Raw genomic sequence first — 67,023 nt, 5'->3', positions numbered from 1 at the left:
ATGAACAGCTCTCAGTGGGTAAATGGGGCTGGTCAAGGTCTTAGGTTCCAACTCCGATATTTTTGATTTTCCTTCCTGGACCCCCCTGGGGTTTAAGAGGTTCCATTCAGACCGGACTTCGACATTTTGAAAATGTCTTCTAAATCCTGACAGTTTTCTGAAATACCCATGTTTCTATATCAGTGGTGCTCAAACATTTTCATCTCAAGGACCCCAGCAACTATATGTAATTAGCCGCCGACCACCATCTGAAAATATGTAGTTCCAGGGACCCCCTCAGACAGTGGCGAATATATCGACAGTGCAACCGGGTCAATGCACCGGGGCCCAGCAGCGCCCCCAAGGGGCCCATGAAGGGGGAAGAAGAAGAAGGGGAAAAAAGATACGACGGTCAGTGAAAGCCTGGTTTCAGCGGCTATCGGTCGCAGGAAGAGTAACACCAAGGATTCGTCAGTGATGTCACTGACTGACATCATATAAACAGCTTCAAGTCCATACTACTTCCGTGTTGCATAACAGCGACATCACTGTCCACTCCTTGGTATCTTTACCATTGTTTCAACGTGTGTGTTTGTGTTCATGCGCTGCCTGTCAGCAGCACAACATAGCTCAGCTGTAGCCTATATTCTGTCACGTTCCGTCGCACTAATGAAACACTAGATGGGATTATTAGGTCATGTCATCAGAAGATGTAACCCGGGTAAAGTAAATAAGTAATCTGTCACTCTGTAAGTTTAACTAAAGTTTTTTTCCATCTGTCCAAAGTAATTTCTTATAGCCTGCAGGCTGCATTACATTACATTACAGATACATACAGATTTATCTGTAAATATATACAGATTGATTGAATATTTTACTGATCAGATCGCTTAGGTAGTTCAAAGACGCAGTTGGTACAATGAAACGCGACCTCACGACGCATCGCCCGCCCGCCCGCCTGCCCGGCTCCCTGCCTGCCCGCCCGCCCGCCCGCCCGCCTGCCTGCCTGCCCGCCCGTCTGCTTGCCTGCCTGCCTGCCTGCCTGCCTGCCCGCCTGCCTGCCCGCCTGCCTGCATTAATACCTGGTGACCTTGTGTCTTTCTGCTCGGTCCCTGGCCATCATTCAATAGGAGGATAAAGATGTCCAGTGTCTAAGCAACCATTCCTCTGTGTTGCTGAGGAGACATACAGAACTGCCTACTGCACTTGTATTATTATTATTTTTTTGTAAGATTTGTTTTTGGCTTTTGTGCCTTTATTGATAGTTACAGTGAAGACAGACCGGAAAGAGGGAGAGAGAGAGATGGGGAGAGACACGTAGCAAAGGTCGTCATGAACGGGACTCGAACACGCGACACACTGTCAGGCCCGAGCATACATGTGGAATGCGCCTGGACCGCTAGGCCAGGGGGGCGCCCCAGTACTGCACAATTAATCAGATCTAGATTCAGACACCTATGCAATCTCAATCTCACAGAAAGTGTTAAAATTATTTGTTTATGTGGCCACGCCCACCAGACATTAAGTATGCCTGGTTTGTCTATTAGAGTAATGTTAACTCCATAGACACATAGAAAACACCTGGGGGTCTATTAGAGTAATGTTAACTCCGTAGACACATAGAAAACACCTGGGGGTCTATTAGAGTAATGTTAACTCAGTAGACACATAGAAAACACCTGGGGGTCTATTAGAGTAATGTTGACTCCGTAGACACATAGAAAACACCTGGGGGTCTATTAGAGTAATGTTAACTCCGTAGACACATAGAAAACACCTGGGGGTCTATTAGAGTAATGTTAACTCCGTAGACACATACAAAACACCTGGGGGTCTATTAGAGTAATGTTAACTCCGTAGACACATACAAAACACCTGGGGGTCTATTAGAGTAATGTTAACTCCATAGACACATACAAAACACCTGGGGGTCTATTAGAGTAATGTTAACTCCATAGACACATACAAAACACCTGGGGGTCTATTAGAGTAATGTTAACTCCGTAGACACATACAAAACACCTGGGGGTCTATTAGAGTAATGTTAACTCTGCATAGACACATACAAAACACCTGGGGGTCTATTAGAGTAATGTTAACTCTGCATAGACACATACAAAACACCTGGGGGTCTATTAGAGTAATGTTAACTCTGCATAGACACATACAAAACACCTGGGGGTCTATTAGAGTAATGTTAACTCCATAGACACATACAAAACACCTGGGGGTCTATTAGAGTAATGTTAACTCCGTAGACACATACAAAACACCTGGGGGTCTATTAGAGTAATGTTAACTCCATAGACACATTCAAAACACCTGGGGGTCTATTAGAGTAATGTTAACTCTGTATAGACACATACAAAACAGAAAAAAGTACAAGAATATACTTAGTTACTTTCCACACCACTGGTGTTGAGTGACAGCATCCCAGTGGAGATGGGTGTTGAGTGGCATGCGGCTGATTTCAGAAGAGCAGGCCGCCTCCATTAGAGCAATTATTACACCTTGGCGTGACTGGAATGCTTTGGATGGTTCTCAATGTCACGGAAGTGTTGTTGCAAAAGTTGACAAGGAGGCAGACGACAGGTGACACTTTCAGAATCGATGTGACGACGTGACACACGACGACAATACGTAGAAAAGTAGGGCAGGGGGACCTATACACCAACATGACCATGGTACATATACACAGTTCATATAACAGACTAAGAGACGTCAATACAAATCTGTTCATCCCGACTCCCCAAAAACAAAAGTTGTAAAAAAAAGGATCAAATGTTTTCTAAATGGGTGATAGTGCCATTGATAATGTCACTGGCAAGCACACACGGCCCTGGGTGCTACAGTGACCCATCGCCATTCGCCTATAGAGCGTCGCAGTCCCGCCTCCTACCATGGACCAGGAAATGAATCCCAATGCATTTTTCCCATAGACATTTCAGAAAGTATTTATTTAAAGACGGTTACGCCGCGGACAAAGCCAACTCGAGTCGTGACAACTCATGACAACACAAACAATATGTTGGACCAAAAAAATAATTACAAAGAAGAAAAACAACAAAAAAAGTGTTGTAACCTGCCGTTTGCTTCTTCTTTCTAATTATTTTTTCGGCCCGAAAAATTGTGTTTGTTGTCATGATTTGTCACGACTCGAGTTGGCTTTGTCCGCGCCGTAAACGTCTTTAAATAAATACTTTCTGAAATGTCTATGAGGAAAATGAACGGAGAATAATTTCCTGGTCCATGGTTGTTTAAATGATGCAACCAATTTAAAAATACACATCTATGCCAGCGTGCCATCATTGTTTGCTTTTAAAGTGCTTTTAGTTTTGAATTCTTCAAATGTGAGTTTCTGGCAATGTATTGTTAAAAAAAAAACGATTGGTTCTGAAAGCAGTGACTACCCGGCTGCATAAAAAATATCACTGTTTTTGAAAAGATTCTTTGTATTTTAATTATTTATTTTTGAAAGTATTCAAATGTTTGTGAAAGAAATATGTTTAGGATGTTATGGTGATTTTTAATTTAAAATGGTGCCCGTAGTGTAGTTTTTCCACCAAAAATGAGAAGAAACAAATGTATACTCTATTTCACCAGCAGAACAATATTGGAGCACATTCCTTAATTCTGTTTAGGCCGATACAATTTATTTTGTATAGGCTGTTTTGAGATACCATTTAATTTTTCCTCTCTATAGAGATAGAGAGGAACAGAGAGGTAAAGGTGGAGAGAGGTTGTGTCCTTCACTAATCTTTCCATACGGTCTGGTGGCAGCCAGCTGGTGTGTGTGTTGAATATGTCCTGTCAAACGTCACTTTTCCAGCAGGTTGCAGCATGGCCATTAGAACACCACTGGACAGCTAACATGGATCATGGCCGCGCGCGCGCACGCACGCACGCACGCACGCACGCACGCACGTACGCACGCACGCACGCACGCACGCACACACGCACACACGCACACACGCACACACGCACACACGCACACACGCACACACACACACACACACACACACACACACACACACACACACCTGACAGAGTGACAAGTGGAGGTTCAGACTTGGTTCAGGGTCAATACCTGTACCTCTCTCTCTCTCTCTCTTTCTCTCTTTCTCTCTCTCTAGTCATCATAGCTTAGTTTTTATTTAGTTTTCGTGAGTGAAAAAAGGCAGTCGATGGGTAACACTTTTGGAGACATGATGGAGGAGTAACAGACACGGCTCAGGGGCCATTCCAAATCCCAAAAGTACAAGGGCCGCAAGCTAAAACAATTCTGTATCTTGAAACAAACACTATACAAACTTGTTCAAAACATTTAAATTGGCCCAGGCGGTGGCGTAACCGTCTGGGCACCCGACTGGTAATCCAGTCGCAGTGTGCCGCGGGTTCGACTCCCGAGCCCGACACGGCCTTTACTGCATGTCTTCCCCCATCTCTCTCCCGTTTCCTGTCAGCCTACTGTCTGTCCCTTCAAAAACCAATAAAAGGCGTAAGCCGCAAAAAAATATCTTAAAAAAAAAAAACATTTAAATTAACAAACTATATTTTTATTGGTATCACCATGACAGGCCGCAGATACATTAAGCAGCGGGTTGAGTATAGAGCGTCGCAGTCCCGCCCCCTTTCATGACGACACCAGGCCCAGGAAGTGAATCACAATGCATTTTTCCCATAGACATTTCAAAAAGTATTTATTTAAATACCTTTTAAGCGTCGTACGAAGCCAACTCGAGTCGTGACAAATCATGACAACACACACAATATTTTGGACCAAACAAATAATTACAAAGAAGAAAAAACACAAAAAATGTGTTGTAACCTGCCGTTTTCTTCTTCTTTCTAATTATTTTTTCGGCCCCAAAAATTGTGTTTGTTGTCATGATTTGTCACGACTCGAGTTGGCTTTGTCCGCGGCGTAAACGTCTTTAAATACTTTCTGAAATGTCTATGAGGAAAATTAACGGAGAATCATTTCCTGGGCCCTGGTAGGGGACGGGACTGCGACGCTCTATAGCACTGGATTAGAGGGAGGAGAGCATGCATGGCTCTCCAGCAGGCTTCACATATATTTTTTTCTTTTTGCACGAAGGAGCACTTTCATTTAGCTACTATTTCCGCAGCACACCAGGGGGTGGGGCACACGACACGACACACTCACACACTACTTCTCCTGTGCACAACTAAACTTTTTGACATTGTTATAAACTATAATGTCTCCTTCTCTCTCTTCGTCACTGATCCAGAGAGGAGACAGCTGTTGAGAGAGAGAGAGAGAGAGAGAGAGAGAGAGAGAGAGAGAGAGAGAGAGAGAGAGAGAGAACCAAGCCAGAAGGTACAAGGTATAAAAAAAAAGTGGTGGAAAAATGACTACATTTCTTTACTTTCTTTACTAGTAAAAGTTTCAATTCCACACTAGATCCACACCTCTATATCCTTCTATTCCAAATGAACAGTTTGAAACGATGGTGGCCCACATGAACTTACAAGAAAATGGAAAACTCACACAGTATGGGAATTGCAGCAACTAAGAGCCACATACACATGTCCCGGTTACAACTCACTACCTTCGATGGCAGCCACAACACAACACATGTCCCTGTTACAACTCACTACCTTCGATGGCAGCCACAACACAACACATGTCCCTGTTACAACTCACTACCTTCGATGGCAGCCACAACACAACACATGTCCCTGTTACAACTCACTACCTTCGATGGCAGCCACAACACAACACATGTCCCTGTTACAACTCACTACCTTTGATGGCAGCCACAACACAACACATGTCCCTGTTACAACTCACTACCTTCGATGGCAGCCACAACACAACACATGTCCCTGTTACAACTCACTACCTTCGATGGCAGCCACAACACATGTCCCTGTTACAACTCACTACCTTCGATGGCAGCCACAACACATGTCCCTGTTACAACTCACTACCTTCGATGGCAGCCACAACACAACACATGTCCCTGTTACAACTCACTACCTTCGATGGCAGCCACAACACAACACATGTCCCTGTTACAACTCACTACCTTTGATGGCAGCCACAACACAACACATGTCCCTGTTACAACTCACTACCTTCGATGGCAGCCACAACACAACACATGTCCCTGTTACAACTCACTACCTTCGATGGCAGCCACAACACATGTCCCTGTTACAACTCACTACCTTCGATGGCAGCCACAACACAACACATGTCCCTGTTACAACTCACTACCTTCGATGGCAGCCACAACACAACACTGTTCCCTGTTACAACTCACTACCTTCGATGGCAGCCACAACACAACACAACAATATTCAGTTCACATCCGCCTTCGATTCCAGAGCCTGCACAGTCACTGAACATGTTGCCTTCGATTCCAGAGCCTGCACAGTCACTGAACATGTTGCCACTCAGTCATTGGGTCCCAAAATGACAGCAATAGTACAACAGCTTGAATCCCATTAAACAAACACATACAACACAAGCAGCTAGCAGCTGCAGAAAAAACATAAAAAAAGGTTCTTAGTTCCTACCTTCCGTCTTGTACTTGAACTGTGGAGCCCATCATGGATAGAGAGATATAGAGTCCTCCAGCGGAGGCTCCAGTCATCTCCATCCTCCATACAACACGGCTACTTTTCCTCAAGGCGGCTCCCAGTGTCAAAGGCGTGCATGTGACCGTCGACCATGCAGCTTCATTCTCCTGGCTGCCATCTTCTCACTCAGCCTTGGTAGCCCCAGTAGTTTGTTGTTGGCCTGATGGCCTCATCCTGGTTGATGTTTGGTATAGCCCCAGTAGCTTGTTGTTGGCCTGATGGCCTCATCCTGGTTGATGTTTGGTATAGCCCCAGTAGCTTGTTGTTGGCCTTATGGCCTCATCCTGGTTGATGTTTGGTATAGCCCCAGTAGCTTGTTGTTGGCCTGATGGCCTCATCCTGGTTGATGTTTGGTATAGCCCCAGTAGCTTGTTGTTGGCCTGATGGCCTCATCCTGGTTGATGTTTGGTATAGCCCCAGTAGCTTGTTGTTGACCTGATGGCCTCATCCTGGTTGATGTTTGGTATAGCTTTCTGGTGTAGCACGTACGGTGGCCAGGGAGGTACTTTTCTGGAGACCAGACTCTACACAACACCGAGAAGAAGCTGAACGTCATATTATGGCAGTAAGGTTGGATTTTCCACACACTTGGCCATTAGCCCCTTTCGGCACCCTCGGTTACCTTTTCTGAATTTTTCCGTTGTCTCCTAAAGCCGTTTTATGCATCTTTGAAACATCTCACCAACACTCAAGCGACAGGTGACCTGTGCAGGTCCCGTGCACAGACGGTAGGTACATCTGCGTCCTATGGATGGTGGAATAACCAACGAGGGACCCTAGGGTACCGCCGTCCAAATTCAGAAAAGGTAACCGAGGGTTCCAAAAGGGGCTAACTTGGCCATATGTGACTAAATTTGACTGAGGGACTGCCATTGGATTTTTTTTAATTTCCGTTTTTTCATGTCATATGAAAGCAGGGAATCATAGCTTCAAATTGACATATTGTTGTTCAGTTTGACCCGCCAGTTTTGGAGATATGGCTTATAGAGTAATGTCTTGCAGAAAACAGCGAGTTGAGAAAACCGGCTTGAAAGGTTCACTTCTGTGGTCTCTAACATTACACCTAGCTACATGTTTGGGCATTTATTTCATATTTACATGTCGATTTCAGCTCTGACACTTATTTCAGACATAGTATGTATGGCTCTAGTATGTGAAGAGTCTGCCTGTGCTATTAACTCATTTTGAAAAAAAAGAAAAAAAGTTTTTCAGTGAAAATCTGTAATTTGCACGATGGCAGTCTCTCAGTCAAATCTGGTCACATATGACTCCATGCGAGAGAGGGTGTCCCATTCCTGCAACCAGTGTTGATTTTGTCGGAAAACTAAATGGAAACTAAGCTACGATGACTAAAACTAAGACTAAATATACTGACAATTTCGTCAACAAATAAAAACTAGACTAAAATGTTAGGAAGGGACTAGTGGACAAGAGATCCAGTACAAGTCATTTTACACTTGATTGCATGCTGAAAATAGCCGATCTACAAGCTCACAACACGTCGCGAGAAAGTAGCTCATAACATGTCTATGGTGAATTTTTGAGTGGTGCAAACCACTCCAACAACCAGCTTTGTCTGTATGTTTGTGTACCTGTATACCTACGTGTCCGTGCAAAGGTGAGCATGGTTACTATGGTTAGTGTGTGACGTCACTGACATAGCTGATCAGACTATATAAGACCTTGCACCACTCAGTTCACATGGGTGTGATTTTTATGAAACAAACGCTTTGCAGATTGAAAAAGGATAATTCAAGCTTGGCCTACAGCTGCAATGTTGGTGAGTTTAACGTCGTTTAATACAAGCAGATCGCAGATGCAAATCGGATGAATGGGGAGTCAATGGATGGTATTGCAACTCTAGATTCATCCCATTAAACAAAATCTAGAGTTGCAAATTGCGGCTACAAACAGCCGTATGTGTCTTTTTTTTTTAAACATAACCAAGCCGCAATTATCAACACTAGATGTTTTCATGGATTGAATCTAGAGTAGCAACACCAGCTATTAGCCCATTCATCCAAACAGAAAAGTCCAATGTGCTTGTATTAAACGACATTAAACTCACAACAGCCTCTTTCTATCTGTATCTAAGTTTTTGGTTTCATAAAAATCCACCATAGACAGAAATTCAAATTTTTTGTCAAGATATTCTGTGTTGGAGTTTGGAAGCACTCGTCGGAAGGCACTCAACGTCCCTGCGTACCACCTGTTTAGAATGTGCACATAGTGCAGGAGGCAGCAGCACGGTGGGTTCATGAAAACGAGTGCTTCCAAACTCCGACATATGTGACCCAGCTTGACTGAGGTGCTGCCATCGTGTAGCCTCCATGCAGCTTTTCACCAGTGAAGAAAAACTGCATTTTAATTTTTTGTATCAAAAATGAGTTAATAGCACAGGCAGACTCTTCACATACTAGAGCATGTCTGACATAAATGTCAGAGCTAAATATGTAAATATGAAATAAATGCTTAAACATGTAGCTAGGTGTAATGTTAGAGTCCACATAAGTGAACCTTTCCAGCCTGTTTTCTCAACTCACTGTTTCTCTGCAAGACATTACTCTATGAGCCATATCTCAAACTGGTGGGTCAAACTGATCAATATGTCAATTAGAAGCTATGATTCCCTGCTTCCATGACATAAAAAACCCCCCGAAAATGACAAAATATCCAATGGCAGTCCCTCAATAAAGCTGGGTCACATATGTCATTAGCCTTATAGCCTACGTGTACAGATTTAACCAAATACACACAGCAGGCCTACCATTATGTGCTTTACTATTACTAGGCCTGTCCTGCATGTACAATCAATACACATCAATAGTACTGTATACAACTGAACATATTCAAACAATGCAGCTCTATTGCATGTATTGCGGCCAAGTAGCTAACATTAGGCAGCTAACTCACCTCCTCTGGAAAGAAAATGCCCAACAAGTTAGTTTTGTCATGGAGATGATTATTAGCCTTCTCTTCCAGTCACATGTCTTTTAGCAGTAGTTTTCACTCCCTGATAACACTGACTCTCTAGTCATTTATTCCATGTGATTGAAGCTAACATTATGTGACTATATTTCAATAGTTTGCCTTCCAGTTCCAAACACAACAGAACAGAGCTGTGTGAAACACTATAGAGGGTATGCGCATGCTTAAAGTGAATGGCACATCGAGTGGCAAAGCAACAGGCAAAGTGAGTTTAACATCGTTTAATGTTGTTTATTGCGATCAGATATGACTTTTCTATGTGGATGTATGGGCTGTCAAGGCCAGAAAGTAGTTTTTTGCCACTCAGTAGGCATTCCTGCATAACTTCCTGGTTTGATGATGATGTCACGCGCATACCCTCTAGGGGGAGGGGGCGGGGGGGGGAGGGGGCGGGGGGGGGGGGGGGGGGGGGGGGGGAGGGGGGGGGGAAACAGGAGGATTTAAAGAGCCCGCCTCTGGTCTGCTTATAGGGCAGTGGTTCCCAAAGTGGGGTCCGGGGACCCCAAGGGGTCCGTGAGGGACTTCCATGGGGGTCCCCAGCTAAATGATAGTTTGTAACCAAATGGACCCTTATGGGTCTGTAACTATGAGAGTAGATGTACCCAGCTCTCAGAGATAAATTAACATTCAGTCAGGACAACTCAAGAATGGATGGAATATATATTTTTGAATATAAGATGAGCAAATATATTTATTATGGTTTGGCGATGTATTGGATCTGCTTTTTAGGTACTCAGATCAAGCGCATCAGTCCCGACCATAGGGACTGATGCGCTTTTTTTGGCGAAGAAGAACGCGGTTCTTTGATGCGCATTAGGATTCGAATGAGGCTTAATTCACACCTGCCAAACGAAGCACACTTTCCGACAACGTGCGGCAGGATTCGTTTTAATCGCTGCAGTAAAGCTTTCTGGTGTGAATATGACCTTAGTTAGTTAAAGGAGAATTCCATGCTAGAAGGCTTTCTTACCTTTATTTGTAGTTGTTACGTCCCCACCAAAGAGGTCCAGGTGTTATTTGTAGTTGTTATGTCCCTATCAAAGAGGTCCAGGTGTTATTTTGTGCAAAAGTGCATTATTGGCTATTTCCCCTACCATAAGCCCTCAATGAATTGAATTGAATTGCATTGAATTGAATAGGACATGGGGTGTTGTGCTAATTCGCTTATTTCCATCTCTTTTTGTATATATCCTCTCTACATAATGTAAATAGTATCCCAAGCGGCACACTTTACTACTTATTTCGATGGCAATAAGCAAATTAGCACAAAAACCCAACCCCCATTGAGGGCTTATATTAGGGGAGATAGTGTGGTAAATTATGAATCATATAAGCATATATTCTACTTGAGCAATGCTAAACAAATGTTAAAGTTGGACAGTTACAAAGTGAAGATTTTAGACGAACCCTATTTACCATGAGTAAAGTATCCTATTTACCATGACCAAAAGGGGCTATTGTTAATGTCTGAAGCTAGCAACACCTTACTAGGAGATAGAATGCAAATGCTTTTGTTCTAAGTTCCCTTGAAGCCCACAGAAGGTGCGAGACAGACGGCTAGTTTTACTGCAGAGAAGACTTTTATTGTCCTACTGACGGCCAAATGTCTTATCGGGTCTTATTTCTGCTTGAATCTAATGCAATGACTTTAAAACATTACGTTGGATATACCTTCTTAAAATGTCATAAAACACTCTTCTGTTACTATAGAATAAATAAAGATAAACGCTAGGAAACTAATACATAGACTAGGTTACTAAATTATTAGTGCATTCAGTACTAATCTAAAAATGTACTCTTAACACAGGGTATTTCAGGAATATAGTGATATGTATCAAGCTCATTCATTTCTTAAATATAGTCAGTTCAGGTTGATATACTTTTGTTTAGTTTCATATAATTCTGTTTAGTTTTTATATAGTTCTGTTCATATATTTCCGTTAGGTTTATATCTTCATTGTATCTTTAATTCATTATTGTGGTATTCTCATTTCACCAGTGGAACAAATGTTTACCGTAAGACTTGCCTTTTGTCTAGAAGTGCCTGCCTCTAACAGGAAGCCAGGCTCAGACCTCATTGGTTAGAAGTCAGGAAGTGTTTATGCCCAGAGAGGGGAGGGACTTCTTGGGGGACGGCGAATCTTGAGTATTTAACACCATGTAATGTCAACATTCAGGGCTGATCAACTAGACTCATTTTGGGACGGAGGCTGGTGTAGAGACAGTCAAAGGCATGTACTTTTTAACATGCATGTTCTGTTACGATCCTGACTCTCGTGTTTGACAAATAAATGCGGATGTCATGAGACCATCATCACGGGTTTTTCTTTGTTCTTTCTCCTGCTCCTCCGAGGCGACACACACACAAAAGATTCCACAATAGCCAATAGTGCACTTTTGCACAAAATAACACCTGGACCTCTTCGGTGGGGACGTAACAACTACAAATAAAGGTAAGAAAGCCTTCTAGCAGGGAATTCTCCTTTAAGTTAGTTAGTGCAGATTGACCAGAGCCCTGTCTGTCAGCGTTAGCTGCTTCCACCTCTCACGGCGAGGACGTAGGGTTGGCTTTTGAGAGGCAACAATGTTTTTTAGTCGGGTGGGTCAGAGAGGTCAGAGTTCATACTTCATACCATGGGAATAAGGCTGCAATCACACAGGCAGATGCAAAAAGATTCAAAGATGCAAAGCATATTTGTAGCTTTTCGTCTTTGTAGCTGAAGTTGAAACCCGCTTATCGTTTTTTGGTAGCTTTGTACATATTTTGCAGCAGCTACAAACGGTCGGATGTATCTTTGTGTCTTCATGTCGCTGGCTTCCATTGAAAATGAGCACTTACTCCGTGAGCCACCCCCACCTTATTTTAATTTATTTTATTTCCATTGATTGAATACTTATTAAGACATTGAAAACAGTACATCAAGTACAATTTTAACAAGTTATGCTTGAAAGGATAAGACAGAAGCCCCCTGGGGACTACCGTGCACTCAGTTCCTATAACATATACAGCAATAATTCATACAAGATCTCCAAATTTAGAGTAGCCATTTATTTTATCCTTTTTTTCCCTTCACAATTTCGTTGTCATTGTTATGGCAAATAAATCGTCCCGACACATTTCTGTGTTGCCACCGCGATGGTGCCCTTCTGGTTCACCAGGCAGGACACAGCATTGTCTCACTCCTCCCGATCCCTGTTGGGCATACATAGCTTCGACATATGTGGCCGGTTAAGACTCTCCCGTGGCTCCCACATGTGGCCGGTTAAGACTTTGGTCTAGTGGTTAAGCTGTTGGACTTTCACACGGGAGGCCCGAGTTCGAATCCCGGGTGTTACACACTAACATAGAAACATGAGGTTTTTTCAGAAAACTGTCATGATTTAGAAGACATTTGTAGAATGGTCCTCATGTCTAAATGGGTTTTTAAGATGGTGGAATCACTCACTGCCCTCCTCCTCCGTTCATACGCATGACCTGATGGATGGTGTGGAGGTTCTGGATCTTGTAGTGGGACAGGGTGAGGTGAGCCTCCACTCACTGCCCTCCTCCTCCGTTCATACGCATGACCTGATGGATGGTGTGGAGGTTCTGGATCTTGTAGTGGGACAGGGTGAGGTGAGCCTCCACTCACTGCCCTCCTCCTCCGTTCATACGCATGACCTGATGGATGGTGTGGAGGTTCTGGATCTTGTAGTGGGACAGGGTGAGGTGAGCCTCCAGCGGCTGTCCGCCGTAGATCAGCTTCTGCTCCTCGGGGGGAACGCCCTCCTTCTCCTCGATCTTGACCATGACCTTCTTGATGTTGTCGCCGGGCTCCACCTCCAGGGCGAGGGTCTTGTTATCGATGCTCTTGACGAAGATCTGCATGTCCGTATGTAGGTGTGTGGAGTCGCTGATGTGAGTAATGGAACGGGGAAATATCTCTTTTCCAAAGACGTTCAACTTAGTTTCATGTGACAAAAAACACACTGCAAAACAACACTACACACAACCTGGAATGAACTCTCTGTTTTATGTCGGGAGTGATGTCATGTCACGGTTAGGTCCGACCTCGCATTGTGATTGGTTAAGAGGCATTGTCTCAGTCTCCAAATATGGGGAATCATTCCCTGGGCCACTCGTCATTCTGAGGCTTCGTACACACATATCAGACGAACATGCTCTGTGCTGTCCGTGTTTCATGGCCGCCTCAATGCTTTTCCAATGGAAGTCACGTGGTTTGACCAAACAGTTGTGTGTGATGGGGGGAGGGGGGGCAATCAAACACAAGTGTTTGGTCAAACCACGTGACTTCCATTGGAAAAGCATTAGGGCGGCCATGAAACACAGGCAGAGCACAGCACAGTTGTTCTTTATGTGTGTACGAAGCCTGAAAGGGGGACTGCAACGCTCTATAGAATTTTGTTGTTATTGTTCATGTCATGTCAGTCTATGAATTGATTGCATAGGGCCTAAATGGAAACAAGACCGCAATGACTTTTTTTGTGCTATCCCTTTTGGAATAAGTTCTGTACTTGCTGTTATAATAAACTATTCAATCAATCAAAAACACATTCACCCATTCAGAATATTCACACACGGATGGCAGAGGAAACCATAGAAGGCACGACCTGCTCATCGGGAGCAATGAGGGTGTTCAGCGTCTTGCTCAAGGACACTTCAACACTAACTCCTGGGGGAGCCCACAGGGATCGAACCGGGAACCTTCCGCTTAATTCACAAGCGTCCGCTTTACCCCTGCATGAGCCACTGCCGGCCCCATTGAAAAGAAATGGCAGACTGTATCTTTGTATAGCTGCCAGTGTTGTTTTTGGCAGCAAATTTCTATTTTAGTTTTAGTCATTGCGAACGCAGTGATTGCGAAGCAGTGAGCCCTAACTATGGAAGCCAGGTAGAACATGTCTGTCTGTCTGTCTGTCTGTCTGTCTGTGTGTCACGGTGTGACACCACCCGCCACCAGAGGGCGCAGTTACTGCGTATATTCTTTCTACGTCTGAGCATAGACATGGTAACGCCCCGCCTGCCTCTGATTGGCCTACCGACACAGCCGGTGTCTCCGAGGTGGAAGATACATGCTGGATAGTCTGTTGCGCGAGGTTACTCCGTGGTGGGAAATAAATAAATAATACAAGTCAAGTACGATATATAATAGCTACAAGAGAATGACAGCTTGGCACGCGCGACAGCAACTTTTATTTTTGTAGAAGAGGTAAACTAATATTGTTTAAGCCGTTGGCCTGTTAATTTGTATACATGTGTAAACTTTAAACATTATTGTACTGTAAAAAAAAATGTCTCTTTTCCCTTGATCTTTATTAGTATTAGTTTAGTGTTAATACAAAAAGAAAAAAAAGTGTCAATAAAAGCAAACGGGACAAACAATATTAGTTTGCCTCTTCTACAAAAATTAAAGTTACAAATTACTGTCGCATGTTGCCATTCTCTTGTACTAGTATTATTTCCCACCACGGAGTAGCCTTGCATCTCGGAGGACAGGCGAGACGGGCAGTGTCGGTAGGCCAATCAGAGGCAGGCGGGGCGTTACCATGTCTATGCTCGGACGTAGAAAGAATATACGCGCAGTTACTATGGAAGCCAGGCAGAACAGCGCAGTTAGCTGTCTAACGTGTGTGTGTGTGTGTGTGTGTGTGTGTGTGTGTGTGTGTGTGTGTGTGTGTGTGTGTGTGTGTCAGACTGCCACAACACACGCTTTGTTGTCTAACTACTAACGTGTGTGTACCACACATAGCTCTCTAACGTGTGTGTGTGTGTGTGTGTGTGTGTGTGTGTGTGTGTGTGTGTGTGTGTGTGTGTGTGTGTGTGTGTGTGTGTGTGTGTGTGTGTGTGTGTGTGTGTGTGTGTGTGTGTGTGTGTGTGTGTAAGCTGCAAAACAAAACAACAAAGACAAAAAATAAATGATGCATTATAAAAACAATAAAATAAAATAAAACTTAAAAAAATAAACTTAAAAAAAAGAGATAGGGGGCTAGCGGTGCTGAGCCTTCTTGTGGCGGCCCTGTTTACTAATTTTACAGCACCACACACTTCTCAATAATTCATAATTTATTCTAATTGTTGTTATTGCAATTTACGAGCTGTGTTCGCTTCCTACGTTCGCGCGTCTTACTTGTAGCATCTTCAATAGTTTTCACTTAGTTTTAGTCACATTTTAGTCACCCGGAACGTTTTAGTGTTAGTTTAGTTTTAGTCGACTAAAAGATTGCTATATAGCTCCTCCTATATTCAGCTATAGTGTGGATTTTTGTCCTATAACACAAACATTAAGTGCAATTGACAATGAATGGAGAATTTACATCATATGTGTCTGAGCAAATCGGTTATTTTGTGTTAACGCAAACATTTAATGCCATTGACAATGAATGGAGAATTTATGTCATATAAAGACGAGCAAATTGGTTATATTTGAGTGGTGTAAACCACTCCTACAACTGGCTTTGTTAGTTTACGTGTCTGTCTGTCTGTCTGTTCGTACCAAAAAATTAGCATGGTTACTACCGTCACCCAGTTCACCCGGGTGTGATTTAATTACGTCAGACATTACGTCAGACCACAGCTGATCAGTCTATATAAGACCTTACACCACTCAGTTCACACGGGTGTGATTTTTATTTTCCTTACACAAAGATTACATTCCCTCATTGACAATGAATGTACGAATGTATGACTGTACAATGATGTACAGTGACAAGAGCGCCCCTCACTTCACAGGGGTGTGAAAACTAGAAACAATTAAGACCGAGTTGTTTTAGTGTTATCCTTTTAGACACATTTTACTACTCTGTTGCCGTTTGCATTTCTGTCTAATAGAGCAGGGGTTCTCAACCCCTGGTCTAATAGAGCAGGGGTTCTCAACCCCCCGGGTCTAATAGAGCAGGGGTTCTCAACCCGTGGGTCTATTTCTGTCTAATAGAGCAGGGGTTCTCAACCCCTGGTCTAATAGAGCAGGGGTTCTCAACCCCTGGTCTAATAGAGCAGGGTTCTCAACCCGTGGGTCTATTTCTGTCTAATAGAGCAGGGGTTCTCAACCCCTGGTCTAATAGAGCAGGGGTTCTCAACCCCTGGTCTAATAGAGCAGGGTTCTCAACCCGTGGGTCTATTTCTGTCTAATAGAGCAGGGGTTCTCAACCCGTGGGTCAATTTCTGTCTAATAGAGCAGGGGTTCTCAACCCGTGGGTCCATTTCTGTCTAATAGAGCAGGGGTTCTCAACCCGTGGGTCCATTTCTGTCTAATAGAGCAGCGGTTCTCAACCCGTGGGTCGCGACCCCCCGGGTTTCTGTCTAATAGAGCAGGGGTTCTCAACCCGTGGGTCGCGACCCCCCGGGTTCTGTCTAATAGAGCAGGGGTTCTCAACCCGTGGGTCGCGACCCCTCGCTGTCTAATAGAGCAGGGGTTCTCAACCCGTGGGTCGCGACCCCCCAGGTTTTTGTAACTGAATGGCTGGAAAAGAGAAATGAAGAGTTTACAGTTTACATAGTACACATAGTACATGCATACACTTTCCTTAATGATTACATCTGGTTTCAGTATTTATTTATGATGTATTTTCACTATTATTATGGTTATTGTAGCGGCCAATTTGTATTGGGGGTGGGGAGGGGGGCAGGGCAGGGTTCACGAGACACGGCCAAAGCATTTCTGGGGGTCCCCAGCCAAAAACGTTGAGAAACCCTGTAATAGAGTAATCAATCAATCAATCAAATCCCTTGACTCTTGACTAACTGATCTCCCCCCCCCCCTCTCTCTCTCTCCATGTGACTGCAGCACTCTCCAATAGCCCCACTCCTCATGTCGACCCGCACCCCATCTCCCCTCTCTCTAATCCTCAATTTAGAATGCCGCGCACGCACGCACGTGCACGCGCACACGCACACGCACACACACACACCTCTTCAAGTATTGACCATGAGACTTCATATGCCCTGGACACCGTTTATAGCCTTTCCTCTGGCGCCATCTTCAGGACAAAATGTGCTACTGTCCGGCAAAACAACATCTCAAATTATGTAATGTGCAGAAAGCCTGCATGGAATTGTCTGTCTGCTTCCTGTCTGCTCAACATTCATGGAAGTGTCTGTCTGCTTCCTGTCTGCTCAACATTCATGGAAGTGTCTGTCTGCTTCCTGTCTGCTCAACATTCATGGAAGTGTCTGTCTGCTTCCTGTCTGCTCAACATTCATGGGAGTGTAGTCTCGCATAGCCAGACAACTATTCCACAATCTCCGAATGCTATATAGAGTCTGGACCTATAGCCCCCATGAGCTGAGTAAGGAATGCTATATAGAGTCTGGAACTATAGCCCCCATGAGCTGAGTAAGGAATGCTATATAGAGTCTGGAACTATAGCCCCATGAGCTGAGTAAGGAATGCTATATAGAGTCTGGAACTATAGCCCCATGAGCTGAGTAAGGAATGCTATATAGAGTCTGGAACTATAGCCCCCATGAGCTGAGTAAGGAATGCTATAGAGTCTGGAACTACGTCTTTACGACTGTAAAGACGAAACGGAAGTGGCGAGGAGGCTCCACTTCCGCTTTATATAGTTTACTCCTGACAGCTCTTCCGTTGCTCCAGACTGTATGATGAAGCGTTGGTCCAGACTGTATGATGAAGCGTTGGTCCAGACTGTATGATGAAGCGTTGCTCCAGACTGTATGATGAAGCGTTGGTCCAGACTGTATGATGAAGCGTTGGTCCAGACTGTATGATGAAGCGTTGGTCCAGACTGTATGATGAAGCGTTTGGAAATCGCGGAGGCAACAGTCTGGTAACGCGAGACTAATGGAAGTTCCTGTCTGCTTCCTGTCTGCTCAACATTCATGGAAACCATAGACATAGAAAGGTAGACGCCTCCTTCGGTTCTGGGGTGGATAAACAATAGACATAGAAAGGTAGACGCCTCCTTCGGTTCTGGGGTGGATAGTGATAACCATAGACATAGAAAGGTAGACGCCTCCTTCGGTTCTGGGGTGGATAGTGATAACCATAGACATAGAGAGGTAGACGCCTCCTTCGGTTCTGGGGTGGATAGTGATAACCATAGACATAGAAAGGTAGACGCCTCCTTCGGTTCTGGGGTGGATAGTGATAAAACCATAGACATAGAAAGGTAGACGCCTCCTTCGGTTCTGGGGTGGATAGTGATAAAACCATAGACATAGAAAGGTAGACGCCTCCTTCGGTTCTGGGGTGGATAGTGATAAAACCATAGACATAGAAAGGTAGACGCCTCCTTCGGTTCTGGGGTGGATAGTGATAAAACCATAGACATAGAAAGGTAGACGCCTCCTTCGGTTCTGGGGTGGATAGTGATAAAACCATAGACATAGAAAGGTAGACGCCTCCTTCGGTTCTGGGGTGGATAGTGATAAAACTAAGGGCATGCAAGCTGCAAAGGTTGGTGCTTCACTGGTCACGCGCAGCCAGACTACTCAGTCTACTGTACAGCATACATGTCACCCGCGTCCAATATAAACACACGCCTCTCATTGGAAAATTAACTACTTGGCGTGCCAGTCGCTGGCCGTCTGGGAAGGCCTTTGTGTGCATAGACTATAGAGGCTGGCTTCAAATCACGGCTCGCGATGAGAGCACTGCCAGTTCCAAAAAGTGCAGTTAGCACGCCACGCCACGAGGATAAAACGGAACGAAGGCCCCCCCCCCGAGGACCATAAAGTGCAGTTAGCACGCCACGCCACAAGGATAAAACGGACCGAATGGCCCCCCGAGGACAACAAAGTGCAGTTAGCACGCCACGCCACGAGGTTAAAACGGACCGAAGGGCCCCCGAGGACCACAAAGTATTTAACTAACAATGTGACCCCGGTCTGCTCACCAGAAGCTTTTCAGAGCCACTAGAGTTGTCACCTGTCAGGAGGATCATACCCCCGCTGTGCTAGCATCTGTCCCCTCTGACGCACACACACACACACACACACACACACACACACACACACACACACACACGCACGCACGTGCGCACACACACACACACACATACACACGGGCCTGTACATGTGCCCTCTAGAAGTGGTGGAGCAGATGGCAGGTTTTCCTGCCTCACCTCTTGCCTCTTGTCCTGTGTACAACGTTTAGCCTCCGGCACCGCGCTACCACATTAGCATCCAATTATAAGCTGCTCTTCATATTCACGCTTCAACTGTAGCCTATGCAGTGTGTGCTGATGAGAACAGGGAGGAGACTCTTAAGTAACCATTTGACACTTTCAACTCGCAAACTGTGTCGGCAATGGAACACGAACAAGATACAGAAAAGAGGGAGAAAAAACAATGGTTGGCCTACAGGGGGAAATAAAATAACTAAAGTGGCTTGGCGAAAGGACTATAGTCTATTTCAGGGGTTCTCAACCTTTTTGGCCGGGGACCCCCGGAAATGCTTTGGCATTAACCTTAAACCATTTTGGGCGGGAACCCCTTTTGGTGTTTTAAGCATTGTTATAATTTAGCTATTGAAAAATAGCAGATCTACAAGCTCATAGCGCGCCACCGAGTGGCGCGCTACGAGCTTGTAGGTCTGCTATTTTTGAAAATAATTTGGGGACCCCCTAAAATATTTTGGCGACCCCCCGAGAGGTCGCGACCCACGGGTTGAGAACCCCTGGTCTATTTCAGTGATGCTCAAGCTTTGGCGGGATCACGGAGGCACACTTGAAAAAACAGCTTTGTGTATCGAGGAAATCTGTGGCTCATACCGTTGTTCAGTCCACGTCCTCCTGCGGGTGCTTCTGTGTTTATTCCTACTAACAACAACAACACAGCGTGTTTAAGGCGGTGGTGCCGACAAGATTCTGCTGTTCTGGAGAGATTGAGAGATTACATTCTCGATCACAGAGATCTTTTTATTTATTTAATTGTTTTGTTAGTCTAGTTTTTGACAGTTTATCTTTAATTGCCGTTAATTAAGAAAAATACTTGCCTTGTGGCCGCGGGGGGTACTGCGCCCTGGGTGCGTTTTCGCATTTTTTATTCATTAATAAATTCATTATTAATTTACAATTTGTTAAATTGGAAGAAGACATTCAGACATTGAGTTAATTATCCCATTTTGGGCGGGAACCCCTTTTGGTGTTAGCATTATGTTATGCTACAAGCTCATAGCATGGTTAACCGTTTGCTGTCTTGGGAATGTTCTGGCGAGAGAGAGAGAGAGAGAGAGAGAGAGAGAGAGAGGAACAGAGAGGTAAGCATGGAGAAAGGTTGTATCCTTCACTAATCTATCCATACGGTCTGGTGGCAGCCAGCTGTGTGTGTGTGTGTGCGTGCGTGCGTGCGTGCGTGCGTGCGTGCGTGCGTGCGTGCGTACGTGAATGCAATGCACACTGTAAAAGCCGATATATGAATGCTAGTGAAAGTTTCACCAGCCGCCACCTGTTCATTAAAGGAGAATTCCATGCTAGAAGGCTTTCTTACCTTTATTTGTAGTTGTTACGTCCCCACCAAAGAGGTCCAGGTGTTATTTGTAGTTGTTATGTCCCTATCAAAGAGGTCCAGGTGTTATTTTGTGCAAAAGTGCATTATTGGCTATTTCCCCTACCATAAGCCCTCAATGAATTGAATTGAATTGCATTGAATTGAATATGACATGGGGTGTTGTGCTAATTCGCTTATTTCCATCTCTTTTTGTGTATATCCTCTCTACATAATGTAAATAGTATCCCAAGCGGCACACTTTACTACTTATTTCGATGGCAATAAGCGAATTAGCACAAAAACCCAACCCCCATTGAGGGCTTATATTAGGGGAGATAGCCAATTTTGCACAAAATAACACCTGGACCTCTTCGGTGGGGACGTAACAACTACAAATAAAGGTAAGAAAGCCTTCTAGCAGGGAATTCTCCTTTAATGAACGAACTGCTTGTGGCGCCTGTGCAAATGGGCGTTGTTAGGCAGGTGCCAGGTGTGTTTGATTTGTGTGTGACATCAGAAAACAGTTTATGTACAAGGCTGTACATTCAAATACATCTTAGAGAAAGTAAATAGAGACAGAAGGAAAGAGAGAGAGAGAGAGCTAGAGAGGCAGGAGTGTTAGGAGTCGGTTAGCGACAAGAACAGCTCTTAAAACAAGCGATGGAGAACAACAATCGACGGAGTGGCATCAGTTTGACATTTTCAACTAGAAAAAAAAGCAGAGTAAAGGACACAAACCCGGTTCATACGCCGTGGGACAGCGAAATCTAACGGGGAGCGAGCTCGGGGACGGCGAAACGCGGAGTCAGTCGCCATGGATTCCGCGTCTCCGACGATGACGACGATAAGGTCGGCACACCCGGAGCCGCCGCTAGATCCTGGTTCGGGAGGAGGAGGAGGAGGAGGCGGCGGGGGGCCCGGCCGAGCAGCGCTGGCAGAGACGCTGACGAGTTTCGCCGCGTTCTTCCTGGGCATGGCCGTGGCGACGGCCTACGGCGCCATGGCCCTGCTGGTCCAGAAGGGGGAGCCGTGGTTCTGCGCTTGCAGCACGGCGGTGCTGGCCGCGCTGGCCGCCTTCGGCATGGGCCTGTCGCTGGACGTGCGCGTCAACGTGCTGCTCATGCTGCCCACGCTGTGCTCGGCCAAGGGCAAGAGGCTGCTGCTGTTCGCCGTGGCCACGCTGCTGGCGCGCGGCCCCGTCGCCAACACCGCCGAAAACTTTGAGCGTGCCGCCGTCAGCCTGGTGTGCGGCCGGGAGCTGCTCGCCGGCCAAACCCTGGAGCTGGCGAGGCGGGCGGCCGCGCCCCTCCGCCGTATGCTGGACGCCCTGCGGGACATCGCCGGCCGCGCCCACTCGGTGGCGGGCCGCGTCGGGAGGCTGGTGGACACGCTGACGGACGGTGTGCGCCACGTGGCCAGCACGCTGCGCAACGTACTCCACTTCCTGGTGGTCATCGGCGAGGTGTGCAACGACCGGATGGGCACGCCGTACCGGAAGTGCCAGCTGGCGTTCGACGACGCCGCGGAGAACTGCGCGCGCCTCCTGGGGCCCTTCGACTTCCTGTGCGACATCGCGGAGGCGGCGCGGTGGCTCTGTGGCCTGGCCAAGGCGCCCGAGCTCTTCTGCGTCCTGCCCTCGTACGTGGGCGACCTGCTCAAGGGGAGCCTGGCTGAGCCTGCGGCCGAGGCGTTCCAGCGCATCAAGGCAGAGTTCGAGTTCACCATCTCGGCCGACATGACTGTGGACGTGGACGTGGACAGCAGCCAGTCCCTGAAGAGGATGTCCCAGCGCATCCTGGGGGAGGTGTCGGAGGAGCTCGGGAAGTTCCGGATCCTCCTCCTCCTCGGAGGGGGATGGATGGGCGTGGTGGGCCTGCTCCTGCTGGCCCTGGCGTACTACAGGGCCGTGCAGTACAAGCACAAGTACCTCCGCCAGGGCGACTTCGACAACATCTACATCACCGCCGATTTCCGGGAGCTGGACGAGAGGATGAGCCGGGCGGGCCGAGTGGCGGCGCTCCCGCTGACCGGTGACGAGGCCCGGGTCTACATCGCGCCCACGTCTCCGCACCTGACGCCGGGCGAGTGGCTGGCGGTGGCGCGCGGTGTGGCGTCTCTGCTCAGACACCTGGCGCTGGGAGGCCTCGTCGTGGGCACGGACGTCATGGTGTTCTGGATCCTGGACCTGGTGCGGCGCCACGTCCAGGGAGACCTGGTGGCCCGGGCCCCCGTCAGGCTCGCCGTGCAGGTGAACGGCACGGGCGTCGCCTCCGACATCTTCCGGGACGTGGCGTCGTCGTTCGACGTGCTCCAGCGGGGGAACGTCACCGTCCTCAGCAGGGAGTGCCTCGTGGAGCCCTCGGAGCCGGACTACGCCGGCTACGTGGCCATCGGGTTCCTGTACGGCCTGGTGCTGCTGGTGTGCGTGGCGGGCGGCCTGGTGCAGCGCTGCAGGCGGACGATCTGCGCCGGCTACTACCCGGCGCGGGAACGCGAGAGGCTCCTGTTCCTCCACGCGCACATCGTGTCCGAGAGGGTCCCGCTGGGCAGGGCCATGTGGAGGGCCGTGACCTCCTCCGCGGCGAGGGGTGGCCGGGGGGACGACGGCGACGGGTGGAGGAGCAGGCTCCTCACGCTGCTGCTGCGCGTCCGAGGCGGTTCCTGCGTGGCCGGCCTGCTGGGCGTGTCCCCCGCGTGCTGCCTTGCCTGCGGGGAGGCCAAGGAGGGGCCGGACCGGGACGACATGGTGCTTTGCCCGACGGGCCGCTGCACGGGCCTGTACTGCCGGACGTGCTGCCAGGGCCTGGGGAACAGCTGCGCCGTGTGTGGCGGACCGTTGAGCTACGAGGACGACAGCCAGGACGAGCTGGACTCCAGTGACGACGACGAGAAGGCCGCCGATTACAGCGAGACGGAAACGTCCTACCAGGATCGTTCTGACGTGGATGATTAGGATCGACGCCGCATCTTCAATGTCTGCCTGCCCCCCATTCTTCGCTCGCTCCATTTACCGAGCTTCTCTTCTTCCCCGTTAAAATCCTGACCCCACGCAGGATCTAACCATTTCCATAGACAAAACCCCTTGTGACCCTGGTGTGCTCCTGTGCAGTTGAATGAATGGGAGATTAATTCAGAACAGTCAGTTCTCATTCACTCAGAACCTTGATGTTGTCCTGATTCTCATTCACTCAGAACCTTGGTGTTGTCCTGATTCTCATTCACTCAGAACCTTGGTGTTGTCCTGGTTCTCATTCACTCAGAACCTTGGTGTTGTCCTGGTTCTCATTCACTCAGAACCTTGGTGTTGTCCTGGTTCTCATTCACTCAGAACCTTGGTGTTGTCCTGATTCTCATTCACTCAGAACCTTGATGTTGTCCTGGTTCTCATTCACTCAGAACCTTGGTGTGGTCCTGATTCTCCTCATTGCAGTCAGACCTTCAGATTCTCTCCCAATTTTCCACCGTGATCTGAAGACTCGCCCCTTCAGACTGCACCTTAGAGCGTATAGCACTTGAGCTATAGCTTTGACAACATTATGCAAACGTTAAAATGTCATTTAGGTAGCTTGTTATTTAGACAGATGTCAGGTACATGTGTTGACGTGGCAAGTTTGTATAGTTTCAATCTTCAGAAGATTTATTTTTTGATACCGTTTAGACTTGATGCTATAGGGTCTTGGGTTAACTCATTAGCTGCCGATTGTCCTTTGGGTTCTCAAAGATCGTCTCTGGGCGTCTTTTTAAATATAAATGTATTATGTTTCACAAATCTGTTCTGTACGCGCTGGTAGGTAATCTTAGGGAGGGACTAAGTGGAGAAGAGATCCAGTAGAACCCAAGAGGAGAATTAGCAAGAGAGGCCAACTTTGCTTACTTCCTGTATCTGCGTGAGGTGGGCGGTAACATTATTAGGAGACAGGAAGAATGTTGGAGTCTATTCATTTCCAATGGGAGAGTGAACGTGAACACAGCTTCTGAACCATTCCTTAACTCCATGGTCACTGAACTAAATACTGGACCAAATCATCACAAGGCACACAATATTTACAAGATATTCATAGTAAAATGGCTTCTTTTAGCGAGACAAACCAGGAGAAAATCTTTGTTAATGACATTTCTTTATCCCAGCAACAAACTCTCGCGAGATTTGAGATGAGTCCGGAAGCCTCTCTCTGTCCATCTGCAATTTCACGGACAACACATAGGGGGCTCTGACCCCATATTTAAGATGATAATATGTGAATATTATAATGTGAAATGAATGGACATATTTAAAACGATTAGAAATGATCCTTATGTGCCCAAATTAGAGCTGGCATAATTGGTCTGCATATTGAGACAGGCAGATATGTAGGCACGGTTGAGGAGGATAGATTATGTAGTCTGTGTGATCTAAAGGACATTTTTATTGTCCATTCTACAACTCTATTAGGGAGAGACTTTTTAATGAGATAGATCCAAATCATGAATTTATATGGTTGGAGGACTTCGAGAAACTAAAACGACTATTTCAAAAGTACACCTTGTCAGTTGTTTTCAATGTACTTTGTTAAATGACTTGTCAGTGTTGTTGTCTTCTTCTTCTATCGGGTTTCATGGCGGTCGGCAAACCTAAATGGTGCATTACCGCCACCTACTAGACTGAGTGTGGAAACAGTGTTGTTGTCAGGGGGGGAGGGTGGAGGTCGGGGAGAAGCAAACCACGCCTACTATATTTAGGAGACAATTTGTAGGCTTTGTGTACCATTTCGCCTCTAGTGGCTCCAATGAAGTTGGCCCATCTTCATACATAAACCATCTTTGGTAGAACTAAAAGACAAGTCATTTTATGTTTGGTCGTGTTGCAGGTGTCACTCAGAATAGCCGATCTACAAGCTCACAAGGTGTGCCATCGGAATAATGATGCTGACCGGACTAAAACTACAAAACCACATTTGCAGTCAAAATCAACACTGCTTCGATCTTGTACTACAGTATATCTGTAGTTTTCACCACAGCTCTCTCTCTCTCTCTCTCTCCCCCCCCCCCCTCCCCTCCCTGGAGAACAGAAGGAGGGAAGAACACGTGAAGTAGCCCTCGGAAATGGACATTAATTCATGCCTGTTTGTTTGTTTGTGACTCATCCTCATCTTGCTGGCCTTCTGTGCGTGCACGCGGGTGTGTGCGTGTGAGTGTGTGTATGTGTGTGTGTGTGTGTGTGCGTGCGTGCTGCCTTCCGTCTCTTCGGCAGCAGCAGATGACGGTGTTCGACATTCAGCGGACGCTGCTGACTTGTTGCGCTAACAAATAATCACCAATAAAACTAGACAGACAAAAGGAAGTGAGTCATCTCATCCTCGCACACATCTCTTCTGCCTGGCGGCAACAAGGCTGTAGGCAATTAAAATGACCTTGTGTGTGTGTGTGTGTGTGTGTGTGTGTGTGTGTGTGTGTGTGTGTGTGTGTGTGTGTGTGTGTGTATATAGAAACAATGTTTGCAAGAAAATTGCTGTTCACGTCATTTATTAAAAGGTAGTGTAAGTATATTGGTTGGTTAAAATAAAAATGTTGTGTTGTTTTGTGTTTGTTCAGTGTTTGTCCAGCCCTTTAATAAAACAGACAATACATTTTCAGGTAGGTGAGAAAATATCAGCCAGTCAGGATCAAGAGAGTAGCTGTTTATGATTGTTCATTCAGCAGCCTGACAGCCTGTGGGTAGAGGGTACTGTCACACTCTGAGCATAGAGTGTGCCACACCTGGGTCGCCTCCCTGATGTCCCACCCCTCCTTGTTTCCCTTCTGCTGCTCGCCCCTTCCTCCCTGGTGAGTCCTTGATTGAGAGCCTGCGCTCCTGAGCTCCACAGGTGTGAGCTGTTGGCCTAATGACCACCTAGTTGGCCAGAGACTATTTAAAGATGGAGTGCCACAATTTTGGTATTTTTCCAGTTTTTCATGTGTCTATGAGCTGACAGTACTTCATTAGACACCCTGGAGTCGCTATGTGCAATGATGTATTCCCTTTGTATTTAGGGTTTCTTCCTGGAGGCTGAACCCTTGACAGTCAAACGTGGCAATGAAATAAACAGTAATATAGTGACATCACATTATCAGCCCCTCCCCTAACCTCTCCCCCTTTATCATAAAACTACAGCTGTGGGTGCGGCTTAAGTTCAGGTGGATCACCACCCATCACCACCCACCAGGCAAACCAGGCATACTTGCTGGACCCACATGTGTGGTGCCCACATTAAAACGACATTTTAATAAATACTGTACACTTTTTTTTTAAAACTTCTTCCTCCTTATATAACAATAAGACCTGATGATCATGTTTTAGGGTGGGAAAAAAATCATGGCACTCCATCTTTAAGACTGTCTGTGAGAATGGTTTCACATGGCTATGCACACGCCACGCATTATCCACAGTTTTTCTGTAGCGGTCCGCAATGAACCTATTATTCAAGCTTCGCCCTCCGCACCGATACAAATACAAACATCTGGTGGCCACCGTGGACCCTAGTAGGCTGATATTATTCATTATTGGATGCAGCATGCAGAGCTTTTGCTCGCTGGTGGTGCAGTTATGCAACAATGATTATTAAGTTATTAACACGGTGATATAAAGACATGAACAATCGGATAGATATCCGTGTTAGTTTCCAGGCGCAAGCTGCATTTCTCAGCTATACTATAGTAAAAATGATATGCGCTAATGAGCCGTGACGTCATCGTTTCTCAAAAGCTCCGTTTCGCACGACTACACAGATCCACTGATCCTGATATTTTGGAAAATCTTCACTTATTTATCCGTTTCGAAAAACCTCTGTTTGAGTGGCCGAAAATGCCGTTTGCGTGTGGCTGAAAGGCCCAAACGCACAAATAAATACGTACGTTTTGCAAAAGATAGAGGTGTAGCCCAGGCCTTAATGTCAAGCCCTGGTGTGTATGATTATTGTTTTTGTATCAGTGTTTAGAACATAATTAAAACATAACATAATAGAATCAAGCAAATATACTCATTGCTGTATTCATGTATTGTAGAAACCTATTTTAACATTTCCCCAACTGAGTGCATGAACACTGGATTTATTGACTTACTTACTACTTGTATTTGTCCACACGAGGGCGACAAAGACTGTTGAATAAAAACAGATCAACAGAGTTGTCAGAGCTTTGCTGTAAACATGAACACTCGTGTTTTTGTCCCCATGCTCGAGACAGACTGTTGGATTAGTTTTAGGGTAATTAAGAGGGGGCTGTTTTTCCTTTCGTTTTTGACGATGGGTTCTCAGATTGGGCTAGGGGTGACCAAATATTTAGCCCCTCAAACCCGGGATCCTTATGTGTGCACATTTGTCACGCATAGGCTATTTTCACTACTTCTTCATTTGTTTTCTAATTCATGGAATTTCTCTGGTTTGTATTTCATTTACTCAAGAAACTACGTTATAATAATAATAATTATTATTATAGGCTTAATTAAAAACAAAATGTAGGAAACACAAAAATTAAGGGACGCATACAAATGTGACCGCGGCCCACAAAATAGGTCCTGACTCCTGACCCACTGTTTAGGAAACAGGGCTCTATATTATGTCTGGTGGTAGGTCCATCTACACCAAATCTAACAGAAAAGCATGACGTGTACTTTATTTGTGAGCCCCAATACTCCCCCCCCCCCATGACACTTTATTACACATGAATCACAATGTCCAATGTTCACACTATCATTGTTTATGGTACTGTACTTCCCGTTCTTCTTTTGGTACTGTACTTCTCTATACCTCGTTCTCTTATCTCTATTGAGGTTTCACATGAACTCTCTCATATGAAGCTTCATTCCTCTGGGGAGTAACACGCTGAAAGCATGGTTGTCTCTGATGTTTAGGAGTTCAGGTAGGTTTACATATAGTTCTATTCCTTTGGTACAGAGCGGTTTTGAAGGAGAGCAGGGCTTCATTTTTGCAGTTCTGATTGCAATGGGAACTTGGGAAGTAGCTGTACTCTGGCATCTACCCTAAGCCATTGGAAACTATCAAAGTGAGCAGCTCTGAAAATCATCCTGTAAACTAGTATTCTTGTGACTTTTAAACAAATTAAACAGTTTAAAACTTTGTCATTAGCAGAGATTATCTGTATTGGGGGGAAAAATGGTGTAGCCTACATGAGAGTTTGCAGTGTATATTTTAGTATACACCAACATTTTTAAATGACATGACTTCATACTTGCAACGTGCCAACGTGGCACGTTGTGAGCTGGTAGATTTGCTATTTTTGCATACACTGCAGTCACTGCTCACACCAGAATATGGACGGACGGGTTGGTTCATTTTGGTTAACAATACAGTGTCTTACATCTAACAGAGAATACAGGCTGTAACTTGTATTGAGTACAAGCAGAAAACAAAAGGTGCATACAATACAGATTGTAGATTGATACCATAGACGGATGGGAATGAAACATTAACTTGATGACTGACAGGGAAGTGAAAGAGGTTAAATGGAGAAGTTGATGCAGTTCTGAGAGTCCTTCAGAATACAGCTTCATTTGAGCCTTTCAATTTGAATGCCCAACATTTTTACATCTTTTCTAAGTTATTGTTCTAGTTTCTTTGAAATGTCAGGCTCAGGTGAGTCCCAAAAGGACGAGAATTGAAAGAAGTCTGTCCAAACATAGTGCTATAATCCCTTAAATACATAAGGATATGGAACAATAATCCTCAGACTAGTGGGAATATGCATACATAGTTTCACAGCAATCGGACTCTGCGTTGAGGAGTTGTGGTGATTTGTACAAAACGGGTAGCCAATCAGGATGGATTATGAGAAATCAAACATACCAGTCTTGATCACATGACTATGGAGAGCATGTGTACCGATTTGCATGAACTTTGGATAAAATCTGAAGGAGTAATATTATAAAATGTGTTTTACATTATGTCGACCTCCTGGTGGCGCTATAAAGAGCAGATGTGAAAAATACCAGGCAAAGGTATGGCCTCTAGGGCATAGACATATAAAGGTAGAGGCCCCTTTCGGCTCTGGAGCGTATGTGCTCAAGGGAGGGCAAAACTTTCCCGAGATTTATTTCGAAGCCGCGGAAAGCATGAGCGTGCGTCACAGAGCGCATGTTCGGGTCTGATAAGTCCCGGAAAAGATGCACTGTGATTGGCCAGTAGTCACTAGAGTGGCAGGGTGACGTAGTGTGCCGTCCACTCTTCCGGCGTACCAGTGTAAATTATTCCGCCCTCCTGTCAACACACATGGCTCCAATGAACTGCAGCAGCCAATGAGGCATCTATTCTTTAAATAGCTATGCTCTAGTGAGTGTTCATACAAAGTTTTACACAGATCAGTGCAGTTAGAGGTGAAAACACTAATCGGCCAGCTATAACGCCACCATGAGGCTGAGTTGAAAATGTACCAGTGGTATTTCTTCCTCAACCTAGTGGGAATGTGTGTGCACAATTTCAAGGAAATCACACAATGTGTTCATGATTTGCGGCATTTTGTTTGAAACTGAGCACTCTTGCGAACTTTGGAAGCCAATATTAGCCAATCAGGATGGAGTTCGAAAAATCTGAAAGACCCGTTTCGTTGAATGGCTCTAGAGAGACTGTGTACCAATTTGCGTAATGTTTGGACACAATCTGTAGGTGTACTGTCCAAACAAATGTTTTTGCATAAAGCAGCCTCCTGGTGGCACTATAAGAGGCCAATGTGAAAACCTTGGGGCAGAGAGAGAGTGCAAAACATGTTACATGTTACATTTTACTGTTGTCTCCTCTTTAGATCATCAGTTCTGAACAGTGTTGTCACCAACCAGTGTCCACAGCAGAGTTACTCCACCAACAGTACCTGACAGTTGACCCTGAAGACAGCCATGATGCTACAGACAGGAAGCTGCCATTGTTTCTCCTTCTTATTTCTGTTGTTCACGCTTCATCTTAGTCCCACACTGGCTTACTTCCTGAAAGACTGCACTATTATTTCCTCTGCCAATGTCTATGTCACTGATGGTGTTTCAGTGAATTGTGCTGCTTTTGATCTAGTTAGAATACCAGATGACATTCCCAGAGATGTTGTATCACTATCAATATGGGGCAACATCCAAACGATACACAGGACAGATTTTTACAATCTGTCAAATCTCACATATTTGGACATGAAGGATGGTGTATTAACTCATGTAGATGACGGGGCTTTTGTCCCTTTGGTGCAACTTGAAGTGCTCCAAATGGACAATAACAAACTGACAACACTGACAGAAAATATGTTTCAGGGACTGTCTAACCTCTTGGAACTGAGCTTGAATGGTAATAATATCACATCCATCCACCCTGTTGCCTTCCAGTCACTCACCAGCTTACAGGAACTATATCTGACATCCAATCAAATTACAGATATCATCGCCATTTTACAACTACCAATCTTACCAGTGCTGAACATCAACATGTATGAGTTAGAGTCTTTTCAATCAAAAGATCTGCCATTAAACATGTCCTCTGAACTCAGGGAGTTGATAGTGACGTCTAAGTCGATAAAAAAGTTTAGCATCACAACAGCTGTATTTCCAAATCTTAAGACAATCAACCTGTTAAACTGTTGTAACGATACTGGATGGGAGTGGGACATACCAGACAAGTATTTTCTAAAGAATATAACTGTGGTGTATTTGGCTGGCTCTATTGTGTCTTTTAACACCATCAGAAAGGCTCTACAGAGCCTTGATTCACTGGAGTACCTACATCTGGAATTGCATGATGTGTGGATAGACAGAGATCTCTTGAATATTGTCTGCAACATAACCACACTGAGAACACTGAGCCTGCATGGTGGCATCAATGCCAGCCTTAGTGAAATTATGCCACCTTGTACTCAGCTAACCACACTGGATCTATCATTTAATAACCTGAATGAACTGTCTAGGGATTCAATAAAACAAATGAAGCGACTGAGTCAATTGAACCTCGCCATGAACCGACTTTCCAAAGTGCCAGACGATGTTAAGAATCTCTCCATGCTTCAAATCCTAAACTTACGTAATAATCGTATTTATGATTTAAGCTGCTCAGACTTCTTAAATGTAACCAGACTCACACAACTTATTCTAGATTACAACCACATAACTGAACTCAAACCGTGTGTTTTTCAACATCTTAATGAGTTAAAGGTTCTAACTCTTAGTCACAATTCAATTGATATGTATGGCGACACGTTCAAGATTGGCCTACACAAACTAGAATTATTGGAATTTACTCATGAACATAATGCCTACCAGCTCAGCAAAGGGGAATTCAAGAGTCTGAAATCACTCAAGCACTTACAAATTGAATATTATATGTTGTTGGAATGGAATAACAACTTTTTGGAAGGACTAGATGAACTTGAAACACTTAAACTACATTCTATTGGCAACCTCTTAAAAATGTCATCTTCACCTCCCCATGAGTTACAATGGAAAAACTATAATAGGCCTACCACTTTACTGAACAGACTTAAGAGATTAACTATATTCAGTTCAGAATACTGGTATAAACTATCAGACATGCTCTCAGATATGAAACATTTGGAACATTTGTATGTGCATGGTAAACAACTGGACACTTTTACACACACTGGACACTCATTTAAATATGTACCACAGCTGAAGACACTTTCCTTAATAAACTGTAATGTTACGTCCCTGGATTTCCTGGCACAAGCCAATCTGACTAGACTCTCCTGGCTGGACCTGGGCCACAATGATTTGACGGTGATCAATGTCTCCGTGTTCCGTTTTCTCCCTGCTCTCAGGTATATTAAAATGATGGTCAACCCTTTAGCTTGTGATTGTTCTAATGCTGACTTTCAGCAGTGGATGCACAACAACAACCAAACACTGGTAGTTGATGCTCACCACTACATGTGCGGCTTTCCTCTGGATAAAAAGGGAACCAGGTTTCTGGACTTTGACATCCATTCCTGTTGGGTGGACGTTAGCTTCATCTGCTACATTTCCTCCACTTGTGTGATTGTGCTAACTCTGCTCATATCCTTCACCTACCACTTCCTGCGTTTGCATCTTTTCTATGCCTACTACCTCTTCCTGGCCTTCCTTTATGATACCAAGGAAAGAAAGAGGGGGTCTCCTCAGCGCTACGATGCCTTCATCTCCTACAACGTTCACGATGAGCTCTGGGTTTACAGAGAAATGCTTCCAGTGCTGGAGGGAGAGCAGGGCTGGAGACTCTGTCTGCACCACCGAGACTTCCCACCAGGTACAAACCTCTCCGTCTCTAAGTAATGGTCTACTGAATTTATGTCTCTGTAGGAACCTCTCTTTTTGAAAAAAAAAAGAGTTGCCTTTAGAAGACTTATTACAGTATGTGATCCTATCTCTCTGTCTCTCAAGAAGTTAAATCATTTTGATTTGAATAAAGTCTGTCTTTTTTCACAGGTAAACCCATCATAGAGAACATTACAGATGCCATCTATGGCAGCAGAAAGATCATCTGTGTGATCAGCCATCATTACCTGGAGAGTGAATGGTGCTCCAGAGAGATCCAGATGGCCAGGTGGGGGCGCCATTTATCTGATGTTTCACTGTAAAATCCATGAAAGAAATGAGGGCCACATTTACACACGTGAAAGAGGCAGCACAAGATGTGCATTATGCTCAATTGACTTTCATTATTCATATATTGTTTCAATCAATAACAATAATACAATAGTAATTTATTATGAATAGCAGTAACCAATCAACAGCTTCATCCAGTCTCCCTAACCTCTCCCTCCACCGTCAGAAACAGGAGGATACTGAAATGATTACAAACCTGGAGTGTGTTGTTAAGGGTTAAGGGTCGAAACGGTCTAAGAAGGTTGGAGACCAACTCTCTTCCAGGCCAAGGCTTTAGGCATTACAGATTATAATCGCATGTTTGATGTAGAGGCTCGATAACAATGATTGTCTCCCTACAATCCAGGAGGTTTTGTCAATGCAATTCAATCTATATTAGCAGTCTCAGGTCCATGGAGGGGAAAAAAGGGCAATAAAATCATAAAATAATGTAATAAATACATAACTTAACCCACACAAGCATTTTAGCTAGTGCACCCTTAATCTTGATGTAGCCTATAGCGTGAACAGCTCACTGAGGGGCTTGAGAGCGCCACAATGATACTGTTTGTCGATACATCCAGCCTTTGCTGCATAAACTTAAACATTACATTTCTTAGGAGTGCTTTAAAAGTCCTCACTCCAGCAGTGACAAACATGTGACTAGCACTTCCCCCTCTGGGTTGAGTATTCTCATGGCATCATTATTATGCAACTTGCAAACTGTGCATGCTAGATTTGTTATACATGACCACAGGTGAGCAGTATAAAGCGGTTTGCAATATGCCTTGAACAAGGACAGTTTAACTTTAGTGAAACAATGACTCAACTTGTCAGATTGTCTGTGATGGTGTCTTGCATGAGCTACGCTGATATTGAACATTCAACTGAATGTGTGTTTTCTGTTTCTGAGAATGTGTTTGTTGATGATACAGACCATCAGAATCTCCTCTTCATTTCGACCAAGCTTCCCTTATTCAGGTCTTAAAATGTTCATCGACTACAATACTCAATTGTCAAAAACAACATTCTTTCATTCCCAAAATGGAACCTTCACAGCCTCACTTCCAGGAACTTTTGGCTCTGAGAAGGAAGAGAAGTGGTCACGTGACTGGGCTGCGCCATGGCACTTTCATGGACACTTTCATGGGAGCCAAACTACCCGGAAGTTTGGCAGAATGCACTGGAGTCAATGAGAGCTCAGTGACCAGCTCATGAACAAACATTATTTATGAACAATTGAGACCTTTTGTAAAGTAATCACTGCTGGAAAATAACAGAAGACATGTAACACATTATTGTCTGCTGTGTTGCTATTCGATGTGTACACTGTGTAATTTTTATAGAGGTATGGTATCTAAAGAGCACAAAGTACCTTTCTGAACGCACCAAGTATCGCGAGACTTCCCACCGTTTCCTGTCTGGTAGCCAAATCTCTTGATACTTCGGGAGCCAGAAACGATACCTGCTGCTGTTTAGATCCTCAGATAAAATTATATACTGTGCACTCTGTGCACATCGAAAAGTAAGTGATTAGAAAACAACCTGTGATATGTCTGTTATTTTCCAGAAGTGATTACTTTACAAAAGGTCTCAATTGTTCATAAATAATGTTTGTTATGAGCTGGTCCAGCCGGCTCCATTCACTGCCATGTATTCATTGCACTTCCGGTGTGAGTTTGGCTCCCATGAAAGTGTCCATGAAAGTGTCATGGCGCAGCCCAGTCACGTGACCACTTCTCTTCCTTCTCAGAGCTTCCTTGATTTTTCCTAGGAACTTTTGTACCAGCTCTCACTTCCTGTAACCTTTACTATGCCGTTATCCCCCCACAGCGCCCCCTATGAAATGAACCATGACAGAGAATGAATGGATGTGTTCAAAACAATATTCAGTATTAAATTAAGTTTGTTTTTCATGGCGCCAAGATGGAATGGCCTATATGCTCCCTCATTGTTATTGTAATTTTATTTGTGTAATTGCAAGTAGTAGGTTTTCTCACTGTAAAAAAAATAAAAATATAAAAAAAAACAGGGGAAAAAAGAAAAGTATCACTTAATGTAAAGTTGACTGAGTGTAAGTGTCCTCTGGTCTCCTGTGTGCAGCTACCGTCTGTTTGATGAGCAGGAGGACGTATTGATCCTGGTGTTTCTGGAGGACATTCCAGCCCACCAGTTGTCTCCCTACTATCACATGAGGAGGCTGGTGAAGAGACACACCTACCTGAGCTGGTCCCATGCTGGACAGCACCCTGGACTGTTCTGGCAGAACCTACGCAGAGCTCTGGACACACCTCACGCTGACCATGGGCTTGAATGAATGAAATGCTATTTCATGTCATGTCATTATGTCACGGTGATTGTGAATGAAAGGTGAATCTGGTGGGGACTTTTAATAGATTTTGCAGGTAAAACTTGTCCTGTCGTGGATGGGGCAGTAGCGTTCTTTTTGTTGTTTGTTGTTAACATTGACAGACAGTATAGTGTTAACTAGCTGTTAACACCTGCTTGTATTTCTTATTCAATATGAACTTTTTTTTTTAAAGATTTGTTTTGGAGCTTTTTTGTGCCTTTATTGATAGTGAACAGTGGACAGACAGACAGGAAATATTAATCAGCTTGATATGAGCAATGATATATAATCTAGCTTAATTTAATGGTATTCCCATTTAAAACACTATTTGCATTATTCTCATTTACATACATTTTCCTGATCATGTTGCCCCTTTACTATTAAATTGTAATGACTGCTCCTTTTTTTTTTTTTTTTTTTTTTACTTTTTTTTTTTTTTTAAGAAAAACCTTCATCACATTGAACATGCAGATCTAAAACATTAGAATACAGATATGATACAGGGACAGCGAGAGGAAAAAATGACAGCATACTGTATAACAAGAAGAAAGAACAATAGACAGAAGTCAGACAATAAAACCGCTATAGGAGAACATTGAGTACACCAGGTTAATTTAGCCGACCGTATGGTTAGAAGTGGTTTTAGAACCTTCTTGAATTGATGAGAAGACAATTGCCATAGATGTAAAGGTAGGGACTTCCATATTTTAGACCCTCTGAAGCCTATATTAAACTGAGATTGAGACATACTGAGGTGATCTGAGCTACGTGTTGGATAATTATGAACCTGATAATTATAACCAAATAGATTATGTGTAGGGGAGAACGGGGTAAGATGAACCACTTTTTGCTTAAGCTGTCCTGGAAGCAAGGCAAAATGAGATGGCCGTAAAATCTAATGATCTACCCATATTTCAGGATGTCTTCTATCAATTGAAATGATGAGTAAGCATCTATGTCAAAGGCCCATGAAAATATGACCTTTTTAAAAAAAGTGGTAATGTGGCTCAATTTGCCCCAGGTAAGGGGTAAGTTGATCCAAGTCGAGGGGCAAGTCGAACCACATGATATTTTAATGTTAAAAGCTTAAACTTGAACAGAATGTATTCACTTATCAATAATAATATAACAACAGTTTTCCCTTTTGCAAATAGTCTTATTTATTTGTTTATTTATTATTTAAACAATATTAAGCCAATTAAATAAAGTTTGTTATTCAGAACCTTATATTTGCAATATTGTTAATACAATATTGCAAACTTCTCTTAAATGAGTATGTACATGCAAATTAAAGGTCACTCAGTATCATTTGAGTAGCAAAGACTTAAAGGACCACTTCACCACTTTTCAACCTATCTTCATATAATAGGTCCTCACTAATAATCATGATAAAATGGCACGATTTTTTTTCTACTCAGTCTGTGTCTCATAGGAGGGCTGTGGGCAGTTTAGAAACCGTCTAAAGTCCTGAAAAGTTGCAATGCGAAAATGGAAGCCATCGTTCTCACGATAATGAAAATCTAAATATTTTTGTAAAAAAATCTTGCCTAATGATGATGTCACTGGAAGACGGAAAAAAATCGTGCCCTTTTATCATGATTATTAGTGAGGACCTAATATATGAAGATAGGTTGAAAAGTGGTGAAGTGGTCCTTTAATACAAAAATATGAATAGTGATTCCCATTGACTCAATTTACCCCCGGACATTGGCTCATCTTACCCATAGCCACCATTTTAGACTAGAATAAGCTACTTCAGACAATTTAATTGCTAAATGATTCACATGGTTCTATCCATTGGCAAATCATCAACGTGTATGATATTACATTTTAGACCTAGGTACATTTTGCTTTGTATAACAGTCATTTTACTTTGACCGACAAAAACTGTTTTTTGAGTAAAATAATTTTCTGCTCATCTTACCCCGTTCTCCCCTGTGTGAGATACACATACACAATGTATTGATGCATACCTATAATTATTGAGGGGCTTTGAGTTTGTGTAAACACAAACATTGAAGACAAAAGTGAGGATGCAAATTGTGATTGGCAGGAATGAGATGACGTACGATGATGAGAGCGCCCCTCACTTCACACGGGTGTGATTCTTTTCCACTCCAATGTCCAGCTTTTAACCCAAATGTTGTCCTAACACAAACATTAAATGCCATTATACCACAGGTCGTTTCGAGGAAGCAATCTGATTGGTTGAAACAGCCTTCTAGCCGTGGGTTAAACCAGCACCATTCACCACCTAATCAAAACAAAGAATTCAGCTGCTCTGTTCTCCCAGGGCGCTAGCAAACTCGGTGGCTAGGCTAGCTAGTTTCTTGGGACATTTGTGGCCGTAGTGACTACATCTGTCATTAAAAAAATATATTTCACTTCAGTGATGCTTGCGGAACTCGACTTCGTCTCGTTCCTTACCGCATCACTGTCGTTGCAATAATCACGTTAACCCACACCCTCTCGTGTAATATTGCTTAATAAACCCATTCCGACCTGATCAGTTTTCTGAAGTTTATATGTCAGTGGTGCTCAATATTTCATGTCAAGGACCCCAAAAATGATAATTATGTATTTGGCCGCCGACCCCCATCTGATATGTTGTTCCAGGGACCCCCCAGAAGCAAAGATTTGAGTTGAAAACGTACGAGCTTGTAGATCTGCTATTTTTCAATAGCTAAAGCAGAACAGAATGCTTAAAACACAAAAAGGTCAACTACGCCACCTGGGGAATTGCACCCCAGGAGCAATTTTACTAAGAATACTGAACACCCGGAGCACGTAATGACTCCCCAACACAGATTCAGTAACAATAGAGGCAAGGCAGAAACGTGTGTAACCAATATACAAAATACTTTATTAAATACTTGGTCAGCAATATATATAATTCATTAAAACATGGCATCAAGCAGGAAGATATTTCATTAATCAATATGACTGTGCAACAATAGCAATATCCAACAGGGTTAAAGTGCAAGTGACTATAAAGTGCATACAGTTAGGGATATCACACCACTACAAGCCAGTACTGGGGGGAGGAGGGGAGCTGGGCAGGCTCACCGGTCCAGGGTGGTGGCAATACACAAACAAAACACAACACAGCAACTCAAAATAAACCACAAAGGAAAAGTAAACTAAGGGAAAAGGGACATTACCACCACCACTGGACGGACCTATAATGAGGATAAATATATATATCAGCACTTCACAGTGGGAGGTATTCTACGACAGTATTCTCTTCAGCCGGTCGTATCTAAATCACCAGGGCATATATAGTATATGATATAAATATAAGTATGTATGACATAATACACAATATATCTATATATATATACATATAAGCCCAGACACTGCATGAATACAATATAATAGAGAAATGGAATTAAACGAGAAGGGTTACAATGAACCAGGCCCAGACTCAGGCGAGCAGCAATCCAACTGCACTGGGACCATTCGTGGCTGTGTGATTGTTCTCAGACTCGGTGGCACATGAGAATGGATGGAATGGTAAATATCAGCAAAGGCAAGACGGCAACATGGTTCCTCTTCCTAGTCACTCATTCCAGTGCAAAATGCACAGTTAGGTGGTCCAGTCACGACACCGGGGGGTAAAGAAGTACTCTCGTGGAGAGACCTACAGTTGCACACAGGGACTGTGCTGAAGCATAGTGGACACACAAAACTGAAACCCAAACGGGCCAGCTTTGTCCAAGGACAGGTCAGTAAGGACAGGACATGACGCACACACCGTGGACAAGTGTGGCATAGCTGAAGCCCAACAGGCCAGCTCTGTTCGAGAGACCCAGGTCTCTCGAGACACACGCCAAACTGAGGCGACACCTAACACAGGCAGACAGTGAGCTGCTTAAATAGTGCAGGCAATCAGCCCACTGATTAGTGAGAGGAGGATGGGCTATGGGCAGAGTGGGAGCAACGCCCATCCTGCTACACAGGCATACTTGCTGGGCCCACATGTGTGGTGCCCACATAAAAACGAGATTTTAATAAATACTGTACACTTTTTTGAAAAACGTCTTCCTCCTTATATAACAATAAGACCTGATGGTCATGTTTTAGGGTGGAAAAAAATCATGGCACTCCATCTTTAAAGACGGTCTGTGAGACACATGGCTATGCACACGCCACGCATTATCCACAGTTTCTCTGTAGCGGTCCGCAATGAACCTATTATTCAAGCTTCGCCCTCCGCGCCGATACAAATACAAACATCTGGTGGCCACCGTGGACCCTAGTAGGCTGATATTATTCATTATTGGATGCAGTGGCGTGCACAGACATTTAGAGGGGCAGGTGCTCAAGTTAAAAAAGGGCACCTTGTGCAGCGCGTGGAATCGGCCGGTTGCCTTAATCCATTTTGGGCGGGAACCCCTTTTGGTGTTAGCATTATGTTATGCTTTAGCTATTGAAAAATAGCAGATCTACAAGCTCATAGCGCGCCACCGAGTGGCGCGCTATGAACTTGTAGGTCTGCTATTTTTGAAAAAAAAAAATCTCTTTTTTTTTTCAAAAGGGCACATTGCCAAAAGAGCACCCCCTAGTGTCTATCTGTGCACGCCACTGATTGGATGCAGCATGCAGAGGCTTTGCTCGCTGGTGGTGCAGTTATGCAACAATGATTATTAAGTTATTAACACGGTGATATAAAGACATGAACAATCGGATAGATATCCGTGTTAGTTTCCAGGCGCAAGCTGCATTTCTCAGCTATACTATAGTAAAAATGATATGCGCTAATGAGCCGTGACGTCATCGTTTCTCAAAAGCTCCGTTTCGCACGACTACACAGATCCACTGATCCTGATATTTTGGAAAATCTTCACTTATTTATCCGTTTCGAAAAACCTCCGTTTGAGTGGCCGAAAATGCCGTTTGCGTGTGGCTGAAAGGCCCAAACGCACAAATAAATACGTACGTTTTGCAAAAGATAGAGGTGTAGCCCAGGCCTTAATGTCAAGCCCTGGTGTGTATGATTATTGTTTTTGTATCAGTGTTTAGAACATAATTAAAACATAACATAATAGAATCAAGCAAATACACACGCCGTGCGTCTCATTGCTGTATTAATGTATTGTAGAAACTAGAGCCTATTTTAACATTTCCCCAACTGAGTGCATGAACATTGGATTTATTGACTTAGGCCTACTTACTACTTGTATTTGTCCACACGAGGGCGACAAAGACTGTTGAATAAAAACAGATCAACAGAGTTGTCAGAGCTTTGCTGTAAACATGAACAACAGTCTGTCTCTCGAGACAGACTGTTGGATTAGTTTTAGGGTTATTAAGAGGGTGCTGTTTTTCCTTTAGTTTTTGACGATGGGTTCTCAGATTGGGCTAGGGGTGACCAAATATTTAGCCCCTCAAACCCGGGATCCTTATATGTGCACATTTGTCGCGCACTTCATAGGCTATTTTCACTACTTCTTAAACATTAATTTGTTTTGTAATTCATGGAATTTATCTGGTTTGTATTTAATTTCCTCAAAAAATTACGTTATTATTATTATTATTATTATTATTATTAAAGGACCAAGCAGTCCTGAAAGGACTTGGTCCTTTATTGGATTTGTAGTTTATTTTCTTCCGCCAAAAATAGCAGTTCTGGCTGAACCGTGCAGTCGGTTTTCGCGAAATTTGGAGATATGGTAGAGGGCCATGCCAAACGGTGAGGATGCGAACCCACAACCATTGGCCAAAGGGTGGCGCTATATTGAAAATGCAAACTTTGACCACGCATAGCTCATGAACCGTTTGACCGTCGGCAATGAAACCTCGACACACATATGCGTCTCCTCATGCCAAACAAGTTCCGTGCTGTTACTTTTAACTTCTGACCTCTAGATCACCCGCCATTTTGAATTATATGAAAATCAATTAAAATGCATCTCCTCCCAGGATCTTTGATCAAAATGCACGAAAACATCTACACGTGAACTTTGGACCTACTGTATACGGACATGGTAAAGTATAGTATGTTTTTTAAGTGAAAAAATGAAGGTTTTATGAGCCAATGAAAATTGCCGTTTTGTGAAATTCTGTCTTTACTTTGTTCTGTTGTAGTGCCTGTGGCTTTGCTGACCCCTGCTGGTCTAACGTGCCTCACCTGTCAATCACCTGAGAGTTCTGGCTGCCACACCCTTAGTCAGCTGTTCTTGATTAGTTGCAGGCTATATAAGTGGACCTGTAGCCAGCAGCTCATTGTCTCCCAAACACCCAAACTGAACAGTTGTGTTCCCTTTTTGTTGCTGTTATTAGTTAAGTTTCAGATGGGCTGGTCGTAAGTATTATTTTGGGTGTCCATCAGTCCCTGTTTTGCAATGCAGGATTTTAAATAAATGTGTAATATCTTTGTAAACGTTTGATCTGACTTTGTGTCCTTTTATGTTAGCCCTTGGTTGAGCCAAGTTTAAAGGGCCGTAACAATGCTAGAAACTGATTTGTTTAGTGGGAAACGTGTATAAAGAACTTGATCCTGATCAAATCAGGTTCTTTACTCATGAATTGATAGATTATTTGATGTTGTACAACAGTGATTTTGAAACAAAGACTGATTTGTTGACCTTTCAGTTCAGGTTTTTTGTGTCCTGAAAGGATTCCCTTGCATGGATGGTTCTGGTACCGGATGGTACCCAGACCCCCCCCCCCCCCCCCCCCCAGATTGGAGAAAGGGACTGCTTTCCATGAACTGAACTGGGACTGTTCAAGTCAACAACTTAAAGTGGGCCCCATTTGTTTGTTTTTCATGAATGTTCAAAGGTTTATTTTCTCTGAAGTTTAATAATATTTTTCAGTTAACCTTTAATCCCTGTTTCAGACTCATTTAATTGGTTTTCACTCATTGAGCTCCTCATCCAAATCTGGTATATTTTCTGGTTTATACACAGTCAATTCATACATCTTTATACCCACCTTATCATTAGTTATCCTTGCGCAACTTGCTACAAAAACACTGAATGATTTTGCTTGTTAGCTCGGTAGAGCTCTTGCCTTTGCAACACAAAGTCATGGGTTCAAATCTGGGCACCTCCAACTCTGTGTATGAGTCTTCAAGAACCCTTACCTGCCTCCCACTATAAAAAACCGACCCTGTCACAATTCCATGGTCTTTTTCTCAAGTTTAGTCTACCATGTTTCTTGTGCATATTATTCTTATTGCCTTCCTCCTTGGTCCTGCCTTATCGCTGCTTGCAGTGATTCGTTTCTAGTTATTATTATTATTATTATAGGCTTAATTTAATGAAAAACAAAATGTAGGAAACGCAAAAATTAAGGGACGCATACAAATGTGTCCATCTACACCAAATCTAACAGAAAAGCATGACATGTTCCCCCCTCCCCCCATGACACTTTATTACACATGAATCACAATGTCCAATGTCCAATGTTCACTCTCAATGTTTATGGTACTGTACTTCCTTGTTCTCTTATCGACGCTAATATTATTTCTGATGATTATTTCATATGAAGCTTCATTCCTCTGGGGAGTAACACGCTGAAAGCATGGTTGTCTCTGATGTTTAGGAGTTCAGGTAGGTTTACATATAGTTCTATTCCTTTGGTACAGAAAGACTCATTTTTACCAGGGCCAGTTTCAAATTTGCAGCCACACGTATAAAGTGGTCTTTGAGAGCGGTTTTGAAGGAGAGCAGGGCTTCATTTTTGGCATTAATTTAGCAAACGCTCTTAATCCAGAGTGATTTACAGTAAAAGAACAAAAACATGGTAATACATAAATCGTCATCATGAATCATACGTCTAAGAACAGTGGAATATCTATATAATGGAACTATGCATATAGTGCCATGTCTACATAAAATGCTATCTAAGTTAGATAAGTTGAGCCTTTCCATACGCCTGTAAGGTCGTCGGGGGTAGGGCAAGTGCTACGGGCTAAAATGGAATCTGAAGAGGTGGGTTTTCAGACTAAGATTGGGAAGATTGGGAGTGAGTCTGTAGTTCTGATTGCAATGGGAAGTAGCTGTACTCTGGCATCTACCCTAAGCCATTGGAAACTATCAAAGTGAGCAGCTCTGATAATCATCCTGTAAACTAGTATTCTTTTGACTTTTCTGTGTCTTAAATAAACAAAGTAAACAGTTTAAATATTTGTCATTAGCAGAGATTATCTGTATTGAAAAAAAAATGGTGTACATGAGAGTTTGCAGTGTATATTTTAGTATACACCAACATTTTTAAATGACATGACTTCATATACTTCATATACTCGCAACGTGCCAACGTGAGCTGGTAGATTTGCTATTTTTGCATACACTGCTCACACCAGAATATGGACGGACGGGTTGGTTCATTTTGGTTAACAATACAGTGTCTTACATCTAACAGAGAATACAGGCTGTAACTTTCATTGAGTACAAGCAGAAAACAAAAGGTGCATACAATACAGATTGTAGATTGATACCATAGACGGGATGGGAATGAAACATTAACTTGATGACTGACAGGGAAGTGAAAGAGGTTAAATGGAGAAGTTGATGCAGTTCTTCACGGCTTTCTGAGAGTCCTTCAGAATACAGCTTCATTTGAGCCTTTCAATTTGAATGCCCAACATCTTTTCTAAGTTATTGTTCTAGTTTATTTGAAATGTCAGGCTCAGGTGAGTCCCAAAAGAGAATTGCAAAAAAAGTCTGTCCAAACAAAGTGCTATAATCCCTTAAATACATAAGAATATGGAACAATAATCTGTTACAGATCAAATGAAAGGTTATATGTGTGCTGCAACTGTGTTACTGTTATATCCTCTTTAGATCATCAATGCTGAACAGTGTTGTCACCCACCAGTGTCCACAGCAGAGTTACTCCACCAACAGTACCTGACAGTTGACCCTGAAGACAGCCATGATGCTACAGACAGGAAGCTGCCATTGTTTCTCCTTCTTATTTCTGTTGTTCACGCTTCATCTTAATCCCACACTGGCTTACTTCCTGAAAAACTGCACTGTTCTTTACAGAGACAATGTCTCTGCTGGTGTTTCAGTGGATTGTAATCTTTGTGATCTTAATAGCGTACCAGACGACATTCCTAGAGACGTTACATCATTAGCACTTGACAATAATTTCATCCAAAAGATACACAGGACAGATTTTTACCATCTGTCAAATCTCACGGATTTGGATCTGATGTTTAATTCAATAAGTCATGTAGATGATGGTGCTTTTGTCCCCTTAGTGCAACTTAAAGTGCTTCGTATGAATGATAACAAACTAACAACACTGACAGACAACATGTTTCAGGGACTGTCTAACCTCTTGATACTGAATTTGGACGTTAACAACATCCAATTCATCAAACCTGCTGCCTTCCAGTGCCTCACCAGCTTACAGGAACTAAGTCTGAAAACCAATCAAATGACAGACATTATCACTGTCTTACAACTACCACGCTTACAGGTGCTGAACATCACAATTTACGAGTTAGAGTCTTTTCAGTCAAAAGATCTGCCATTAAACATGTCCTCTGAGCTCAGGGAGTTGAAGATTACTTCAAAGTCGATAAAAAGGTTTTGCGTCACAACTAGAGCTGGGACTCGATTAAAAAAATTAATCTAATTAATCAGAGGCTTTGTAGTTAATTAATCTCGATTAATCGCATTTTAATCGCATACCATTATTCAACCCGAGAACAGTGAGAAACCTTTTTTTTCAAATGTTTTTTGGTATCCCAGTGAATAGTGACTACGGGATTCCACTCATTTTCAACATTTTACTGTCATTAATATACCTTAGAGTTGTTGTGTGGATATAATAAGAAAGTCCCCCCCATTCTGTGTTGCCTAGAACTGGAGGTCTGAAAAAAATCAGTAACATTATGAAGTACATCTCAGTGACATCACAAAAATGTACTTCATAATGTTACTGTTTTTTTCAGACCTCCAGTTCTATAGGCAACACATAATGGGGGGACTTTATTATTTCCAGTGCACACAACTCCATAGAAAAATGTTGAAAATGAGTGGTATTCCCCTTTAAGCAATACAACTTTTTTATCCCAACAGATAAACAAGAGCAGCAGTGTGTATATGAATACTCAAATTTGCTTTACATGGCGGGGCATGAGAACAAATAAAAACAACTTTATTATGGGGAAAACATTTCACATGAGGTTGGGGCTGACCCACGCTTGCTACTTCAGTATGTTTCGCATCGAGGACAGCTTGACGCGTCTCCGGTGGTCTGTGAGACATGTTAAACTGAAGCAGCTAGCAAGCTTAGCATATAAGCTAACGTTGGTCATAAATGGATCATTTCCCTCTGACATTGCACACAGCCATGCCGCTATCCACGCGTCCATCCGATAGCTTTTACATCTAAATGTCCCATCCATGGAGCAAAAGCGATATAAGCGGCTTCTTCATTCGATTCATTTGGGTTTGGGCTTGGGCTTTCTGACGGAGCTGTAGCCTGTAGTGTAGAGTAAACAACTGCTGCTGCTGCTGCTGCTGCTGCTGCTCGCGTGCCGCAGCCTATTCAGTACTACTAGAAACGCACCCAGTGAGAAACGTTCCACGGTGGAAAAAAAAGGTGCGATTAAATGCGTTAATTTTTTTAACGCGTTAATTTTTCTGTAGTTAATTAATCTCAATTAACGCGTTAAAGTCCCGGCCCTAGTCACAACAGCTGCATTTCCACATCTTAAGACAATCGACCTGACAGGCTGTTGTAATGATACTGAATGGGAGTGGGACATACCAGACAAGTATTATCTAAAGAATATAACTACGGTGTATTTGTATGTTTCTAATATGTCTTTTAACACCATTAGAAAGGCTCTACACAACCTTGATTCACTGGAGAACCTACAGCTGGAATTGGAGGGTGTGTTGATAGACAGAGATCTCTTAAATATTGTCTGCAACATGCACACTGAGGACATTAATCCTGTTTGGTGGTACCAATGGCAACCTTAGTGAAATACTGTCACCTTGTACTCAGCTTACCAACCTGGATCTATCATTTAATAACCTGAATGAACTGTCTAAGGATTCAATAAAACAAATGAATCAACTGAGTCACCTGACCATCACCTGGAACCAACTCTCCAAAGTGCCAGACGATGTTAAGAATCTCTCCATGCTTCAATTCCTTGACCTGAGTTACAATCGTATTAACGATGTAAGATGCTCAGACTTCTTACATTTAACCAGACTCACACACCTTCATCTAGATAACAACCAGATATCTGAACTAAAACCGTGTTTTTTTCAACATCTCAATGAGTTAAAGGTTCTAACTCTGAATCGTAATTTAATTTGGAGGCTTGGCGACACATTCCAGACTGGCTTACACAAACTAGAATAATTGGAATTAAATAAGAATAGCTTCCAACGGCTCAGTGAAGGGCAATTCATGAGTCTGAAATCGCTCAAGCACTTAGACATAGGATCCGATGACACGGAATGGAAACCATGGCACAACAACTATTTGGAGGGACTAGATGAACTGGAAACACTTGGTGTAAATTTGAATAACCCTTTAAAAATGACATATTCACCTCCCCAGGAGTTACAATGGGAAAACTATAATATCACCTTACTGCAGAGGCTGAAGGGCTTAGCAATACAATTCCGTTCACCATACTATCTACTAAATATATCAGGTATGCTCTCAGATAGGAAATATGTGGAACATTTGGATGTCCATGGTGAACAACCAGACCCAGACTTATTTAAATATGTACCCCAGCTGAAGACTCTTTCCATTAGTCACAGTAATCTGAAGTCCCTGGATTTCTTGGCACAAGCCAATCTGACTAGACTATCCTGGCTGGACCTGAGCCAGAATGACTTGACGGTGATCAATGTCTCTGTGTTCAGTTTTCTCCCTGCTCTCAGGTATATTAACATGAATGACAACCCTTTAGCTTGTGATTGTTCTAATGCTGACTTTCTGCAGTGGATGCAAAACAACAACCAAACACTGGTAGTTGATGCTCACCGCTACATGTGTGGCTTTCCTCTGGATAAAGAGGGAACCAGGTTTCTGGACTTTGACATCCATTCCTGTTGGGTGGACGCTAGCTTCATCTGCTACATTTCCTCCACTTGTGTGATTGTGCTAACTCTGCTCATATCCTTCACCTACCACTTCCTGCGTTTGCATCTTTTCTATGCCTACTACCTCTTCCTGGCCTTCCTTTATGATGCCAAGGAAAGAAAGAGGGGGTCTCCTCAGCGCTACGATGCCTTCATCTCCTACAACGTTCACGATGAGCTCTGGGTTTACAGAGAAATGCTTCCAGTGCTGGAGGGAGAGCAGGGCTGGAGACTCTGTCTGCACCACCGAGACTTCCCACCAGGTACAAACCTCTCCGTCTCTAAGTAATAGTAACCTCTAGGAACCTCTCTTTTTGAAAAAAAAGAGTTGCCTTTAGAAGACGTATTATTACAGTATGTGATCCTATATCTCTGTCTCTCAAGAAGTTAAATCATTTTGATTTGAATAAAGTCTGTCTTTTTTCACAGGTACACCCATCATAGAGAACATTACAGATGCCATCTATGGCAGCAGAAAGATCATCTGTGTGATCAGCCATCATTACCTGGAGAGTGAATGGTGCTCCAGAGAGATACAGATGGCCAGGTGGGGGCGCCATTTCTCTGATGTTTCACTGTAAAATCCATGAAAGAAATGAGGGCCACATTTACACACGTGAAAGAGGCAGCACAATATGTGCATTATGCTCAATTGACTTTCATTATTCATATATTGTTTCAATCAATAACAATAATACAATAGTAATTTATTATGAATAGCAGCCAGTAACCAATCAACAGCTTCATCCAGTCTCCCTAACCTCTCCCTCCACCGTCAGAAACAGGAGGATACTGAAATGATTACAAACCTGGAGTGTGTTGTGGTTAAGGGTCGAAACGGTCTAAGAAGGTTGGAGACCACCTCTCTTCCAGGCCAAGGCTTTAGGCATTACAGATTATAATCGCATGTTTGATGTAGAGGCTCGATAACAATGATTGTCTCCCTACAATATCCAGGAGGTTTTGTCAATGCAATTCAATCTATATTAGCAGTCTCAGGTCCTAGCCCGTCTCCGGACCCCCCGGGTTGAGCTCCTTTGGACCCCTACCCCGTAGGGTCCGGTATCACCGGCTTCAAGCGACATGGGATGCAATCTGACTTCCCCTTCTCCGACGGATCTCTGCGCTGTGCGTGTCACGCTGACATATTCCAAAAGAAGCATATGAACGCTATAGGAGACAACGAACCCTCTTACCCCCCCCGCGAACGGCTCAGAAGCCGTTAAGTATTTTTAATGTTTGTACGACCGTTTTGGCAGCTCTCTTCCTTCCTTCCTTGACTTCCTTATTGACATCCTATTGTACCGCCTCCATCACCGTGGCTGGCTACCTGCGACAGAGGCAGGAACGCGCAGATAGCCAGTTCCGGCGCTCTGTCGCAGGTAGCCAAAACGGTCGTACAAACATTACAAATACTTAACGGCTTCTGAGCCGTTCGCGGGGGGGGTCAGAGGGTTCGTTGTCTCCTATAGCGTTCATATGCTTCTTTTGGAATATGTCAGCGTGACACCCACAGCGCAGAGATCCGTCGGAAAAGGGGAAGTCAGATTGCATCCCATGTCGCTTGAAGTCGATGATATGGAACCCTACGTAAAGTCATCAAAATGTCAGAAACTTTAACGTAGGGTTCCGAAAGGAGCTATCTCAGGTCCATGGAGGGGGAAAAAAGGGCAAAAGGGCAATAAAATCATAAAATAATGTAATAAATACATAACTTAACCCACACAAGCATTTTAGCTAGTGCACCCTTAATCTTGATGTAGCCTATAGCGTGAACAGCTCACTGAGGGGCTTGAGAGCGCCACAATGATACTGTTTGTCGATACATCCAGCCTTTGCTGCATAAACTTAAACATTACATTTCTTAGGAGTGCTTTAAAAGTCCTCACTCCAGCAGTGACAAACATGTGACTAGCACTTCCCCCTCTGGGTTGAGTATTCTCATGGCATCATTATTATGCAACTTGCGAACTGTGCATGCTAGATTTGTTATACATGACCACAGGTGAGCAGTATAAAGCGGTTTGCAATATGCCTTGAACAAGGACAGTTTAACTTTAGTGAAACAATGACTCAACTTGCATGAGCTACGCTGATATTGAACATTCAACTGAATGTGTGTTTTCTGTTTCTGAGAATGTGTTTGTTGATGATACATACCATCAGAATCTCCTCTTCATTTCGACCAAGCTTCCCTTATTCAGGTCTTAAAATGTTCATCGACTACAATACTCAATTGTCAAAAACAACATTCTTTCATTCCCAAAATGGAACCTTCACAGCCTCACTTCCAGGAACTTTTGGCTCTGAGAAGGAAGTGAAGTGGTCACGTGACTGGGCTGCGCCATGGCACTTTCATGGACACTTTCATGGGAACCAAACTACCCGGAAGTTTGGCAGAATGCACTGGAGTCAATGAGAGCTCAGTGACCAGCTCATGAACAAACATTATTTATGAACAATTGAGACCTTTTGTAAAGTAATCACTGCTGGAAAATAACAGAAGACATGTAACACATTATTGTCTGCTGTGTATTCGATGTGTACACTGTGTAATTTTTATAGAGGTATGGTATCTAAAGAGCACAAAGTACCTTTCTGAACGCACCAAGTATCGCGAGACTTCCCACCATTTCCTGTCTGGCAGCCAAATCTCTTGATACTTCGGAGCCAGAAACGATACCTGCTGCTGTTTAGATCCTCAGATAAAATTATATACTGTGCACTCTGTGCACATAGAAAAGTAAGTGATTAGAAAACAACCTGTGATATGTCTGTTTACTTTACAAAAGGTCTCAATTGTTCATAAATAATGTTTGTTATGAGCTGGTCCAGCCGGCTCCATTTACTGCCATGTATTCATTGCACTTCCGGTGTGAGTTTGGCTCCCATGAAAGTGTCCATGAAAGTGTCATGGCCCAGCCCAGTCACGTGACCACTTCTCTTCCTTCTCAGAGCTTCCTTGATTTGTCCTAGGATTTTTCCTAGGAACTTTTGTACCAGCTCTCACTTCCTGTAACCTTTACTATGCTGTTATCCCCCCACAGCGCCTCCTATGAAATGAACCATGACAGAGAATGAATGGATGTGTTCAAAACAATATTCAGTATTAAATTAAGTTTGTTTTTCATGGGGCCAAGATTGAATGGCCTATATGCTCCCTCATTGTTATTGTAATTTGTGTAATTGCAAGTAGTAGGTTGTCTCACTGTAAAAAACAGGGGGGGAAAAAATAAAAGATAAAGAAAAGTATCACTTAATGTAAAGTTGACTGAGTGTAAGTGTCCTCTGGTCTCCTGTGTGCAGCTACCGTCTGTTTGATGAGCAGGAGGACGTATTGATCCTGGTGTTTCTGGAGGACATTCCAGCCCACCAGTTGTCTCCCTACTATCACATGAGGAGGCTGGTGAAGAGACACACCTACCTGAGCTGGTCCCATGCTGGACAGCACCCTGGACTGTTCTGGCAGAACCTACGCAGAGCTCTGGACACACCTCACGCTGACCATGGGCTTGAATGAATGAAATGCTATTCCATGTCATTATGTCACGGTGATTGTGAATGAAAGGTGAATCTGGTGGGGACTTTTAATAGATTTTGATGGTAAAACTCGTCCTGTCGTGGATGGGGCAGTAGCGTTCTTTTCGTTGTTTGCTGTTAACTGTTTCCGCGCTGCCCCCGAGAAACCGAGATTGGCTTACCTTTGCAATCGATGCCATTTTTTATCATAACTAAATCAGGTCTAATCAACCGCAGAATATCACAGGACGTGAAAGTCGACCAGGTCATAGTAGCCCTAGATCCACTACTGTGACCTGGTCGACTTTCACGTCCGGTTCAAACTGATATCAACATCCGCTAGGTTTTGGGACTACTATTGCAAATACGGCTGCGGCACTGGGCAAGGTGGCAGCGGTGGCCGAACGGATTGCGGAGCGGTCTTGTTAACGGAAGGTCGCCAGTTCGAATCAGCGGTCCGACACGTTAAAATTACCACCGCTGAAGTGCCCTTGAACAAGGCATTGAACCACTACGATGAAATGTTCTATGAGCAGGGCCTGGCTGGAAACAAGTTCTTGAGCTTAGCCCAGATACCCTGGGTAAATATAGTAATCATTTCATTTCAAGGACCCCATCGTGTGGCCATTTTTGGTATGGCAGCTATGGAGTTAACATTAACAGACAGTATAGTGTTAACTAGCTGTTACCTGCTTGTATTTTCAATAAGCTTTTTTTCTAGCTTTTTTGCGCCCTTTATTGATAGTGAACAGTGGACAGGAAATATTAATTAGCTTTGATATATGCATACATGATATTTAATAGTATCGTTTTCCCATTTAAAACATTCATTATTTGCATTGTTCTCATTTACATACATTTTCCTGATCATGTTTCCCCTTTACTATTAAATTGTCTTTTTTTCACTTTTATTGATACATTCTAATACATTTTTGACAAGCATTCAACTAATGTGTTTGTTTGTTTGTTTGTTTTCACATACATAAATATTTAGAAAATGATACACAAGGAGAAAGCCTAAAAACCCTCCAGGGGCTTGCAAGTGGCATTCTCTCTCTCTCTCTCTCTCTCTCTCTCTCTCTCTCTCTCTCTCTCTCTCTCTCTCTCTCTCTCTCTTTCTCTCTCTCTCTATATATATATATATATAATGTATATATGTATATATAGATATACATTGAACTAAAAACAAATATATATATAAAAATACCTGTAAAAGTACAGAAAAACTACCTCTACAATTCACATGGTTTCCCTAGTAATAATAACAATTATAAAACACCAAAAATATTTTGCAAAAATTTTATTTCTCAGTCCCAAGAGACACATGAAGCGTCATTATTTGTGGCACTTCCGCTCCACAACCACTAGGTGGTAGTAGAAGGCAAGGATAGGGTCACCTGTTCTACTGGATCAGTGGTTTCCCAACCATTTTCATATCAAGTTGAAAGTTCCATTATTTATTCTGCATTTGAGCCACAGACCACCATTTGATGACATTCATTTAGCTTCAATTTAGCCTCAATCTTTTGTTATCGTTGGATAAGAGTTTGTCCACAATGCCATGCTGTATTGATGTTGTACCCTAGGAGAGATAACAGGCAAATGTTGGTCAAAAACATGTAACACTCTCAAGAGTAAAAGGGTCTATAAGTAAATGGTGCATTTATATAGCGCCTTTATCCAAGGCGCGTTACATAGATTGTGCATTACATTCACCCATTCACACACCCATTCATACACCGATTGCGGCGGAAGCCATGCAAGGTACCAACCAGCACATCGGGAGCAATTTGGGGTTCAGTGTCTTGCCCAAGGACACTTCGACATGTAGCCAGGAGGAGCCGGGATTCGAACCGCCGACCCATGGATCATTGGACGACCTGCTCTACCTCTTGAGCCACAGTCGCCCATTTGGTTACCAACTCTCCGTCATTTCACTTAATATAATTGTTTGTTTTGTTTTTCATGCTCTAAATATTCAGAGAGTTTAGGTAAAGTTACCGTCCTACCCGGAATTCACCTATGCCCAGAGAATTTGCACAAGACAGAACCAATGAAATATGTGTAAAGCCACTGAAATTGATTAGAAATTGTATCAACAGTTTGCAGAATGGGTACAGAGTAGACAGTTCAAGGAAAGTAGGCCTACAGGTCAATACAAAACCTGCTATGCTAGAGGATAAAACCCACTTGTTTGCATAAGAGTCCTCCACTTTCAATTAATCAAAAATGCAATGGGGATCGAGGGAAAATAGATGTTGCCCCCTGCAAAGGAATACAAATTAGATAGGTAGGCGCCACAGGCTCTCAAAATCTCTCTCTCTCTCTCTCTCTCTCTCTCTCTCTCTCTCTCTCTCTCTCTCTCTCTCTCTCTCTCTCTCTCTCTCTTTCCAGCAACAACAGGAGGGTAATATTGTTAAGTGGAGGTTAATGGCAGTTATGTGTTTAATGTGTTTGGGAATGTGTGTCTGACCATTTCATAACAAGGCGGTCACTCTAAAATTCCAACAACGTCTAAGACTTGTAACCACATCCTTGTGGTATACTGACCACCAGTGGAGGAAAGTAACAAGTACATTTGCTTTAGTACCCTATTAAGTAGGCTACTACTTGACTCAGTATTTGTACTTAAGAGTTTTAGACTCTATTGTACTTTTGAAAAATGTTTTGTCATAGTTTTAGTTGACAAAGTCAACACCGCTGGAAGAGCAGAGTACTTCTCATTTACCTCCCAGCTTTATGTCTGGTATGAGGGATATAACACTCATCACAAGCACGCCTCTGTTCTCTGCTCTCTGCTGGCCCTCTGCGGCTGTCTCCTCTGCTCTCTGCTGGCCCTCTGCGGCTGTCTCCTCGGTTCTCTGCTGGCCCTCTGCGGCTGTCTCCTCGGTTCTCTGCTCTCTGCTGGCCCTCTGCGGCTGTCTCCTCGGTTCTCTGCTCTCTGCTGGCCCTCTGCGGCTGTCTCCTCTGCTCTCTGCTGGCCCTCTGCGGCTGTCTCCTCGGTTCTCTGCTCTCTGCTGGCCCTCTGCGGCTGTCTCCTCTGCTCTCTGCTCTCTGCTGGCCCTCTGCGGCTGTCTCCTCTGCTCTCTGCTGGCCCTCTGCGGCTGTCTCCTCTGCTCTGTGCTCTCTGCTGGCCCTCTGCGGCTGTCTCCTCGGTTCTCTGCTCTCGGCTGGCCCTCTGCGGCTGTCTCCTCGGTTCTCTGCTCTCTGCTGGCCCTCTGCGGCTGTCTCCTCGGTTCTCTGCTCTCTGCTGGCCCTCTGCGGCTGTCTCCTCTGTTCTCTGCTCTCTGCTGGCCCTCTGCGGCTGTCTCCTCGGTTCTCTGCTCTTGGCTGGCCCTCTGCGGCTGTCTCCTCGGTTCTCTGCTCTCTGCTGGCCCTCTGCGGCTGTCTCCTCTGTTCTCTGCTCTCTGCTGGCCCTCTGCGGCTGTCTCCTCGGTTCTCTGCTCTCTGCTGGCCCTCTGCGGCTGTCTCCTCGGTTCTCTGCTCTCGGCTGGCCCTCTGCGGCTGTCTCCTCTGCTCTCTGCTGGCCCTCTGCGGCTGTCTCCTCTGCTCTCTGCTCTCGGCTGGCCCTCTGCGGCTGTCTCCTCGGTTCTCTGCTCTCGGCTGGCCCTCTGCGGCTGTCTCCTCGGTTCTCTGCTCTCTGCTCTCGGCTGGCCCTCTGCGGCTGTCTCCTCGGTTCTCTGCTCTCTGCTGGCCCTCTGCAGCTGTCTCCTCTGTTCTCTGCTCTCTGCTGGCCCTCTGCGGCTGTCTCCTCGGTTCTCTGCTCTCGGCTGGCCCTCTGCGGCTGTCTCCTTGGTTCTCTGCTCTCTGCTGGCCCTCTGCGGCTGTCTCCTCGGTTCTCTGCTCTCTGCTGGCCCTCTGCGGCTGTCTCCTCGGTTCTCTGCTGGCCCTCTGCGGCTGTCTCCTCGGTTCTCTGCTCTCTGCTCTCGGCTGGCCCTCTGCGGCTGTCTCCTCGGTTCTCTGCTCTCGGCTGGCCCTCTGCGGCTGTCTCCTTGGTTCTCTGCTCTCTGCTGGCCCTCTGCGGCTGTCTCCTCGGTTCTCTGCTCTCTGCTGGCCCTCTGCGGCTGTCTCCTCGGTTCTCTGCTGGCCCTCTGCGGCTGTCTCCTCGGTTCTCTGCTCTCGGCTGGCCCTCTGCGGCTGTCTCCTCGGTTCTCTGCTCTCTGCTGGCCCTCTGCAGCTGTCTCCTCTGCTCTCTGCTGGCCCTCTGCGGCTGTCTCCTCGGTTCTCTGCTGGCCCTCTGCGGCTGTCTCCTCTGCTCTCTGCTGGCCCTCTGCGGCTGTCTCCTCGGTTCTCTGCTCTCTGCTGGCCCTCTGCGGCTGTCTCCTCGGTTCTCTGCTCTCTGCTGGCCCTCTGCGGCTGTCTCCTCGGTTCTCTGCTGGCCCTCTGCGGCTGTCTCCTCTGCTCTCTGTGGCCCTCTGCGGCTGTCTCCTCGGTTCTCTGCTCTCTGCTGGCCCTCTGTCTCCTCTCATATGGCTCACAGACACATCCTGTGACATTAAATTGCAGTTATGCAAATATGATAGTGTTCTTTCCTTATAGAGATTCCTTAAAGGTCCATAAAGCTATTTCTAAAACGTTATAATTTCTAATTGTTATATCTTGGCATGGACATGTTTGAGAACCCCGTGGTATGTATGGGCCATCAAACTGAGAGTTTAATTGCATTATTATCTCCCGTTTTGTATAGGACTAACACGTGTGCAGAGCAGACACGGTTTTTATGGACATATGGGGATTTCAATGACCACAATGTTCTTTGTTATGAGGGGATGAGTAATGCGCTCATATCTAGCACTTTCTATTGTGATACATAATATGGGCCGGAGAGACGGCGACCTGGGGTGATTGTAGGGTTGGAGAGACGGCGACCTGGGGTGGTTGTAGGGTTGGAGAGACGGCGACCTGGGGTGGTTGTAGGGTTGGAGAGACGGCGACCTGGGGTGGTTGTAGGGTTGGAGAGACGGCGACCTGGGGTGGTTGTAGGGTTGGAGAGACGGCGACCTGGGGTGGTTGTAGGGTTGGAGAGACGGCGACCTGGGGTGGTTGTAGGGTTGGAGAGACGGCGACCTGGGGTGGTTGTAGGGTTGGAGAGAGACGGCGACCTGGGGTGGTTGTAGGGCCGAAGAGACGGCGACCTGGGGTGGTTGTAGGGTTGGAGAGACGGCGACCTGGGGTGGTTGTAGGGTTGGAGAGACGGCGACCTGGGGTGGTTGTAGGGTTGGAGAGACGGCGACCTGGGGTGGTTGTAGGGTTGGAGAGACGGCGACCTGGGGTGGTTGTAGGGTTGGAGAGACGGCGACCTGGGGTGGTTGTAGGGTTGGAGAGACGGCGACCTGGGGTGGTCGTAGGGTTGGAGAGACGGCGACCTGGGGTGGTTGTAGGGCCGGAGAGACGGCGACCTGGGGTGGTTGTAGGGCTGGAGAGACGGCGACCTGGGGTGGTTGTAGGGTTGGAGAGACGGCGACCTGGGGTGGTTGTAGGGTTGGAGAGACGGCGACCTGGGGTGGTTGTAGGGTTGGAGAGAGACGGCGACCTGGGGTGGTTGTAGGGTTGGAGAGACGGCGACCTGGGGTGGTTGTAGGGTCGGAGAGACGGCGACCTGGGGTGGTTGTAGGGTTGGAGAGACGGCGACCTGGGGTGGTTGTAGGGTTGGAGAGACGGCGACCTGGGGTGGTTGTAGGGTCGGAGAGACGGCGACCTGGGGTGGTTGTAGGGTCGGAGAGACGGCGACCTGGGGTGGTTGTAGGGTTGGAGAGACGGCGACCTGGGGTGGTTGTAGGGTTGGAGAGACGGCGACCTGGGGTGGTTGTAGGGTTGGAGAGACGGCGACCTGGGGTGGTTGTAGGGTTGGAGAGACGGCGACCTGGGGTGGTTGTAGGGTTGGAGAGACGGCGACCTGGGGTGGTTGTAGGGTTGGCACGGCAGTGTGGAAAGAGGAGTTAACGGGCAATTATGGGCACTGTATTTTGCCCATAAACCTCAAGTTTAGCAGCATATAGGCTACAGTTAATATACGGTAATATACCATAGAGTATATAAAGGATACAGACCGAACTGGAGTGTTAGCCCCGCCCCCCCACTATTCATTTCAGTGGAAGTTGCTCAGTGGTGTTTTGAAGCACCCGGAAGACACCCGGAACTATAATTATAACTCAATGGCTCGAGCGAGCGGAAGTTTAGCCTAGCCTAGCCCCGGCCCTCAATTTTGAGGTCCGGGCTTTTCACATGACGTCATGAACGTCCGTCCACTTCCATTAAAGGGGCATTCCACTCATTTTCAACATTTTACTATGTCATTAATATACCTTAGAGCTGTTGTGTGGAAATAATAAAAAAGTCCCCCCCATTCTGTGTTTCCTAGAACCAGAGGTCTGAAAAAAATCATTAACATGGTGAAACACATCTTGATGATGTCATCAAGATGTGTTTCACCATGTTAATGATTTTTGTCATACATACAGTTCTAGGAAACACAAAATGGGGGGGACTTTTTTAGTATTTCCACAAAACAGCTCTAAGGTATATTAATGACATAGTAAAATGTTGAAAATGGGTGGTTTTCCCCTTTAAGTGCTGCAATTCCACATTTCGCCAGTAGGTAGTGGTATCTTCAACGTTGGATAGCCTTACTGGGGGCTTGTAATATACAGGTGTGATGGTGCAATTCGGGAATTTACCGGAGTTTGTTGGAAAGTTTAACGGGAGTTTCCTGTAATATACACATCCGTATTCCATGCTTTTTGCGCAGTGCAGCCCAAACCACTTCTTCCATGAGGAGGAGGAACCCAAAAGCTACAGACTGTATGCAGTGGTGGAACGTAACAAAGTACTTTTACTTTTACTGTACAATTTTGAGGTATTTGTACTTTACTTGAGTATTTCCAATTTACAGTACTTTTACTTCTACTCCACTACATCTCGGAGCCAACATTTGTACTTTTACTTCAGTACAATTATTTGAAAACTTTAGTTACTAGTTACTTTGGCGATTTTAATTTCGATTAGAAAACCTACATTAACCACTTCAACCCTATACATTTCGGCCATTTGTAAATAGCCGATCTACAAGCTCACAATGCGTCGCAACGCGATGCATTGTGAGCTTGTAGATCGGCTATTTTCAAAAGATTTTGTACACAGTTTGAACTTGTGAAATGGGACATTCTGCAATATGAGTACTTTTACTTTTAGAGCTTTAAGTACATTTTGATGCTGATACTTTTGTACTTTTACTCAAGTACATTTTCAAATCCGTACTTTTACTTGTAACGAAGTAGTTCTAAATTGCAGTATTGGTACTGTTACTTAAGTAAAACAATTGAGTACTTTTTCCACCACTGACTATGCAGTAAAACCTTGCAAGGAGCAACTCGAGAGACAGTTAGTTTAGTTTAGTTTATTTGCACATAAAATTCAAAACACGAGTGAGAAAAAAAGACGATACATTTTGAATAGAAAGGAAAATAAATTCTAAATCAAAAAATGTGTGCCGGAAAGGCCAAAAAAAACAACAGAAGGGCTTGTCGAGTGGCCTTCCTATAAATGCTACAATCAAGCATTGATCAATCAAGCTGTCAATAAATATATATATGGGGACTATATCTACCACAACAAAGTAGCAAAATAGAAATAAACAGTTTTGAAATAATAGTAGGCCTAGTAACAACGTCAGAATCAGAATATCAGAATCAGAATATCTTTATTGTCATTGTACAAGACAACGAAATTGATTTGCAATCCAGCTCAAGTGCATTTAAAACAAGACATAATACTCTATATAAAAAACATACATTAAGACATATTTCACATTAGGTCCCTTTAGTCCATAAAGTGTCAAGTGTCAGAGTTCAAGTGTCAGTGTTTAGAGCTATGACTGCTCTGGGGTAAAAACTATGTTTCAGTCTGTTTGTCCTTGTATTGATGACCTTATAGCGCCTCCCTGAGGGCATAAGTTGCCTGGGTGTGATGAATCCTTGAGGATGCTGTTGGCTCTTCTGCGTAAACGTAATAATAGTGATAATAACAACAAACAATAATGATGTTAATAATAATAACAGCAATCATAATTAAAAGTAAATAGTAGGCTGTATGAATTGTGAACAGCAGGGCGGCTAAGATGTATAGGCCTATTACTTAGGTTTACAAGAATACCAAGAGAGAATACCAGCACGGACACTTTTTGTTGTTGTTTTTATTCTTTGTAATTATTTGTTTGGTCCAAAATATTGTGTTTTGTTGCATTGGGAATTATTTCCTGGGCCTGGCGTTGTCGTCATGAAAGGGGGCGGGACTGCGGCGCTCTATAGTGTCGCCTGACATCTCGTCAGCCATTTTCCCCATAGACTCTAAAGCCAAATCCCAATACCCCAAATCTCGGCCACTCACTCACTCACACTCCATCCACTCCAGCATGGTCGTGTTATGGTGAAATTGGTGACCTGACGAAATGTGTGACCACCTTGTGGACTTCACACAACTTACATGGAGGTCTTTAAATATGTGGCATGAATACCGCTATAGGTTGAACTCTTCTAATGAACAAACTGCAACGATTTAATATTCGGACACTGACGTTATGTGATTGTCTATACACGATTGTCACATATTTCAGCAGGTCACCAATTTCACCGTAACACCACCATGCTGGAGTGACCGAGTGTGAGGCTTCGTACAAAGAACAAATGTTCGGTCCGTGTGCGATGCCTGATTGCTATTTGATTGCTGCTCCAATTCATTTTCAATGGGAGTCACGTCGTTTGATCGGACAAACCTGTTCGATGTGGGGGCGGAGGGCACAACAAACACATCGTGTCGACACCTTGTAGTCAAAACAGCCAACGAACAGGGTGGGACTTCAGATCGGACAGAAGGGTGGTTTTTAACCGCCAACTAATAGGAGAGAACTTCCGTTCTTGACAGCACTGGCTGGGGTTTAGGCTGTAGTCTTCTGAGTTACGTGACACAGACTATTATATCGCTTGTTTGTATGTCTTCTTTTGGCTACGGCCGTGCGTAACTTGGAGAGTCCAAGTTGCGCACGGCTGTCTCCAGTGAGTGAGTCCAGTCTGGTACTAAGTTCTATTCTATATACAAAAATACAGGACGATAGCCAAAATAGCCGTCGGGCCCCGGCAGTTGTGAGGCTGCATTAATAATTAGTTCTAAAAGCATGTCTTTTTTACGGGGATCACTATTGATTTTAATAGTAGACGCATATATGTCTATGAGTTTATTTTTTTGAACTGAATGGCTGGAAAATTGAAATTAAGAGTTTACATAGTACATGCATAAACTTTCCTTAATGATTATATCTGGTTTCAGTATTCATTTATGATATATTTTCTCTAATATTAAGGTTATTTTTGCAGTTTGTACTGGGGGTGGGGAGGGGGGCGGGGCAGAGGTCGCGAGACATGGCCAAAGCATTTCCGGGGGTCCCCAGCAAAAAACGTTGAGAACCCCTGCTTTAGAGGATAGCCCCTTGAGATGTATCATCTCGTTTTAGAGGGGGTCCTCGGGCACAACACTAAACTAACACTGCTAAATCATGGCTGAATAAGAGTGTCTGCTAAATCATGGCTGAATAAGAGTGTCTGCTAAATCATGGCTGAAATGTTGTGAAATGATCTGAGTAAAAAACGGTATAGATATAAAAACACGGAGAACCGGTGAGAGGTTCCATAAATCACAGAAACAAAGATGAGAGATTTTCTTTGACAAAAAAGTAGCCCAACTTTGGTTAAGAATGGTATTTACATCATGTGCGTTTCTTTGGTCTGTGGGGGAGAGCCGTCGTTTTGATTTATGGTGTCTGCTGATGCGATTCAGGAGCTGGCATGCTTATAACGTCCTCCTATGAATACGTGGAAGTGATTGAACGCACGCACGCACGCACGCACGCACGCACGCACGCACGACAGGGTTACTGTCAGCAAACATACATACGCAAATGCAGCCAGTGACGAATGCATTCATGCACAGATGCATTGATTGAGGTCAAGTGCATACTTCACGGGGATGAGGTAAAAGAGATTCCTCCCCTCCCCTCCCCTCCCCTCACAGGAGGACATTAGTGGAGGAGAGTGGAGTGCTGACATATTCTCATATTCTCACGGCTAATGCTGCATCATATTCTGCATCGATCTCTCATGGGAACTCATCGGACACTGTGATAATAATACGCTGTCAACTTAATGTTCCCACCACGCCACAGCTTTATCGACTGTGCTGCTGGCGCTTATCTGGTGCTTATGCTGCTGCGGTTAAAGATCCATTCCCAAGTTTGGTGGCATTCTGATCATTATTTCCAGAGATACAGCATACACCGCGTGACGTGACATATAGGCAGACGCTGTCCATGAGAATCCATGAGCATCAACCCAATAAACACATTGTGCTGCAGTAAAATATTTGTATGTACATTCATCCTTTTCAAAATGGCTGTACTTGTACTCCGCCAAATGGTGAAAATAGCTAATCTACAAGCTCATTATAGGCATCGTGTGTCGCGTGTAAGAGCCGCTATTCTCGCTGTTTTCCAAAATGTAGAAGGTATTGAAACATTTTTAAAATGTGTTGAAACTTAAAAAGAATGTATTTTATTTCATGTTTTACCTATATGCTACAGTCAATATTATATGACATGCCCAAAATATGGATACCATAGGATAAAATATATTAAGTTATGGAGACGCCATCCATATAGCCTACTGCAGACAGGCAATCTTAGGTGCCAACATTGGCACAGTGAAAGGTGATGGTGAATGATAAAATGGTAAATGGTTTACATAGATTGTGCATTACATTCACCCATTCACACACACATTCATACACCGATGGCAACGGAAGCCATGCAAGGTACCAACCAGCACATCAGGAGCAATTTGGGGTTCAGTGTCTTGCCCAAGGACACTTCGACATGTAGACAGGAGGAGCTGGGATTCGAACCGCCGACCCATGGATCATTGGATGACCTGCTCTACCTCTTGAGCCACAGATGGTGATCTGTGGCACACTGGCATAAATCTGAGAGAGAGGATTTTTCTTTTTAAAATAACATTAAATTAAGCTCTCTCAAATGCATGCAAATCCTGCACACAATTCTACATTCATTCAAACTGAACTGGGACTGGGGACGGAGTCTGGGAGATAGGTGCGTTATTAATAATGATCATTACAATGTCCTGATGTGAAAGAAAATTGTCCAGAAGAAGACATTATATGTTGTTATATTTATGGACAATCAACATCTGTTGGAATTGTTTTTATTTTTATGTGGTGGCATAATTCAAGATAATGTTGACATGGCACACTGACTATGAAGAAAATAAAACACTTCATGTCAAAAAGGTTGCCGACCCCTGGCCTACTGCAGGGGTTCTCAACCCGTGGGTCGCGACCCCTCGGGGGTCGTCAAATTATTTTAGGGGGTCCCCAAATTATTTTCAAAAAAATAAAAATAAAAAGTTTTTTTTTTTTTTAAATCGCGATTTTTCAAAAATAGCAGACCTACAAGCTCGTAGCGCGCCACTCGGTGGCGAGCTATGAGCTTGTAGATCTGCTATTTTTCAATAGCTAAATTATAACAATGCTTAAAACACCAAAAGGGGTTCCCGCCCAAAATGGTTTAAGGTTATTGTAGCAGTCAATTTATATTGGGGGTCGGGAGGGGGCGGGGCGGGGGTCCCGAGACGTTGCCAAAGCATTTTCGGGGGTCCCCGGCCAAAAAGGTTGAGAACCCCTGGCCTACTGTATACAGTAGACCCCTGGCCTGCTGTATACATAGTTTTATAGCTTTATTGTTCTATCTCGGTTATGGATAGCTCAAAAACAGAAGCCTTTTTTGGACATTAAGTTCTTCTCAGCAGGAGTTGTGTTTGCACTCTGCAGGTCCGGGCCAACTCCTCAGGGGAGATTGACTGTATTTGGCCCTGCATGTCTCTCTCCATTTCTTCATAATTCTCGCTGTCTCTCCCTCTCAGTCTGTAGCCTACAATCTCTTTCTCCGCCTTACATTTATTCATCCACCTCTGGCTCTCTGTATCTCACTATGCAGTAAAAATCCTCTATGTTAAGGTCTTTTCAGACGTGGAGCGACTGTAATTCGTTTCCAATGAGAAGGCGTGCGTTTAAAATAACCGCGAAGTTGCGGGGCAACAACGCAAGCGAATTTTCACAGGCATGGTCCTGTGAAATTGTCACACGACCTCTGTCTGAAAAGGTCTATACTGTAGTTGAACACTAGCTCTGGTCCATAGCTCTAATGCGTTGCATTTAGAGCTATGTTACTGTCGACTTCCGGCGATCGCATAAATGCAGACCAGCCTCTCGTCTGTAGCATAAATATAAAGAATGTTTTTGCTACTCACCAATACAAAGGCGGCTTGTGTTATTAGAAAGCCTACTTTCCTTAGTGGACGCACTCTGAGCCCCCCACCACACGTATAAAATGCACTTTTTGGCCAGAAAGGGATTTTCTTTTCACCGGACGGAAACATCTTGTCTATGAGATTTTCTCTTGGCAATATCGGTAGAGGGCGGTGGAGTAGGGCCTAACTATTTTATTTTATTTTATTTTTTTGGTGGAATAAAATCCCTTTCTGGCCAAAAAGTGCATTTTATACGTGCGTCCACTAAGGAAAGTAGCTAGGCTTTCAGACAGACAATTAAATAAAGTTTGTTATTCAGAACCTTATATTTGCAATATTGTTAATACAATATTGCAAACTTCTCTTAAATGAGTATGTACATGCAAATTAAAGGTCATTCAGTATAATTTGAGTAGCAAAGACTTAATAAAAAAATATGAATAGTGATTCCCATTGACTCAATTTACCCCCGGACATTGCTTCATTTTACCCCAGCCACCATTTAGAAAACAATAACTAGAATAAGCTACTTCAGACAATTTAATTGCTAAATGATTCACATGGTTCTATCCATTGGCAAATCATCAACGTGTATGATATTACATTTTAGACCTAGGTACATTTTGCAGTCATTTTACATGATGTGTCGAAATTTTACTTTGACCGACAAAAAACAGTTTTTTGTGTAAAATAATGTTTTCTAACTTTCCCCATGTGCTTCCCAACTTCACAGCCAGGTGTAAATTATGGATGCTTACTAGATTTAAGGTCACATGGCAACACAGTTTTCTAGTTTTCTAGATAAAGGGGGTGGTTCAACTTAAACGCTGGCTCATCTTACCCCATTCTCCCCTATTTGTTAAATTAAAGATACTTCTTGTTTTAATTTGTTGGCTCAGCCTCTCCCTCAAAGGGGAGGCTCCCCTGTTTTAAATACGAACCTGTGTTGTCCCGTTAGAATTGTCATGGTTTAAAAAGTATACAGATGGACAGGGCCAAATTAGCCATTGGGCCAATGGGGCCGTGGCCCAGGGGCCCTTGGCTCTCAGGGGCCCTTCTGGGAAAATGTAAAGCCCTGTAATGGGTTTGAGGCCCTGAAAAAAGCTCCTGGGGACCTTCATTGGCCATTGATTTTTGAAAATGTGTGCGCTAGGGGGGCCCCAAAAAATGTACCGGCCCAGGGGCCCTTGTGGGGTTAATCCGTCCCTGCAGATGGATTGTGCAGTCCAAGTAGGGAATGAGACATTACCCCAGGTGAAGGAGTTAAGTATCTCAGGGAATTTGAGGGGAGGACGGAGAAGGAGATCAGCCGGGGGATCTGAGGGGAGGACGGAGAAGGAGATCAGCCGGGGAATCTGAGGGGAGGACGGAGAAGGAGATCAGCCGGGGAATTTGAGGGGAGGACGGAGAAGGAGATCAGCCGGGGAATCGCAGCAGGGAGCGGTATTGCAGTTGCTGTACCATGACCAAAAGAGAGTTGAGTCAGAAGGCAAAGCTCTCTGTCTACTGAGCAATCTTCGTTCCCTATATGGTCATGAAGTGTGGGTCATAACTGAAACAAGAAGGTCGCGGATACAAGCGGCCGAAATGTGTTTTCTCCGACGGGTGGCTGGCATCTCCCTTAGAGAGACTCGCAATCGCTGCTTCGTCGCTTGGAGTTGGAAAGGAGCCAGCTTAGGTGGTTCGGGCATTTGGTTAGGATGCCTCTCGAGCGTCTCCCTATAGGAAGGTCCTTGATGCACGTCCCACTGCGAGGAGACCCCGGGGCAGACCAAGGTTCAGATGGAGGGATTATATCACTAAACTGGCCCGAAACGTCTCTGGGATCCCCCAGGAGGAAGTTACTAATGTTGCTCTGGTGGGAATGTGTGTGTACTGTATGTATGTGTGTGTGTGTGTGTGTGTGTGTGCGTGCGTGCGTGCGTGCGTGCGTGCGTGCGTGCGTGCGTGCGTGCGTGCGTGCGTGCGTGCGTGCGTGCGTGCGTGCGTGCGTGCGTGCTTGCTTGCTTGCGCCGGGGGTACTGGCAAGCAAGTCCAGTTGAGGTGAATCAGGTATTGGGGGCAGAGGGGATGAAACTGGCACTGCCCTTTGCCTTCTTGAATCTAGATGCAGCGTATCTCCTACCCGAGGGCAGGACCTTCCCAGCAAGCCAAATAACGCCATGATAACGTTATGATGACGTCCTCCAGTGACTCCGGTGACGTTCAGGACTAGGCCAGATCACAGCCCATATGGGGATGATCTTTATGTCATTTCCAGGACGTCTTCACCAGTTTAAATAATATAGCTAATTCGGGGCCAGCTCTGACTAGTTATGATATGACTTAAGTTGATCTGGCCTCTACCGGACTCTCTCTGATTCATCCAGGGACGTCCAGGTGATATTCTGGGCCAGATCTGACTAGTCTTGGTTTGACTTGATCTGGCCCCAATGGAGACGTCACTGATTGGTCCATGCAGGTCCTGACCGTGCTGATTGGTCCATGCAGGTCCTGACCGTGCTGATTGGTCCATGCAGGTCCTGACCGTGCTGATTGGTCCATGCAGGTCCTGAGCGTGCTGATTGGTCCATGCAGGTCCTGCTGGGTTGAATAGGGATGTCAGGGATGTGCAGAGAGTGTTAAAGAGGCAGGGGCTGAAATCCCATAAGAGGGAACTTTTGGACAAAAATAGCAAAAATAGCAGATCTACAAGTTCTCAACGCGTCGCGAGAGAGTTCAATTTACAATTTACAATTTAGGCATTTAGCAGACGCTCTTAATCCAGAGCGACTTACATTAAGCAAGAACAAAAACATGGGAATACATCACATATGTAAAATGCATTTATCAAGAAACATGCGTAAGCTAAGAACGTGACTAGAACATATCTATATAATGACACTATACTTATAAACTATACATATATGCTATACTATGCTGTACATATATACTATGAAGTGCTATGACTACATACAATGCAATTACATGACATGCTATAAATCTGTTTCAAATGCTATCGTCTAAAAAGTGCTGTCTAAGGGGGGTAGGATAAGTGCTATGGGCCATGATGATGGAGTCTGAAAAGGTGGGTTTTCAGACTACGGCGGAAGATCGGGAGTGATGCT

General features: G+C 44.3%; 3 protein-coding genes across 6 annotated transcripts; 2 read left to right on the top strand and 1 right to left on the bottom strand.

Annotated features, from left to right (window-relative positions):
- Nucleotides 1-12,625: 12,625 nt before the first annotated feature.
- On the bottom strand, nucleotides 12,626-50,547 carry LOC306917946 (ubiquitin-like). Of its 4 annotated transcripts, XM_079530850.1 has the most exons (5): nucleotides 50,190-50,547; nucleotides 48,839-48,973; nucleotides 33,521-33,589; nucleotides 13,205-13,438; nucleotides 12,626-13,122 (listed from the first exon to the last, which is right to left on the bottom strand). In XM_079530850.1, the coding sequence occupies exons 3-4, from the start codon at nucleotides 33,572-33,574 to the stop codon at nucleotides 13,205-13,207; spliced, it is 288 nt and encodes a 95-aa protein (XP_079386976.1). In that variant the 5' UTR covers nucleotides 33,575-33,589; nucleotides 48,839-48,973; nucleotides 50,190-50,547; the 3' UTR covers nucleotides 12,626-13,122. The 4 variants fall into 4 exon arrangements, 3 of the variants coding, with proteins under 3 accessions (XP_079386976.1, XP_079386977.1, XP_079386975.1); XM_079530851.1 differs by having other exon boundaries at nucleotides 12,626-13,469; XM_079530849.1 differs by lacking the exons at nucleotides 48,839-48,973; nucleotides 50,190-50,547 and adding an exon at nucleotides 34,540-35,301 and having other exon boundaries at nucleotides 12,626-13,438.
- dcst2 (DC-STAMP domain containing 2) lies at nucleotides 21,840-23,978 on the top strand (the record flags this gene model as incomplete). Its single annotated transcript, XM_079530848.1, has 1 exon — nucleotides 21,840-23,978. The coding sequence occupies one exon, from the start codon at nucleotides 21,840-21,842 to the stop codon at nucleotides 23,976-23,978; it is 2,139 nt and encodes a 712-aa protein (XP_079386974.1).
- On the top strand, nucleotides 47,938-51,549 carry LOC306917947 (toll-like receptor 13; the record flags this gene model as incomplete). The annotated part of the gene is made up of 3 exons (XM_079530852.1): nucleotides 47,938-48,292; nucleotides 48,459-48,576; nucleotides 51,336-51,549. 3 exons carry the CDS (start codon nucleotides 47,938-47,940, stop codon nucleotides 51,547-51,549), a joined length of 687 nt encoding a protein of 228 aa, XP_079386978.1.
- Between the last annotated feature and the right edge of the window lie 15,474 nt (nucleotides 51,550-67,023).

Source organism: Electrona antarctica (assembly GCF_951216825.1).
Source record: "Electrona antarctica genome assembly, contig: scaffold_379, whole genome shotgun sequence".
NCBI lineage: Eukaryota > Metazoa > Chordata > Actinopteri > Myctophiformes > Myctophidae > Electrona > Electrona antarctica.
Note: the sequence above shows the minus strand (reverse complement) of the source record. Positions and strands in the feature narration are given on the sequence as shown.

Coding starts and splice junctions, on each gene's coding strand:
- LOC306917946 (XM_079530850.1), bottom strand. CDS start 33,574: ATGGCGCCCCCACCTGGCCATCTGGATCTCTCTGGAGCACCATTCACT. Junction 13,439..33,520: donor GAGCACCATTCACTCTCCAG/GTAATGATGGCT, acceptor ACGGACATGCAG/ATCTTCGTCAAGAGCATCGA.